This window comes from Stenella coeruleoalba (genome assembly GCF_951394435.1).
Source record: "Stenella coeruleoalba genome assembly, chromosome: 17".
Taxonomy (NCBI): domain Eukaryota; kingdom Metazoa; phylum Chordata; class Mammalia; order Artiodactyla; family Delphinidae; genus Stenella; species Stenella coeruleoalba.
The window spans coordinates 7,564,838-7,634,920 of NC_137163.1; the positions used below are offsets into that span (position 1 = coordinate 7,564,838).

General features: G+C 52.1%; 2 protein-coding genes across 3 annotated transcripts in view; one reads left to right on the top strand and one right to left on the bottom strand.

Moving 5' to 3' along the window:
* The first annotated feature begins 4,853 nt into the window (after nucleotides 1-4,853).
* NDRG1 (N-myc downstream regulated 1) lies at nucleotides 4,854-59,966 on the top strand. Its single transcript, XM_079902258.1, has 16 exons — nucleotides 4,854-4,954; nucleotides 17,006-17,086; nucleotides 20,428-20,463; nucleotides 34,143-34,248; nucleotides 36,206-36,326; nucleotides 39,758-39,820; nucleotides 40,623-40,683; nucleotides 41,781-41,867; nucleotides 44,057-44,113; nucleotides 46,895-46,998; nucleotides 48,542-48,598; nucleotides 49,438-49,489; nucleotides 50,716-50,763; nucleotides 51,865-51,900; nucleotides 55,199-55,250; nucleotides 58,144-59,966. Exons 2-16 carry the CDS (start codon nucleotides 17,024-17,026, stop codon nucleotides 58,323-58,325), a joined length of 1,125 nt encoding a protein of 374 aa, XP_079758384.1. The 5' UTR covers nucleotides 4,854-4,954; nucleotides 17,006-17,023; the 3' UTR covers nucleotides 58,326-59,966.
* A 6,486-nt stretch (nucleotides 59,967-66,452) lies between these two features.
* The window catches only part of CCN4 (cellular communication network factor 4), a 14,789-nt gene continuing 11,158 nt past the window's right edge, over nucleotides 66,453-70,083 (bottom strand). For both annotated transcript variants that reach the window (XM_079901910.1, XM_079901909.1), the window contains one exon: nucleotides 66,453-69,235. In XM_079901910.1, the coding sequence (XP_079758036.1) occupies nucleotides 69,027-69,235 (209 nt within the window). In that variant the 3' untranslated portion in view covers nucleotides 66,453-69,026. The remainder of the gene's footprint in view (nucleotides 69,236-70,083) is intronic.

A 70,083-nucleotide genomic window follows, 5' to 3' on the forward strand; every position in this document is an offset into this window, starting at 1 on the left:
TCCACTCCCCGTTCACTGGCAGTGAAAATCATACCCATGTGCCTGATTTCAGGGACGGTGGAAGAGCTGAAATGGGGGTGACCAGTCTGGTGGCACCTCAGCTCTCAGCATCTCCTAGATCAGTGTGCTCCACACACACCAGCTTTGTTCTCAGGCAGGTCCTTTCTAGATTAAATCAGTGTTTTCCCCAGATGAGTGACAACTCCAGAGAAGGGGATGTAGGAGGGCTTTCTAGAAGGAGAAAAAAGCTTGGCCAAAGGTTCAGAGGTGAAGACGTGAGGGTCTACTCAAGGGAAAGTGGTGAGTAACCCAGTGACTGAAGGACGGAGAGAAAAATGCGGACATGTCGAGGGACATCTCCGTTGACACACGGGGGAGGGGTGGTGAACTTGGCAGGCAGCGAGAGCAATAGAAAGTTTAATTAGGCAGGACCTATGATTTAGGTTATTCAAGATGCCAGCCAAGCATGGGATGAAGGGAATGGAGAGGGTAGATGACAGAAGTGGGGCGGCCGGTGGGAAGCTCGTTAAGAACTACTGCGGGATCATATCCCAGAGTAGCTTCATCAGGGCTGCCCTGAGCCGGCAGGTTAGTAGGTCTCTCTGCAAATATTTGTTAAATACATATTAACTATGTACTGGGTTGAATCCTGTCACCACTGCCCCCCCTCCCCCCAACACATTCATTTTCACCCCTCAGAATGTGACCTCATTTGGAAATACGGTCTTTGCAGAGGTAATCAGTTAGGTTCAGATGAGGTCATATTGCATTAGGGTGGGCCCTTCAGCCAATATGACTCGTGTCCTCATAAGAAGAGGAGAGATACAGAGACAGAGACACAAGGGAAGAAGCCCATGCGATGACAGAGGCAGAGATCAGAGAGAGGCAGCTACGGGCCAGGGAACACCAAAGATTGCCTGCAAGCGCCGGGAGCTGGAAGAGGCGGGGAAGGATTCTACCCTGCAGGCTGCAGAGGGAGCAAGGGCCCTGCTGACGCTGTGACTTTGGACCTCTGGCTTCCAAAACTGTGAAACAATACATTTCTCTTATTTTGAGCCGCCCAGTTTGTGGTAGTTTGTTACAGCATCCCTGACAAACTACTACAAACCAGGAGCAAAGAGACCCTGATTTTTATGGGCCAAACGTTGTATACCTCTTCATTTCTGTTCAAAGTAAAAGATTCATTACAGACCCTGAACATACGCTAACACCTGCCCTCCTCTGGAATTGTTTTGCTTTTGCGGATTTTCCCCATCGCTCACAACTGGACATTATATGTCAAGGATGCCCTCAGAGGACTGGGAGAATGTACACAGGTCCACAGAGAGAGATCCTTCCACTTGGGCTCCTGAAGCAAGTAGAGAGATCCCTTCCCCTCCCAACAAAGTTTCCAAGCAAGGCTGCATAAAGTAAGGAGAGTTCAGGAATAAACGTTTGCATTCACTCACTTATTCGACCAGTATTTACTGGATTTCTGTATGAATCAGGTACTTTGCAAGATGTCAGGAGAGGTGGGATGAGATGATGATGGTGATGATGATGATGACGGTGGTGACTAACATTCTCTCAAGGGCTTTCTACGTGCCAGGCACCGTTCTAGGACTTTTCACAGGTCCTTTACATGTAGTAACTCATATTTCTTACGACAACCCTAGAAGTTAACTCTGTCATTATGAGTACATCTTCTCCAGGAGGAGGCTGAGGCAGGAAATTACAGAACTTGCCCAGGGGTAGAAAGCCGGTGAGTGGCAGAGATGAGATACAGATGATCTGCAAAGAGATGAAAGTAATTGGCTTCCAAGGAGGCGCAGGAAGTAAGAAAGTTGGGGGGTGGGGTGTGGAGGCAGCGAAGGCTATTGTTTTTCCTAACAAGCTTTGTAGAATTATTAAGCCAGGACTGACCTGTGAGCAACTTGATAAATTAAACACTGAAAAGTTAAAGGAAGGGGAGGTTGTTAGAATGGGTCAGTGACTGCCGTGAACATGTACTTGTTGATTAGAACAACTCACAAGAGAGGGAGACATGGATTCTGGAGAAGCTTGAAGATGGGGGGCGGAGCCCAATACTAGAGTGTGGGATGCTGGGTTTTCAGGGACACTTTCTCATCTTAACGGGAGGGGAAAATAGGAACTGCAGCAGTGGGCTCATAAAATGTGGTCATTAGGTCTGACGGCTCCTCTTGCCCCGAGGAGACGCAGAGAGAGGCAGGGTAACTGCCCAAGGTACCACAGCTCCTGGGTGTTGAAATCAGGCATTCTTCCCCTGAACTCCAGCTTTCTCTTGGGTCTCTCTCAAGCCTGAGTACCCATGAACTCCAAGAAAGAAGGCCGGGAAGAATGATGCCTATGGTCGTTTTAGTTAGAACAGCCTATGAAAAAAATTTTGGTGTTGCTAACTAGAAATTTCCAGGGACATTAGTCCAGAAAATCCAGTCTCATTCTGTGTTGGCTTTGCAGCACACGCGCATTGACTAAGCAAACCTAATTCTACTGCTGACCAGCGAGAAAGAGAAATAATTTAAACAGTTCAGTACAATTGCACCCACGTTTGGCTCGGAGAGCTTCTGCTGTCTCAGCTGGCCTGGGCTGGGGGATGCGGAGCTGCAGGAAGCTCTCAGTTCCCTGGGGCTGCTCCACAGGATGAGCATTTTCTACCCGTGTGTGTGCAGCCGGGGCTGCCCCCAAGTCAGTCCTTCCTACAGCGAAACGCAAGAAAACGGCTTCATCTGGTACTCAGTGCACCGCAGAAACAACAATGCATTGCAGCACTGAAGGAAAACGTGGCTGTGTTGGACCCATGAGAGGGAGTCTGGGACCCAAACGACACGGTCATCAGAACTCTTCCAAGCTGATGTGGACTCTGCAACGATCTCCTTTCACCCTGGTTGAAGAACGCCACCCCTCTCAGAACGTTCTCCTCCCCTGTAGAATTCTTCTTCTCTCCTCTCTTTGCCTCTGGTGCCTTGTCTCCTCTGCCCTCTCACTTGTTCTCTGCTCGTTGTGTTCCACAAGGCTGGTTTCCTAAGCAGAAGTCTAGCCTCCCATTGGGCAAATCTGGCTGCAGGTCTGGGCTCCTCTGTGTGCCCCACCCCCAAGTCTTCCTCAAAGCTTCCACTTGTTAATGAAGGAGTAGGCAGCCTACTCCACTTTCGAACTGGACCTTCTATATTTTTGCCAGGTAATAAACCATAGGGGCTCAAGAAATGTGTGTTCAAAGTCAAAATGGGGGAGGTAAGGGAAAATGGATGTATGTGGGTGGGGTAAAAGAAAGCTGGCCTGCAGACTGCTAGACCGGGGAGGGTGTTCCTACAACAGGGTGGATCTGGAAAAGGTAGACTTTTTGTTCATTACCATGTCCCCAGAGTCTAGAACAGAGCCTGGACAGAAAAGGTGCAGTTACCCAGTGAATGAGCTCAGCTTAACCTTCTTGTGCAGATGGAGAAAATGAGCCTTGGGGCTCCTGTGCTATGAACCCCAGGGAAAGGACCTTGCCTTTTCACTCCTTTTCCCAGAAGCTGAGCACAGGACCTGGCTCACAGCAGTGGCTCAATAAATATTTGTGGAATGACAGAATAGGTAAATATCAGAGCCCATGCAGGCAAATGGGACACACAGAGGAGAGGCAGGCCACTGCCTTGAGCAAAGCCTGGGATGGTGGAGGGAAGAGGTTTACCACTGGCAGGCAGATGGAGGGGGAGGGGCGCAGGTCCCTGCAAACACAAGTCTGGGCAAGGGGCCTGGGGACAACGACAGGGTCTTTTCTTCACCCATAAAATGATGCTCTCGCAGTGCAGTGATTCTCACCGGGGCTGCACATTAGAACCATCTGGGACGCTCTTAAAAGACGTCTGGTCTGCCATCCTTGAGATTCTAACCAAACTGTCCTGGGGTGGAGCCCTGGCACGTACCTTATAAAAAAGAGTTCCGCCGGACATTCTGACCTGCAGAGCGGCTTAAGAACACGGAGTCAAAAACCAGACAGCAGACAAGGAAGCTAAGCGTCGAAAGGGCGCTCAGTACAAGTTCTGGGATCCAGAAGAGGAAAGAGTGAGAATCTTCCCTTCCAGCCAGGGTCCTGGCGGCGGGGAGAAGGACTCCAGGGCGGGAAAGGGCGGGTGGGCTCAGAACTCTGGAGGCGGGTAGGAAGCGGTGCGGGGGGTGGGGACGGGGCGGTGTCCAGGCTGTAGGATGGGCTGAGCAAGACGGACGTGATTAAATGGGAGCCTGCATTTCAGCGGAGAGCTGATGCAACAAGGCAGGGGCATGGGGTGAGAGTCGCAGGGAGCGGGTCTCCGGGAAGCAAAGGAGGCAGCTAAATGGGGCTCGGGAGCTAAAACCTGGAGGAAGTAGGGAATCGCCCGTAAGGGATGTCAGGGCGTGGCGCGACGGGACTCGGAAGAAGAAACTCTGAGATGGAGATGGTCACACAGAGACACACGGAAGTCCCCATGCACACGCACGAGCGCGCACAGGCACACGCACCCGCGCACAAACGCATCCCCGGTGCACACACGCCCGCTGCACACGCCGAGGCCCCGGCCTTCCGGGCGAAGGAAGGGACAGCAGAGCCTAACGGCCGCCGGGACCGGAGGCCCCTCCCCGCCGCGCCCCTACTCGGGCTTGCGCAACAGGCGGCGGCTCCGGCGGGCGCCCGCCGCGCGCTGCCCCAGCACCGCCAGTGGAGCCCAAGGGAGCGGGAGGAGCGCCCGCGAGGAGGGAGCGGCGAGGGGTGTGTCCCCGCTGCGAGCCGGGCCCGGGAGGGCGGGGGCGGGGCGAGGCACGGGGGGCGGGGCCACAGCGCCTATAAAGTCGCCCTCCTCCTGGGCATAAACAAACCTCCCCTGGCTCCCAGCTCAGGCTCGGGAGCGCACGCCTCTCTTCGCCGCTCTCCTTGCTCCCTCTGGGCGCCGCAAACCTAGCTCCGGCTCTTTCTGCTTTTCTCTCTCAACCTCAGGTAAGCCTGACGCCCTCTTCCCGCCGGGCGGGGAAGGATCGGTAGCCCGTGGGTGCTGCTGCAGCTCCTGGACCGCCCTTTGTGGCCCCGCGGAGCTGCAAGTGCTCGGCTTCCCCGTGGCGCGAGGGCGAGAGCGAGCAGGGGCTTTGGGGGCGCGGGCACTGCCGGAGTGAGGGGTTTCGATTCGGCTACAAGAGGAAAAAAAGGTCCACGTTCACCTTTCCCCTAGCTGAGGAAGTGGGATCCTGGGGGTCGGGGTCGGGGGTGGAGAGGCTCGGGGCACACCTTGACCGCGCTCCCGGGGCCCTCCCAGATCACAGCTGGCGCCGCGGGCCGGGGGGCGAGCTGGAGCTGGGAGCAGGGGGAGGGACCAAGAGTGCGTGTGTCGGGGGCGGGGTGGCGTTTGTCCCTGCAGTGGGGTGTCTGGGGAAGGAGGGGTTGAGTGCGCGTGTGTAGAAAGGCGGTGGGTAGGGGTGAGCGGCGATGGGGATGAGGCGGGAGAAGGGGGCGTGGGTGTGCCTGCTTCCCAGACTGTGCCCAGAGTCAGGGTGCGTCCGAGGGGCGGGGGCCCATTCAGCCTGGAAGCAGGGGTGGGGCGCGCTTGTGTGTGTGTGTGTGTGTGTTCGTGGTGGGGTGGGTCCGAGGTGTGTCACAGCGCGTGTGACACGCGCGGGAGCGAGGGTGGCAGGGTGCGGCCCCCAAGGTGGCCTGGGGTGGGCACTGTGGCGTCGCGGAAGAGGTGGCCTGGGCCGGAGGGGGCTTCGAGTGGCGTCACTTTCGCCTCCGCCCAGCCTCCCCCGCTTCGCCTCTCTCCCCTGCCTCCCGGGCCCGCCTCTCCTGCCCTGCAGGAGGAGAGCCTCTGGAGTTGCTCGGACGTTCTTGGGCCATCCGCCGCGGTCTCTGGTTCAGCCGTGGGCAGGGCGTGTGGTGCAAAGCGGTGCGCTCCGGGGCAAACGCGCGGTCACCGCTTGGGTCACGTTAGTGGCTGACGCTGGGACTTAGTGGCTCTTTTCCTTACCCCTCCCCCCCACCCCAGCCCACCAGTCCCACTCGCCCGTCTGTCGCCTCTGCTGTCAGACGTCCCTGTGGGTCTGGGGCAGCACCGATTTGTGGCTTGGAAGGGGGAGGTGCCTGGCAGCTGGTGGGGGAGGGTAATCTGGGGGCGGAGGGCCCGGTTGTCTTGTGCCCGAGACCAACTCTTCTTCGCAGATGTCCTGGGCGCTTCAGTTTGAAGTTTGTTTGGTTCCTTTGAGCTACTGGGAAAGATTAAAGATTCGAAGAGAGTTCAGCCAGTGGCCACGCAGGAGGGCTTTAGCCTCCTCCTAATGGCCATTAGCCATACTTCACCTTCTCCTAAAGAACAAAATAAACACAAACCGTGTTCTTGCTATGAAAAATGCAGTTTCAAGGCAAACCTTCCAGCACAGCCTCCTCCTTTATAGAAATTCTGGAATCGTTACTGAGTTTCACAAACGTGAACTGAAATAAGCAAGGTACAGAGAGTGCCGGCCCCGGCACCTGCCTTCAAGGGGCTCACCAAGTAGGGGAGGAATGCAGGTGCGGGTGCAGCCCCCAGCCCTCTGTGGTGGTAACTGCTGGAATGGAGCGGCACAGGGTGGGAGTCAGGGGAGGGGGGGAGGTAGAGGTGGTCTGGAAGTGCTGGGAAACCTCCAAAGGGACAGTGCTCTGGTGTAAGGATCGAAGCCTGGGATGTCCCTTCGTAGCTTTGCGGGACCTTGTCTCTCATTAGAGAGTGAGAAGGAAGCTGTTGCCTGCCTCGCCCCATCACTTGGCACCTGGCCCAGGGCCAGGTCCTTGGGCAGGGATCAAATACAGACGCTGAATGAATTGAATGGCTCCTTCCCTTCTGGCCCACTCCCCGATGATCCCGCAGGTAGCCAGCATCCCGAGGAGGCAGTAGACCTTTCGGTGGTAGCATGTGCCTGGGCTTTCCAAGCAGACCTTGGAGCAGCTCTTAGGGTCTCCTCTCCTGGGAATCAAATCCAGGATTACTATCCATTGGTTTGATAATTTGGACTGGAATTGAAAACTCACACAACTTACTGGTCCAACTTCTACCCATTTTACAGATGGAAACTGAGACAGGGAACGACTTACCAAGGATGAGCCGAAACCGGGAATCGGCTCTCCATGACCCTTTCCAGGGGTCTCCTGGCTGGGATTGAAGGTGGTGAAAGGGGGTCTCAGTCTTGAGAGATTTATTTTCTGCTGTCAGAGGGGCAAAAATAAATTGGATCTTCACTGAGTTTCTGGTGAGGAAACTTTCCAGACAGAATGTGGGTGGTTGATTGATTTTCAGTGTGAATTGTGTGTTCTTGAGAGATTAGCAGACTCAGTCTAGTGAGAAAGGGCTGCAGCCCCGCTAAGCGGTGGTTGATGGGATTTGGGCTGCCTCCTCCAGCTTGGACCCCAGATCTAAACAGAGCTGGACCCCCCTTTCCCTCCCCTCAGTGCATTGAAATCTGGCCTGGGCTGCCTCAGCAAGGAAGGGGAAGAAAGATCGCATTGTGTTTTTCTGATGGCCTGAAGCTGCAGTTCTTCCTTGGGACCCAACTCCAGAGAATCCCATCCAAGGCGTGACTCAGAAGGCCCTGTGCTTCAGAAAGGAAGCCAAGGTGATGACTCAGCATCTGAGATTCTAGCAGGGAGGGGGCCTGACTCAGGCGGAGGGGGCCGGGGAGGGACAAGACCTCTCTCTCTTCAGATCAGTGGCTGTATCCTCGCATCCCCTCTCATCTTTGCAAGAGCTCTGCTTGGGCTGTCTTGGCTCCATTGAATGGATGAGAAAACCAAGGCCAAGAATGTTGAAGGGACTTGCTTGTGGGCCACGTGACTGAACGTGGGAGAGCCAGACTAAGAACCCAGGGAGTCAGACTTGAAAGCCTTTGTTCTTTTTCATGATAGCGTGTTGGGGTGATTGCATAAGGGCTTGAATGAAAAGTACAGAGAGGCAATCAGGAGCTCTGGGCCTCAGTTTCCTCCCCTGAAAAATGGGAATAACAGACAGCACTGTCTCACTGGGACGTGTAAATATTAATTGAGTTAATCCGTGGAAGGAACTGAGAACAGTACTCGCCTGTGAGGACACCGTGAGGGACTTTGCTGTCAATCAGTTCCACAAATGACAAGGCACTTCCTTGGCAATCAGCGGCAGGAACCTTTGTTCTAAACTTACCCAGACCAGTGGGAGCACCTGCAATGCTGGACTCATGTCTTGCTTCTTGAAGTTTTTCCAAAAAGCTAGGCTTGGGCTTCCCTGGCAGCGCAGTGGTTAAGAATCCGCCTGCCAATGCAGGCGACACGGGTTCAAGCTCTGGTCCGGGAAGACCCCACATTGCCGCGGAGCAACTAAGTAGTTGTGCACCACAACTACTGAGCCTGAGCTCTGGAGCCCGCGAGCCACAACTACTGAAGCCTGCGCGCCTAGAGCCCGTGCTCCGCAACAAGAGAAGCCACTGCAGTGAGAAGCCCGCGCACCGCAACAAAGAGTGACCACTGCTCGTTGCAGCTAGAGAAAGCCCGCACACAGCAACAAAGACCCAACGCAGCCAAAAATAAATACACTTATTTAAAAAAAAAAAAAAGCTAGGCTTATGCTGAATGCATAAAAATGTAATGGGAACCTGGTCTGAAATGCAGATTTCCAGGCCTTGTAGGTCTGGGATATGCCAGGAATCTGCATTGTTTCAAAGCTCCCTGGGCTGGGCTGGGGGTAGGGTGTACTGAAGGCGGCCAGAGTTGAGGATACCTGCTCCAGAGTAATGGGTAGGGGGAGAGGAAAAGAAAGGGGTGGCCACATTTCTCATGCCTCCAGGGTCTGGGGACACAGTACTCAGTACGTAGCTCTTATCTGGCTAACGTGACTTGTGATTTCAGGGCATCGCCTGGTTCAGTTGAGATAGGAGACATCCTTGCCATTTCTCAGGTCAGAAAACTGAGGCTTGCGCGGGTCACTTGCTTGTCCAGAATCAAGTGATGGGGTTCTGTTCCACGTGAGCCGCCCTGGACCTTTCCCCACCCACAGCCTTCTGGACCTGTCTTTAGAACTTGAACTTTGTTTCTTGGATTCATTTCGGGCAGCCCTTCCTGCCTCCCTGATCTCAGTCTGGTTCCAGCCCTGCCCTTCTGCTTGCTCTCTCTCTTTATGTTTGGAGACAGAGACAGGCGGGTTGGCCATTTCTGCTGCAGAACCTGAGGAGGTTAAATTCCCTGGACACTCACTTGGCCCCCTGCTGTGCCAGCCCAGGCTTGTTGGAGCGGGGTGGGCAGGAGGGGTGGGGGACTCTTATCAGGTGTGCATGGAGCCCAGCTCTCCAGGGTGGGCGCCTTGTGAGAAGAGACCTGGGTAATCCTGGGAATCTGACTTGGCACCACAGGACAGACCAGATTACAGAATTCGGGTCCACACAGAGGTCTCTCTTTGACCCAATCTTTGACTCCATTTACTGAAGACCTGCCAAGCCCTGCTCACCCGGGCTCCAGCTCCAGGCGTTTCCATTCCGGCAGGGCTGTCCCTCCAACAGGTGGTAGGAAATGGGGCTCGTTAGCAGTCTGGGGGCCTTATCTTTTATAGATTTCTTTTCCTCCTTAAACCTGTGGAAACCTCTGTACGTATAAATTTTACGCCCATGTGCAGCTCTGCTTAAAGAGGTGGATGGGGACCGGGGTTCCATCCTGTTTCCCCATCTTGACCCCCGACTCCACCCTGTTGGCTTTGAGAAGGTTCTGGGCAGCCCTCTCTGAATGTGGGTGTGAGAGGCATTCTTACGAGGCAGGTAATTCTGAGGACTGTCTTAGCTGGAAGCCTTCACCTCCTTTCCCCTCTCCTTATTAATCATTGAACTTGTCTCTTTTCTCCAGAAAGCCCTCCCTGGCCTTCCCCTCTGGGAAGGCAGGCTGGGTTAGGTACCCTTCTTGGATCATTCTGGGCTGTCTCCTTAGGCACCCTTTTCCCCGTAGACCTGAGAACCTGGCACTTAGTAGGCGCTCAATTAATGTTGGTCCAAAGGAAACCTCCACTTTTTAAGGAAATAACTTGGGCCCTCTTGTGTAGGAAAGGTCGGAAGGCCATCCAGAGGGTAGAAGCAGCAAGACCGTTTCGGGGAAGGATCCCGTCAGCGTGGCACTCATCCCATCTCGGGGACAAAGGGTTTTGTAGGAAGAAACTACATCCACATCCAATGCGACACTGGCTCCGTCTGTGTGCTTTCCACAAATTATCCCACAGACCATCCAGTGCCGCCTATGCTTGTCCCGCAGATTCTCAGAAAAATCCTCTGACCCACCCAGCATCCTCCTTTGGACTTCCATCATTCTGCTCGTCCCTGCAGACGGTCTGATCTTCTCTCTGCCAAACACGTAGCTGGGCTGCCAGAACTCCGCTGAGAACCTACAGGAAGATCCTGGGTGGTGTTGCAGGGAAGGGGGTGGGCGAGGACCAAGTGCTGGCCCCTCCCTCTTCCTGCTATTGTGTCCCAGACACACTCCCTGACCTTCTTGCTGGTTCTGTGCTCTGGCCGAAGACAGACAAGTTCCGTTTCAGCTCTAGACTCGTACCTGGGGAATGCATGCAGCTGGGTGTGTCTTCTCTTTAGTGATTCCTTTTTCTTTTTTTTTTTTTCATTCTTTCAATATCAGTCAGTTCCTTGAATGCTGCCGAGGTTCAACCTCCATGCAGAGCAGCAGGGGCCTCGAGGAATTCTGATCGTCTGATCTGCTTTTCCGCAATTGTGTTGTCACTGTTTTATTGACTTTTGAAAACCCTATTTTTGACTTCCCTTCCCCTCAACTGGGGAACTTTCTTGAAGGTCCAGTGAGTCCAGCCATATTTTTTCCTAGGTTTATTACTTAAGAAAAACATTGAGAGTTAAGGCCACCAAGTTCCTCACCCTCCCCAGAGCCTTGGGTTTCGAAAGGTCCAGAAAACATCAAGAGAACCCACCAACTGCCTGGTAGCTTGGCATCAAAATCTCTTTGGCAAAGAAAGGACCAAAGAACGCATTCACAGCAAGGCAGAAAGAGGCAAGGCAGAAAGAGGCAAGGCATACCCCAAGGCTACTTTCCTTGAGGTTAACGCAGACAGGGGTCTGTTCTCTGGAACCTTCCGGGGGTCCCTGTATTCGGGGAAGATGTTGTGGCGACAGCAGCACCCGTTGATCCCCCCGCCCCCCTTTTAGATTCTGTTCTATAAAGAGCCCAGTGTGCTGGAAAAAACACTGCTTTCATGTGGCTTGGAAACCAGGCGTGTTCTGGAGCAGACAAGATCTGGACCACTGGCTGACCGTCACAATCAATGCCAACTTATCAACAGTCGCTCCTGGGCCCTCTCTCTCTGCTTCACTGAAGGACTCCAGGAGGCTGTGGTCTGCCTGCGCCTGCCCTGCACACCTGCACCCACGTCGAAGGATGGAGTCTAGGCCTTAAGGGAGTCACATGGGCCTTGGCGTTTGAGCCTCAGGTGACCCATCTGTAAGCTGGGATGATCAGATCCACATTCTTCCAGGGACCTCCTTGAGGAACAGATAGAACAATGCAGGGAACCCTTTTTCAAAGTATTGGATTTGCCATGTCAGGAAGGCACTCTGGGGAAAAGCTAAACACAGAAGTCCTTCTGGGTATTGTGAAGGGAGAACAGAAAAGTCTAAGACGTGGGCTGGGCCTCTCATGGTGGCTCAGGGGGGCTGAGAACCTACAGGAAGATCCCGGGTGGTATTGCAGGGAAGGGGGCCTCTCGTGGTGGCTCTGGGGGGCTGCCCATGGTAGAGGGAGAAACACATGACTCCCCCAGCTGATCCACACAGGGGAAGCCTCCTGGGCACACATATAGCCCATCCTCAGCACATCCTCACCCCGGGGCTGGGTGCACGGTATGTATGTCTATTTAGAGCAAGCTGGTGTCGCGGTCAACTGTCCCCTTTAAGGTTGCTTTAAGCTGTGTCATCTTGATGCTTGGCGACTTGGGGTACATTTCATAATCTCTCTGTGCCTCCGTTTCCCTGTCAGATTGTTCACGCTAAGGTCCACCTTCTGGGGTTGCTGGAAAGCTCAAAGGAGGGACAGAGTTTGGAGCCCGGGAGGTGCACAGAAGTTCTTGCTGCTGCGGTCCTGCTGTGCGCGTGCAGGGTTTTGGCCACTCCTGCTGAGATGGGCGCATCTTGGGGCTCCCAGAGCACATCCTGGATGTTTGTCTGCTGGACACCCCCGCCCTGCCTCGGGGGAGTTCTAGGGGCCCAGCAGAGCTTGCAGATAGGTCCCCCTGTGTGGCTTGCTAGAAGAGTGCCAGAGCTGGAGGGAGACCCTGTTTAATGGACAGGGAGGGGTCGAGGCCAGGAGGAGAGGTTCTTCCAGGTTCCCAGGGCAGATGGATCCAGGCAGAGCTAAGCTGCATGGGGCCCTGGTAGGACCCCAGGGTGCACAGCCCTTTTGTCTGCGTGCAGCACCCTCCCCTAGGCTCCCATCCATCCTGAGCTTTGGGGACCAGGTGCTGTCCATAGAACCAAGCCACATATTTAGTAGATGGGAAGCCAAGGCCCAGGGAGGGGATGAATGACTTGGGGAAAGTCACGTGGCGGGGTTTCCATGCCCCGACTCCTAAGCAGTGTTCCTGCTGCTCTACCAGGGTGTTTGAGAATCCCAGGCTCTGTGTCCCCTCGCTCTCCCGGTGACTGGGTAACAGCTCTCACGTGACCTCATTGCCTGAAATGCCTCTGCCCGCTGCCTTCCCAGTCCCCGAGGTCACCTATGTCCCTCCTCTGGACAAATCTCAGTCTTGGCTTCCCTGGAACCCATGAAGTCCAGCTAATTGCTGACTGACTCCTGGGTCTGTTGAACTGGAAAGGTATTTGCCCGCACCGCTTGGGCCTTTGTTACTCATTGACCTGTGTGATGGTGCATTGGGTCTGATTGCTGGAAACCCATGTGGCACCTGCTGAAGCTCTTCTCTGTGTCCCCTGCTTGCTGGGCCACTCGGGGACTAAGAATGTATAAAACATAGACTTGTGTCCCCACAGATGTCCGCGGTCTCTGAGGCAACCAGAAAAGTGCACTGATTAATTAAGCAGCTATTTGCCACATTCTGTGTGCCATAGTTTCATTTAAGCCCGGCTGCTACTCACTGGGAACAGGAGTTGTTATGCCCATTTTATAGATGAGCAGGCTGAGGCTCAGAGTTGAGATCACAGAGCCAATCAATGGTGATGCCCAGGTCTGACCCTCAAGTCTCCCCGCCTAGCTCCTGGCTACCTTTCACTTCTGCGATGTTGGTTTTCTCAGAATTCCTTCTGGGCAAGTAGGTGGGAGAGGAAAATGTGGTATAAACCAGTCTGGCAGCTGGCCTTGTGACCTGGAGCCCCGTTTTGGGCACGGAGTGGGGTTTTAGCAGAAGGAGGCCTGTCCCAACCTCATTTCCTGTCTGGAGCCGCTTCCTTCTGTGCTGAGACACAGTTGGCAGGTACGGCCCCATCCCCATGCTGCAGGGTGGCTGGGAGTCGGACTCCTGGGCTCCCACTCCTGTGCCCTGCGCGGCCTGGCCCTGTCACCCCCTGTCCATTGCATGATTGCCTCAGCCCTTTTCAGTCCGACGCTGCGCTGGGACTTTTCAGGAGGCCGTGGAGAAGGGCAGGGACGGGCATCCAACGCTCGGCCTCAGGTGCAGGGAGAGAGCTTGCTGAGCCAAGTTGGGCCTCAGGTCGGCTGTGGGGAGTGACCCTGGTGTGACCCTCCGAGTGGCACCTGGTGGGGGCGGGGGCACCAGCCAGAGCACCCAAATCAGGTCCCCTCCCATCGGTCCCTGACTTGTCACATAGAGTTGTCAACGGAGCTATCAGGGGTCCTTTCTGTCTCTGCTCAGTGCCTGCATGAGAACCTACTGTACGGGAAAACCACCTCCAAGTAAATCGCCGTACAGTCCACGCTTGTTGGAACTCAGATGGTCTTTGAGGGCTAGTCTTGCCGGGGGCGGTGGCAGATGATAGGAAGGGGGGGCCCGAGGGGCTGCTGGGAGATGTCCCTGGCTTCACCCAAAGCACGTCAGCTTTCTTCTTAAAGACAATCAATTTTTATGTACTGAACTTCCTTGTAAGGTTTCCTTTAGGCAAACAGCTTCTGAACCAAAAGTTTGCGAAGTTTTTGGATTGAGGCGACAGAGACAGGGTGAGGGCTGGCCTCAAGTGGCCTAAGTCGGCGGAGCTGGGTGCCAAGCAGGCTGTCTTCTTGCTCCTCCAGTAGCGCAGGGAGGGCGGTGGGGGGCATGGGGAGGGGGAAGGTTCAAGGTGCACCTTCTGCAGCCCATTTGGGCAGCCTCGGTTATTGCGGGCAGTGACCTAGATGGAGGCCCCGGCCAACTCTTCCTGTTGGGACATTTGCAGTTACGGCTATCAGCTACAGGCTGCCCCGGGCCTGCAGGCACCCCCCTGCCCCGGGCAAGGAGAACTGGAGCGTCCCTCTGCTTTATCTGGTCTCCCTGCAGACCTCAGCGTCCTGGGGATCTCACTAGCTGCTGCTTGGTCTAGGCCAGGGTGTCTCAGCCTCTTCTCTCCTGGGACCAGATAATTCTGCTGCGGGAGCATCTTGTGCGCTGTGGGATGATTAACAGCTGCCCTGGCCTCCACCCACTAGATGCCAGTAGCATCGCCCAGTCACGATGGTCAAGAATGTCTCCATAAAAAAAAAAAAAAAAAATGTCTCCAGACAGCGCCAAATGGAGGGGGGGAAGAATCACCTTCGTTTAGACAAACACCGGGAGAGCTCTCCGTGGGCTCCGCCCTGAGCCTCCCCAAGGCCCTGAGCACATGGAGGGCGGCGCCCTCACCCAACCCGCCCAAAGCAGCGATTCTCAAATGCTGATGTTCAAGGGATTCGTGCCAGTTTTCAACCCACTGTCTCTTGGGGTCTGGGAAGCTGGGTTGTCGGAAGGAAAAGAAGGCGTGGAGTAAAGAGATGTCTCTGGGAGCATGTTCGGGAAGCCAGGAAGGTTGGACTTGAACTATTTCTTGTTCTGAAAGAGGATGAGGGGGCAGGTAGAGGCCAACAGTCTAGTGGGATCATGGCACCTGGCAGCCAAGGAGACCTGAGCACACCGGGCTGAACTGCAGTCTGGGATGAGCCCTTATAAATGTAGACCTGTTTTCACAGTGTTTCACTCTTGTGGTCTGGTGATCACGTAAGAGTGAATTTACGTACAAACATTGCTCTGAAGCTGCACGAAAGCCGTTCATCTGTCTATTCAACAAGCGAGTTGAGGCCCGACTTTGCACCTGGCTGTGATGCTGGGAGCTACAGGTAGGGAAGGGAAGGGGCCGGGTAGGCTACCTGTCCACAGGGGGCTGAAGGAGGCCTGCCCGGGCCCGCGCAGGAGGTAGCGGGAGACCCCGACTTCATCCCTGGCTTCTGAAGGAGCCCCTGTGAAACGTAAAGTCCTTGCCCTCTGAGCACGAACGGTGGCGTTGCCAGAGCCCCGGGCTTCTGGAAGTCTCCCTGCGCTGTGTAGGCGAGGTGTCCCACGGCCAGGGTCTCGGGACCACGAACACGCTGAGTTAGCAAGGCCGACAGACCTTGGCTTTTCATGCCTCCTGCTTCCAAGCTGGCAGCTGCCCAGCAATGTTCACAAATATAAAACCGACTTTGTTTTCAGAATGTTCTGGAGCCTGGACTCCAAAGGCTGCATAAAGGCATTCTTGTGGGGCTGGTTATCTGCTGGGGAAAATCGTGCCGGGGCCCCAGACCCGAGCGTCCCAGGGGATCTGCCCACGGAATGCCATGTACGGCGGCGCAGGGCTGGGGGCCGGGTGGCCCCTGCTCTGTCGCCCGCTGACCTCCGAGAGGTGTGTCATAAAGAGGGCTCTTCTGGGTTCGGGGAGCTGGATCTTCAGAGGAGCCCTGGGCTGGAAGTTCAGAGACTTGCATTCTCTCTCTGGCTGTTAACGTCTGCGGGGAGCTTGGGGCGAGGTCCCCATCCTGGAAAGGAGCAGCGTGAGGGCCGAGGTCAGGCGGCTTTTCACCAAGTACCCGACGCGGAAGGTCTGGGTCTGTGACCTGAGGGTCCCTGGCCTCCTCCTCTTACTTCTTCACCCTGTCTCGTCGGCCTCTGCCTGCAGCACGGAACCCTCATTCTGGACTCTCTGTGCCTCACCCCGGTACTGGTGGGCGCTTCGTTCTCCCAGTTTGACTATTCATCCGTAACAAGAAACGTTTATGCCACCAGGTCCTTGATTAGGCAACCAGGTGTGCGCTCAGTAACTGTCACCGCCCAAGCCTCGCTCCCCAGGGAGTCGATTATGGTGGCATTTCCGCCGCCCGAGCTCTGCTCAGCTTAGCTCCTTTGGTTCTTCTGCACTTGCCTGGGCGTCAGAGCCAAGGAGGACCTCTTCTGCCGCACCCCGATCTCTGCCCCCACCCCGACCCTCCCCACCCCTGCTCTCCCACCCCTGCTCTGGCTCATGCAGTGCTTTTTGCCTCGAAAGTCCTTTTTCTTTCAAAATCCTCCTGAGTGGTCAGTGTCAGACCCCTTGGCGTGAGGTGTTCCCTGCCTCCTGCCCCTCTCCCCCACAGCATGGAGCAGAGTGCCCTGGACAGAGCTGGACATGGGGGGGCGTCTGCGTGGCCGCCCCTCTGTTGGGGCCCCTCTCGTTTGAGGAGGAAGAAGGAGGAAGCTAGTGCCACGCCTGCCTGTGGCGGGCCTCTGTGACCTTCTGCCCCCTTTCGGTCGTCAAGCTGGGGCTGCCTGACTTTGGGCTTGGAGATGTGGGTCTCCTTCTAAAATGCAGGGAGAAACGTCTTCGGTGTGGTGGGTGGTCTTGGACTGGGTGTGAGGGCCTGGTTTTGAGTGTAGATGCGTCCGTAAGCCTCAGTTTCCCATCCTAGGAGATCTACTCCCCTGGGTCCCCAAGAGTGGGATGGGATGGGGCGGTGGGTAGGACGTAGGAGCTGGTGGGCTGTGCAAGTGAAGGCTTGCTCCCTGGCCTCAGATTTGCTCCTTTCTGAAAACATGTCCCAGCAGGAAGCGCTAACCTCCTGGTCTCTGTCCCTTTGTAGGCAGGTGACAGCAGGGACATGTCTCGGGAGCTGCAGGACGTGGACCTCGCTGAGGTGAAGCCTTTGGTGGAGAAAGGAGAGGTGAGTGGAGATGCCCCTGGCTAACCCCATCCCATGCCCACTCGTACACAGGCATACGTGTGTGCACAATGGGAACACGCGTGCATGTACACTGCCACGTGTGTATACATGCACACACACGCACATGCCCACTGCTTCCTGGTTTCCACAGGTCACCTTGTTCAGGGATGCAAAGGGACAAGAAGTACCAGTTCAAGTCCCAGCTTGGCTCCCAAGTGCTAAGGCACTGTGGCCAGGCCTCTCACCCACCACTGGCTTTTCTGCCCTCTCCTCACTGATCTCATTTGTGAAGTAAGGACATTGAACCAGAGTTCCTCTAATCACCTCCACCTCTGGCATCCTGTGGTTCTAAAACCTGCAGCATGAAGCCGGTTGTCCATCGACTCTGTCTGCCCCATAGCTTAGAGGTTAAGGCCACATACACTGGGACCAGACTCTCTATGTTCAGATCCTGCCTGTGACACCCTGCAGCTTTGTGACCACCAGCAAATCCTTCAACCTCTTTGTGCTCCAGGCCCCCGACTTTAAAAAGCAGTGACACTAGGACTTATGTCATGGGGCCAGGGTGAGGATAGAGTGGGTTAATTCATGTGGCGCCGTTAGAACCCTGTCCGCCCTGAAGGGGACCAGCTTTGCTCATGAGCTCTTGTTGCTACAATTATTACCATCTTTTCGGGCAAACCTTTCAGGTCGACAAGGCCTCCCTGTTGGAAACAGAAGCCCCTGCCCTACAGCCCAGCCTGGCATGATCCATCCTGGACCGGCTGTGGATGGATGTGAAAAGGCTTTTCATTTACATAGTTGACGCTGTATTTTTAAACTATGTTCGCGTCCCGGTTCTCACGGAGCCTCTTAGCGGCCGGTGATGAGACACCTTTTTTTAGAATGTAAAGCTCAGGTTCAAAAGTGCAGTTACTCTGAGGTCAACTCAATGCTTTTGAAAGTAATAATTAGCATGCGTGAGCCACGTCCTGTGTGCCTGTCTCTGGGCCAGTCACACTTCATGGATTTTCTCCTGCTAAACGGAAGGATAAGGCTGTGGTTGATTAGAAACTAGGTTCATTGATTGCTCCCATTTTACAGAAGAGGAAGCTGAGTCTCCAGGAGGTTAATTTGTCCTCTTGGGTCGGTCACATGGTTACAAAATGTGGAGCTTGGAGCCAAGCTCAGGCCGGCTGCCACTGGAATGGGCTTATGACTCTGCTAGTGGCTGCTCTGTTTTAGGTCCATTAGTTCATGGACTTTTCATTATGAAAGTGGGAGGCAACTTTCTATTTCCCATTATATAGATGAGGAAACTGGTCTTGTTGGGAAGGGAATTGCCCAAGTTCATTTGGATAGGTGACACAGCTAGTATTAGAAGCCAGGCCAGGCGAAGCTGCAGAATGCTTGAGATCATTCCCATGCTAGGGGTCTGCAAACATCTGCTATAAAGGGCCAGATGGTAATATCTTAGGCTTTGAGGACCACATGGTCTCTGTTGTAACTACTCAGTTTTAGAGTTACGGCGTGAAAGCAGCCCTAGACAATATGTAAGCAAATGGGCTTGCTGTGTTCCAATAAAACTTTATTTACAAAAAAAAAGGTGGAGGAATGGGGAGGGCCGTAGTTTGCCAACTATAATACTATTCACTATTCATGCTGCAAATCCATTTCCTCTTCTGTCTGAATCTTTGACACCGTATTGAAAAGCAAACAAACATACAAGAAAAAAAACAACCCCTAGGTGATACAGATACGTATCAACATATTCTTATCCCTTTTGAAAAACCATATGAAATAGTATACCATGCTTTGCTTTGTTTATTTAACCACTTACGATGGAGACCTTTCCAACGTCAGTCCATAGAGCACTTGCTTCTCTCTTGCCAGTGTCACAGTGTTCCACCACATTTATTTGACCAGTGCCCTGTATGTGCACACTGGGGTCCACATTGCCATTACCAACAGTGCGGCAGGATGTTCATACACTCGTTGGATCTTACATGTACCTCATTTCATACACATGCAGGTGCAGCTCTAAGGTAAACTCCCCAAGTGGCATCGCTGAGTGCAAGGGTAAATGCATTTTTAAACACAGCATTTATATATTTTAGGCAGCACAGTGCTACCCTTGGAAAATTTTACTTCTCAAACAAACGTCTAAAAGATTATCAACTCCAGGTTACATGTCAGCCTATCTCTAAGTAGATATTGACCCTTTCTTTCAAGGTTTAGATGGAAGTAAACCTTCCAATTCCTTAGATTGACTCAGCAAAGCGTTTTTAATTAGGCTTGCTGTTGGGAAGTTCTTCCTGATGTCTGTCCTCAATCTCGATGACCTCTGCACTCTTGTTAACATATTGAAGGTTAGAGTTGTTCAGAATAGCTTTTCTACTCCCTCCTAGCAACACACACACACACACACACACACACACACACACACACACACACACGAAGTATTTTTGGCCACATTTGCTTCCACCTGAATTTATCAAACTCCCTAATGTTCTTAACCCCAGCCCCAGGGGGTGTGAAGCTATTTTAATCTCTCTCAGCAGGCGGCTGTTACAATCTTATCTTCCAACCCCTGGCTGTCCCAAGGGGTCCTCCTTCCCCTTCCGTCACCTCTTTTGCCTTTTGCTCTGCTGAGCTGTTTTCTTTCATGGTGGGTAGTGGTGGGTCTAGCTGGGCCTCCGCTTTCAGGGGGTGTTTGAACTCCATCTCTGAGCTGAGAGGAAAGCATGCCAGTAACATCTCTTGGAAACTTTGGCCCAGGGTGGCTCCAGCTTCAACTCTGAGCTGTACTTTCACTGCTACTCAGGGGACAAGGGCCCCTTTCCTGTCTTCCTGGGCTTGGCCTGCCAGTGTCAGCTCTGGTGAAAGATGGAATTTGGGCTGGACACTCAGAATTGTTGGATTGAGGGAAATGCTCTGTTCTCCTCTTCCACCCATGAGAGATTGGACTTTAATCTAGATGATAGGCTGTCGTGGAAGAAATTTAAAGGCAGTAACATGGTCAGGTTTGAGCTTTAAAAGTATAGCACATAGGTGGAGACAGAGAGATCAGTTAATAGGCAATTACAGTCCTGTATCTCTCAAGCTTGTGGTCAGCTTAGACCTTCAGATCTTTTTTCACTAAGGCTGCAGTCAAAAAGGAATCCATCTACTGTGTCTACTTTTCTGCTGGACTGCTATTCTTTGAGATGAAAAGTCTCTCTCTGTAAGGCATTAGAGAGGCCCCACAGAGGACATAGGGTAGATATAACAGACTCAGGGCATGGAGAGGTCCGTGTGTTCTGACATTATTTCTCTGCTCCGGGAAACTGATGAAACTGACCATGTCTCTTGTCTTTCCACAGACCATCACTGGCCTCCTGCAAGAGTTTGATGTTCAGGCAAGTAGAAGACGTGGCTTCCCTTCCCCCTTTCCTACTCTGTCTTCTCTCTTTTCCTCTTTCTTCCATTGGTTAGATCAGTGTTCAGATGTTAGGGGTAAGGGGAGAGAAGGAAGTGGCCTCAGCTGATTCCCCACACTCAGCTTCTCTCCCGGGAGAGAAGCGCATTTGAGTTCTGGCCAAGGGCGTAGGAGCCAGTTACCCCCTGTGAAAGCAGGACAGATATCCAGCCCCCTTCAACCCTGCAGAGCTGGGCAGAGCTGTGGGGCGTGTGTGGAGGGAATGGCAAGACACTGAGTGGGCTTGGGACCCTGCGATGGGAGGGAATGGAGGAAGCAGAGGCTTGACGTTCTTGGCTGTGCCTGGGAAAGTGAAACCAGCCTTCTCTGTGGTTTTCTGGCTCCATCTCTGCTCCAGGTTGACATGAGAGCTAGGTGGGAGGTGCATCTGAAGGTCTGTCCAAGAACAAGTTTTGGGGAGAGTGGGTTGGCCTCTCATGGCCCAGGGGTGGGTCAGAACCTCAGGAACTGTAAATCCTGGACTCATTATCCCAAAGCTGCATGGGCCCCATGCTGTGCCAGGTGCTGGGGATGGAGCCGGAAGCCTGAGCACATCCGGGTCTTGTGGGCTTCCTGGAAAAGATAGGACCGAGGAGAGACCAGATGCAGGCCGTCACGCTCACCTGGACCTCTGCCTGCACATCACACAGGTGCCCGGGCTTCCGGCCCATTCTGAGCCCTGCGTCTCCATCATACCTTTCACCCCCTTCCCCCCCAAATAGCTCACTCATCCTCCTGAATCTTGTATTTCAACGATCGGCCCACCACCCACCAGAGGCTGGGAATCTTGGCGTTGTCTTTGGAAGGAAGGGGAAAGAGGGAGAGGGGTTGGAAACGTCGGCTGCGGTGAAATCAGGGAGGTGAATGTGCGAAGATCACACTCAAGGTGTGTGGGCCTTAGCGCACTTAAGCGTCATCCTGGCTATACCTGGAGACCCCCCTGACCCGCGCCTGTGGAACCCACGGGGTGTGTCCGAGGTGTTGGTTTCTGTCCGGCCGTTTGTTCTCTGAGGCCAACACATCCTACTGTGTAACACTGACTTGTTCAGAGCACACTTATTATACCACCACTGTGCACCAGGCCCTGGACATCCAGACGTGTGACACCTGAACTCTGCAGGGGACGCCCCACTGAACCCCAGCAGCGCTGTGCAGTCGGGATTGCTGTCTCCATTCTTAAAGCTGGGGAAACAGGCTCAGAGGTTAAGCGTGCCTGGCCCTCAGTTGCGCGGCTAGACAGTGCCCGGTGTGATTTGACCATGAAACCTGCTTTTACAGCCTCCTAGCAGCGTCTGTGTCAGGGCCAGAGCAGGCAGCCTGAGCAAGGGTTAGCAGCCGTCACGTGCCCTTTACTTAAGAGCGGTGCTGGCTTGGCTTGAAGGCGACTCCGTGAGCTGGCAGGGATGCCACCTGCCCGAGGGAGGTCCTTCCAGCCTGGGGCCCTCTCGCCTCCCTCGCTGTCAGTGGGCGTCTGGGGCAATCTGCAGGGACAGCTCGGGCTGGGACAGGTCATTTCCACTCCAGGGGTTTGTGATTAAAAGCAGCTGAGCCTGGAGATGCCCTCTCACCCCCCGGGAGCAGCTCTCTGACTCATCAGCCCTGGGTTTATAGCATCACTGCTGTCCCAGCCTCTCAGTGCATCTGCAGTGGATGAACTCAGATCAGGGCTGGCATCTCCCCATTTTATGAATGAGGAAACTGAGCCACCCAGACGGTGGAACTTGCCACAGTCAGGCCACAGCTGAGATGTCATGGCATCTTGGACAAAAGCATCTTTTTTGCCCCCTTTTTTGAGTCAGGCCAACCAGGTTTAATTCTAGCGGACCCTTTCAAGGTGTGTGCCCTTGAACAAGTTACTCAGCTCTTCTGAGCCTCCCTTACCCTCCATCTGTAAATTTAATAAAACAGTAAGAATGACTGATTTTGAGCCCTTACTGTGTGCCAGGCGCTGTTCTAGGCAGGCCGCCTTTACTTTAATTTAATTTAATTAAGTGCACGCATTTACTCTTTGCAAGAGCCCTGGGTGTGGGTTCTGGTATCACCTTATTGCAGGTGAGTGGTGCCCCCAGGTCATGCAGACTTGGCCCTCCCGACTTCCGGACCCCTCCCCATCTCTCCTGGCTGTAACTCAGACACCAGTGCCGTTCACAGCGGCGCTTACTGCTTAGAAAGCAGAGGCCACACTCTCTGCAAGAATGCAGGTCATAGGCATGGATGGACATGTGGAAGCGACCCTTAGACTCCAGGGTCTGGGAACCCCCTGAGCCACCAGCTCCCCGCTGCACATGTCCCCGGGGGTGGGAGGAAACGTGGTCAGACCTCCAGGCACACTTTCTCCTCTGGGGTCACTGCTGGTGGGGGCTCAGCGGGGTGGTGTTGACTGAGCCTGCAGCCCTACTAGAGCTGGAAGCCAGGCCACCCGGTGGGCTCAGCCCACCTTTGTGCAGAGGAACAGAGAGGGACCTGGGATGGGTAGGACTAGGGCAGCTCCCTGGGTCCAAGACTGAGAGGAGGCAGGGCTATGAGTAGCTCAGGCCCAGGACAATGGCGAGTCACTCAGCCCCACCCATCGCCGACCGACCATGTCTGGTTTGTTCGTCCCACTGTGACTCAGACTGTCAGCTCCCTGCACCTTCTAGGCCATCAAAGGTTGGGGGACCCGAACCCATCACTTCACTGGCTGTATCGGCACCCAGAATACAGACCTCAGTCTTCAAGGAGCGCTTGGTCTCATGGGACATGGCCTCTGGTTCTACTCTGTTATACTTGTTTAAGAAGAAGAGAGTCAGGGTTCGGAAGCCACTTGCCTGAGGTCCCCTGCAGTGACAGGAAGGTGGCACCAGACCCCGGGCCTTGCCTCTTCCAGCCCTGAGAGCTTCTCGTTCTGCCCACGCCTGATGAGGCTGGTTTAATGGTGCTTCCTGCGAGCCAGGCCGTGTGCTAAGGGCTTCCCGGCCAATATCTCATTTAACTCCTCAACAACAGCATAAGCAGAGATACCGTTATCTTCATCGTTCAGATGGGGAAACTGAGGCCGGAGGCTGGGACTGGGTATCCCACCCAGGTCTGTCGGAGCGGGAAGGAAGCCCGTGCTCTTACTGTGCCGTTCACGGGCCGAGGTCTCTGCCTCTCCCGTCCCCGGGCCAGAGCTCCCCCCGCTGGTCTCTTGTCTCACAGGACACTGGGTACATGGGGGTGCTCTGGGAAAGTGGGAGGTGAATAGGTTGTCTCCAGGGGTCCCAGGTTTGGCTCACCCAGCCCCTCAGTTTACACCTGGGGAAACTGAAGGACAGAGAAAGAGGGGAATCGTTTGTCCAGGCTTGTGAGGTGCGGGCAGCTGAGGGTGATGACATCTGATCCTCTGTCTGGTCGTTTCCCACCCTCCTGAGAACAGGGAGAGACGAGTGACAGGGCAGTAGAGCTGCAAAGATGCAGCAGCTGTGGCAGCCGCGGCCCTGGCTGTTCGATGGGCTCTGGGGGCTGTGAAGCTTGGGTGGCAGCCCCAGGGGCTGGCTGATCATTCGGGGCGGGGCTGGGCGGGGCTCCGGGCAGGGAGACTAACGTACTTTCTCTGTCACTGAAATGTCAGCTCTCGGTCCCGCTCCCGCCACCGAAGCAGCCATCCCCTCTGTGGTTTCGTCTTCCTGCAGCAGCCTTTTGATGTCCCTCCTCCCCAAGGTCAAGGCCACAGATTCAACCAGACTCGAGAGCCGGGTTTGCCCTTTCTTGGCTGTTTGACCCAGAGCAAGATGCTTCACCTCCCTTCAGCCTCAGTTTCCTCATCTGTGAAATGGGGAAATTCGCTCCAGCCTTGTGTAGAGAGGACAGTGACAGAGGGGAGCCCTGATGTGATGTTTCCCAATCAGTATTGGTCTAATAACACACCTGCTCTACCAACTGTATCATGAAGTTCTTCCAATTTTTATTTTTGTGTGTGTGGTGAAACACATACAACATAAAATTGACCATCCTAACCATTTTTAAGTGTCCACACTCCAGTGGCATGAAGTACATTCATAATACAGTGCAACCATTCCTTCCATCCATCTCAGCACTCTTTCTTTTCTAAAAAAATTTTTTAAATTAATTTTTTTATTGAAGTATAGTTGATTTACAAAATTGCATTAATTTCTGCTGCACAGCAAAGAGACCCAGTTACACAAGTTTATACACTCCTTTATTATATTCTTTTCCATTATGGTTTATCCCGGGATATTGAATAGAGTTCCCTGTGCCCTACAGTAGGACCTTGGTGTTTATCCATTCTATATGTAATAGTTTATATCTACTAACCCCAAACTCCCAGTCCATCCCTCCCCCACCCCCTTCCCATTGGCAACCTCCAGAACTCTTTCCATCCGGCAAAACTGTAACTCTGTCCCCATGAAACACTAATTCCCCATTCCCCTCCACCCAGCCTCTGGCAACCATCATTCTACTTTCCGTTTCTAAGAATTTAATTACTCTAAGTAGCTCACGTAAGTGGCATCACACAGTGTTCGTCCTTTTGTGATTGGCTTCCTTCACCTAATGTCACGTGAGAGAAGTTTCATCCAGGCTGTAGCCTGTGTCAGAATGTCTTTCCTTTTGAAGGCTGAATAATACTCCTCTATATGTCTAGACCGAATTTTAATTATCCTTTCATCTACCAGTGGACACTTGGGTTGCTTCCACCCTTCTGCTGCTATGAATAGCACTGCTGTGATCATGGGTGTGCAACACCTGTCCAAGACTCTGCTTTCAGTCCTTTTGGGTGTGTACCCAAAGTGGAATTGTTGGGTCCTATGGTTATTGTAGATTGCTAAAATTTTGGTCATTCAAGAAACCTGGAAAACGTAGTTTATCTCTTCTCTGTGAAGATAATTCCTCGCTTCTGTGTCACTCTTGACGGTTTGCCAAGCACTGTTATGCGCTCCCTTCTCCGGGCACAGGTAGTAGCAAGAGCAGGGGACAGGAGTTTGGGCCCTGCGCAGGCGAACTTGAAGGTGGCTAAGGCTGGAGTGGGCGGGCTGCCACGTCCTCAACGTCAGCAGAGTGGCAACCTGAAGACCACAGAGGTTAGCCTCGGCGAGGGGCTGGGGAGGCAGGAGACGGCTCATCAACATCGTGCCCCAGCCTGGGCTGAGCCAGTGAGTCCCAGAGCTGTCCTGGGAGGTGGATGCATTTTCCCAATTGTGCATTCCTTTGTTCCTAGAACAAATGCCTGCTCTGTGTCTGGCATTGTCTTAGGTGCTGGGAACACTGGAGTGAGCCTGACAGGCAGTGAGCCCTCTTTCCAGGGGCTTCAGTTCTAAGCGAATAGCTCAGCACCATTCCCCGTGTGTTGCCCGGTTTTGCGTTCCCACTGCTCACAACGAACTGTCTTCATCTGACAGATGGAGAGCCTGAGCGCAGAGAGGTTCAGTCGCTTGCCTGAGGTCACGGGGTGGGAGAGGGGTAGGGCTAGGATTGCACCCAGCCTCCTGACTCCCTAGAAGGGGGAGGCAACACACATGAAGGATTCAGCAAAATGACAACCCCAGCTACTGTAGGGGCTTGGAAGACGATGGTGCAGGTTGATGAGATGGGGCAGGTTAAGGGGTCGGGAAAGGCTTTTGGAGGAGGTGACATTGGACGGAGACCTGAGTGATTTGTGAAGTCATATGACGGGAGAAGATTAGGGACCGATCACCCATGCAGAGGCATTGGCACATGGAGAGGTCCCTCTGGCTTGGATTCTGAGTCCTCGAAGGGCGAAGTGTATTCTTCCTGGAAGCTGTTATCTTACAAATGAATCACAATATTTGAGCTGCATCCGCGTGCCGAGCGACACTTTGTCAAGGTCGTTTCCAAAAAGATCTTTGGATAAAACTATATTCATTTAGATTTGGCTACTAGATCTTGTTGACTCATGATATCTGTGAAGGTTTCCCAGATTTCCAGCAGTCTCTAAAATCGTGGGCGTGGGTCGCTGAAGGATGTCCTTCAGAGGATGCCGTGCACCGTGCTGGCTGACGTTCTCTGGGTCACGGGGCCGGGAGCAGAGACTGACAGCACCTTGGTCAGCGGTGGCTGCAGAGCGTACCAGCGCGGAGACTCTCCCACCCACCCTAACCTTGGATTCACGTGGGAGCTCCTGCAAAACGACAGTCTCCTGCCTGCTGTGGGCTTCAGCTTCTCTGAGGAGCCAGGCGGGGGCCCAGGCTTTCCCAGGGGCTTTTGTTGAATCTTTTGGGACTTTGTACCCTCATGCCTTCTTGACAGATGAGGAAACTGAGGCTTTCCCATGGCCAGCGACTGTGCAGGGGCCGCATCGAACCCAACTCTGCCCCAGATCAGCTCTCTCAACCACGACGTGTACTGCAGTGCTAGTAGGTCACCTTTGCAATTTCTGTCAGAAAGGATCTGGCCAGGCAGATAATCTGAACCGTGCTATGGTGGGTTTATGTTCAAGCCCTTGAGGGGGAGCTGCTGTAAGGACCCGAGAACTGACATCCTCAACGGCCGCCCACTTTCATCTGTTCATTTAGTTGGTCCTTACGGCTCATGGAATCAGGGCCCTGTCCGGGCAGTGCTTTGGGAGTTGAGTTTAAGGAGGCTGAGCTGCCTCACCGTGTGTGTCCAAAAGCAGCCAATGTTATTTTTCGAGGAGTATTTGGTACTTCAGCATTTTGACTAAATCGGGCAGACTCGTTTCCTTTCCCAAAGTGGTCGAGAATTTTTTTTTTTTTTTTTTTTTTTTTTTGCATGAATCAAAATACACATTGTTAGCCCAGAGGTCCTCAGTGAGAAGCAGCTCCAGATCTGCTGTCTTAGGAGACAGCTTAGCTGCCAGAGCAGATGGCGTCTCGGCCTTATCTCTTCTGGCCTGACGTCACCTTAGGATGGGCAGCTCCTGAGACCCTACTTTGTCCCCCCTTGGAGAGGCTCTGGAGCCCTCAGAGCACAGAGCTGGGTGGGCGGTTGGCCTGAGGTGCTGGGGCTGCAGGAAGGAAGTGGTTTGATCTGACTCTGCAGAGAAGGTTCTGGCATCAGACTAGGCAGTTGTGTTTGCAAATCTGATGAGTGGGGAAAGTGAGAGTATTTTGGGTTCTGGTTTATTTTCTTTGGCTAGAATTCTAGAATCCAAGAATATCAGAGCTGGCAGATGCTTTATTATCCACCCCTACCCCTTCTGCTCCAGGTGGGGAGCCACTTGGTGGAAGGCCACTGAGGGGAGGGAGAGGTGGGAAGGGAACAAATGGGTATTTGCGTGCCCACCCGTTGTCTCAGGGCTTCCCTGCCAAGGTGAGAAATGATACTCTCCTTAGCAGATGAGAGACCAGTTTGGAGATGTTAAGAAACTCGTCAAAGGGTACTATTGAGATAGTCCTAAGTTTGGTCCATCTGACTGTTAGATACATACTAAACCGTGGGAGTCGTAAGAGCTGGTGTATCTTGAGCGTCAGCTGTTTGTCAGAAACTGTGCTGCCCTCTCTTCCTGCATCATCTCATTTAATTCTCAAAACAACCCTTTAAAAGAGGTTTTGTTGCCAACCGCGCTGAAGAGACGGGGGTTTAAGGGACTTGCCCAGTGTCACACGATGATGAGATAGATGGCAACGCTTGACTCAGTGCGGAGCCAAAGGCCATATAACTGGGGTGGGGGGGGGAGGGCAGCGTGGGGACAGCAGAGTCCACTGCTCGTCACTCCCCGCTCAGGGCTGGCTAACTTCCTTTGGCCCCAAATCTCCTCTCCTGGTGCTATTTCTAATTCCTTCCACCTGGATCTTTAGTTATTTGGATGGTTTGATTTGATTCAGTTTCCATGGGAATCTGTGTTTGTGTGCTCACCAGGGATCTCCGGGCAATGAGCTGATGTTACCCACAGGCCCTCTGGGTGGAGGGGACAGAGGGGGCCGGGGCAGGAGGGGCAGTGGGCCGGAGGGTCTCCTGGGGTCTGGCTCCTGCTCTGGAGCTCCCAGTCTGGTGGAGCTGGGCCGGAGGGGACGTCTGATCCCCATCGTGTGGGTGCTGACTTTTTTTTCCCGTCTCTTGGAAGCAGATCAGCTCACAGGGAAAATGGAAATGGTGACCTTTTGCGCATTTCTTTCTTGGCACACGATTGCTTCTTGTCCTCCTGCCCCCTGACTGAAGGTGGGAAGACCTCGGAGTCTTGGAAGTCCTCAACCCATTTCCCATCCCCGCCTGCCCCCAGCCTCTCTTCTGGGAAAGCCGTTGGGACTTAGAGCGAACTCCGAGCGCCAGATGGCAGCGGCACGCATCTGGGTCAGTGCCAAGGGAGGCTTTGCCTCTTCTGCCCTCCTCTGTGGGCTTCCTGGGAATGCCCTCCTGGTGGAGGGGACAGAGCACCTCGCCCGACAGCGTCCCCGTGATGGGGCTCCGATGGGCTTCCCAGGTCGGTCCAGCCCAGGCCACCAGGCTGACCTAGTATAGACGCGCATCTCCTGGTGTTGCAAAATAGATACAGTGGACAGAAGCGGGTTCAGGTCAGCTTTCCCTCTGCTAGCCCTGCGTTCTTGGGTAGTCACCTGACTTCCTGGGGGCTTAGTCTTCTACCCTGTAAAAATGGGGGTAGTAGCACTGTCCCCAGGGTGTCACGATTGTGACGTAAACACAGCATCAGACTCAGCACACAGGCGTCCTTTGCCTCCCTCTGCTCCGGGGATGGCCCTGCTTCCACTCTTCCGCTTTTCCCTAATCGAGGAGAGACTTTCCTCCTGATTCTTTCTTGCTTGGAGAATCGCCGTCGTCACGTGGGTTCCAGCTTCCCGCTGTACTCCCAGGCTGGTACCCTTTCCCCCGCTACAGATCATTCCCTGACTCTAACTCTTCTGTTTCTCCATGTGATGGCAGCATTAAAGAAAGCTGAGAAACGGAGGGAGCTTGGCCCCTTTGAGATCTTCTTCTCTTCTAGGTGTCTCAGTGGGCCGGGTATCAGGACTCAGAGGCCCGAGGGCCAGTCCAGAATCTTAACTCTGTTACCTGCAGCTGTGTAGCTTTGGGGGCTAGGCTTCAGCCCCGGAGGCTGGCTTTTGCCATCTGTGAAATGTCTGTCCTGAGAGCACCGGGGCCAGACCTGGCTTTATGGTGTTTGTCCGGTAAGGGGACGGCTGCCCTTCTGTGCAAATACGATTGTGCGCACACGTACCGTCCCCTGTCAGTCTTCATAATCCATGTGCTCCTTACTGAATGGTCAGGACGAGACCAGTGGCTCAGCCAGGCCTCCCCTCCCCCACTGCAGGCACAGGAGATGGACCAGGAAGATGGGGGGAGGGGTTATTGCACATAAAGCTGGTGGTGGGGCAAGCCCCTGGCCTTTTCTCTGGAGCCTCTGTTCTCATGCTTTGCCTTGCTTGCCTCAGCAAGCCTTGCCTTAATGCTACGTCTGATGAGCCTAAATTAGCTTTCTTTGCCTGCTGTTGCAAAGGGCGCCCTCTGCCCTCAGGTTGTGGCTTGACCAAGGCTTGCTAGACCGAGGGGAGGGGCGGCCCAGCGCGCCAGCTGACTTAGAGCCTGGGTAAGTGTGTCATCCTCTTAGAGTCCAAAGCGTTCAGCGTCTCCCTAGGGCCTGCTGGGCAGGCGGATTATGGAGGGAGGTGCAGCAGCTGGTCTCAGAGCTCTCCTAGATCATCCAACCAGTTGCCTTAAACCCTGGGGACTAGTCCCTGTGGCTTCACAGTAATTGTCTCTGGGGTCGGCATCTGTAACAGCCAGCATGGAGGGAAACGCTGCGATTTCCAAAACACTTTCCGGTCCCTACTAAAAGTCTTGGGAGCATCTCCACAAGCAGAAGGCTTTGTTACTGACCTCAGTTTACAGCTGAGGGGAGGAATTCTCAGAGAAGTCTGGTAACTTGGCCAAGGTCCCATGGTGGGTGTATCGTTAGAATTAATATCACCCAACAAACAGTGCCCTAAACAAGGAAATGGTTGATATTTTCGCTGACCCAGAAGGCCTGGTACAGCAGGCTGTGAATGTCACCCAGTCTCAGACTCCTTTCAGCTTCCTGCTCTGCCACCCTGGGCGTGTAGCTTTTGTCCTCATGCTCATAAGATGGCTGCTGAATCCCTGGGCATCTCATCCATGTTCCAGGTAGTAAGCAGGTGGAAGGGTGAAAAAGAAAAATTAAAAGGCCAAGTTTGAGTCTTTAAAAGAATTCTCCTCAGAGCTGCAGCAAATTCTGCTGACATCTCATTGGCCCGAACTGAATCTTCTGACCATCCTTGGCTACAAGGGAGATGTGGAAGGAGAGAATTTCATCAGGCACATTGCTGGGAATTTTGTCGTAAAGAAGAGGACAACGAATGTCTGGGAGGCCCAGCGACATAGTCTGCCATAGCTCACAAAGCTCTCAAGCCAGAATTGGCAGCCGAAGAGCTGAAATCTTTGAGGACCACTTGGTGCTAGGTTCTGTTTTCACCACCTGCCAGCTTACAGGCAGTGTAGACAGTAGGCATCGGTGCCGTTTCACAGCTTACCAGCTTACAGGTGGCGTAGACTGTGTAAATCTCTAAGCACCTTCTCCAGGGCAGAGCAAGCCTTTCTCCCTGGGAATCTGCAGTCAGGCTGGGGAGACGGCTAAGAACCAGATACGTGCCATTGTGGTAAATGCTACAAGGAAGAGGACAAGAACCATGTGTCCTGTGTACAGTGGGTGGCAGGAGGGGCCACCCCGAGGAAGTGACGTTTGTGCCGAGGCTGTTCCAAGTCAGACACGCCTACTGTACATGCCTGCAGTTTGGGGGCAGATGTGTATTTGACGAGTGTGGGAGGAGCAGGTGTTATTTCTCTGTTCTATGTACCAGCGTATCCCAGCACCTGCCCCGTGGATTACTGGGTTTTGGAGATGCTGGGGAGATAAAAAACAATCTATAGCACGTCAGTGGGGACCTGACTTCCTGCGTCCCTCTTTAGAGAGTCACTGTGCACGTTGCATGTTAAAAGTTTTCTTTCTTCACGGGGCACCTGGCACAGAGTGTTAAAACGGAGACAGCAAAGAGCACAGGCTTTGGACTTGGACGGCCTTGGGTTCAGATCCTGCCGCACTGCTCCAGCTGTGTGACCTTGAGCAAATTCCCCTCAGTTTCCTCATCTGAAGTGCGGACAGGTGTTACCCAGTGGGGTTGTTGTGTGGGTTCAACGGGAGAGTGGATGTGAAATCCTCAGAGCAGGGCCAGATACGATGCTAATTGCCGTCATACTGCCCTCCCCTCTGCCCCTGAGAGAGTGGCTTTCTAGACTCTTCCAGAGGAGGTGAGAGGAAAATCCAGGCCGCCTGGCCTTCTCTTTCTTGCATGCCCCTGGCTGGATCAGACCCCTGTGAGCCCGGACTCCTGAGATCTGGCTCTGAACTTGGAAGAGCTGAGGAGGGCGGTCTGGGTGGTGGACGGGTTCTGTGAGTGTTTCCAGCCACTGTTCTAGCCAGACGGGGGACCCCTGAGGAGCCCTGAGACAGGCTTTCCCCTATCAGCACAGGGAGTGGACCATGCAGTTCTGGGTCCCTGGGTGCCCTCTCTTTGGGAGAACGCGGGGGACACGGGTGGGTTCCTCCCTCCAGGACACTGGGTGATTCATCCCCACGGAGACAGAAGGGCAGAATGTTCCTTTGGGACTGCAGAGGACAAAGGGACGTGTCTGTGAGAGCTTTAATTCCTCCATCCAGTCTCAGACCCAGCCTTCTTGGTTTGGGCCAGTGGAGAGAGAGGCCCAGGGCCAGCTGAGGACCTTGTGCGTGTGCGCGGGTGACTTAAGGAGTGGGTCTCAGGCATGAGGAAGGTCACACTTGCCTTCCCTCCTCTTCCCCGTGTGGGCAGGTGGACACAGAACTCAGAGGACGGCTGATGGGGGCCAACACCCACATGAGGGCCCAGCAGACGTGGGTTGTAATCCTGGTTCACACTACAAGCTGTGTGCTCTTGGCCGGGGGCTGGGTCACCTCGAATTCTTCATCTGGAAAATGGGTTCGCTCAGCTCACCTGACTCTTGGTGGGCACTTAGCGAATATTATCCCTGTATCTCGGCGACCTTGCCACACCTGTACACCTACACCAGGCCACTTCCAGCTTCTGAGACTGGGTTCTTTATCCTTCCAGATAAGGATAACCACAGCTGATGCCTCTTCTGAGGCCCAGGCTGAAGTCTGCAGTGGTGTGAGGCCGCGGGCCATGGTCACAGCACTTCTGTAGTGCCTCGTGGGGGTGAAGCGTTAGTGCTCCGGGGGGCTTGTGCCAATCCTGGGAGACTTCACACCAGTCCTGGGAATTCTGTGGGGAGAGAGCTTGCCGACACCCTCACAGCCAATTAGGGGACAGAGTGGAGCCTGAACCCAAAATAGATTAATGGACTCCCTAGAGAAGCTCTGTTTACCATGATCATGCGAGTGTCAGGTCTTTATCCAGCAGATCCTGAGCTGTGCCAGGGCCCGAGGATGTCATAGTAAACAGGACAGAGGCAGCCTCTTCCTTCTTGGACACATTTAGCTCTGGTCCCACGGCTTTATCATTTTAAGGTCTTCAAAGAGATCAGTCAGCATCTGTTACCCATTCCCACCCCTGGGGGCTGCTAGACACATCCTGGGTGCCAGCCAGGGCCAGACGTCCCACACTTGCCACCAAGGTGGGGCTCAGGCGCATCATTACCCCCCTGCCCCCGTGTCCCGCGCAGCCCCATCTCGCCGGCGACTGTATCCCTCACCAGGCTTATCTCCTCTGCTGAAGAACCCGGGGTGGTCAGCTCCCTCCCGTCTTACAGATGGGGCTCCGGGGGCTCAGAGGGCTTGGGGAAGGCAGAGCCTGGATTTGAACCCTGATGCCCCAGGCTGGTGGGGACATTGTCCAGCCTGGCCTATTTTTAGAGGGCGCCTTGTGGGTCAGCTGAGGAGACAATAGAGAATGCGGTCCCCACAGTGAACCATTGTTCCCACGGTGGCTTCAGGGCCAGGGCTCCGCCCAGCAGATGATCTGTGGTCCCCCTGGGGGCTGGACCATTGCCCCACCGTTTGCGGATTTTTCCAGCATTTGTATAGGCAGGAGTGAGCAGGCACTCGGAGGAAGAGAGAGAGGGCTGGGGAGATGGGGGCCTCTGTGCTTTGGTTGGGGGGATAAGGCAGGTAGCCCAGGAGGACCCCTGTGCTGGTGATGGGCCCGGGCACGAAGCACTCACCCTTCCCCCTGAGGTTCCATTGTTCTTCCCATTTCGCAGAAGCACGACGGCCGCCTGGGAGATGCTTCAGGGGTCTTCAGAGCGGATGCCTGGAAGCCCCAGCATCTCTCAGCCTGGGATGGAGAAGGGAGAGGGGTTTTGTTCAAAACTCAGATACTGAGTTTTCCCGCTCTCAAGGCGGAACCTGAAAATTGGGGTGTATTTATTTTTGAGCCGAGTTCTTCAGATTGGCAACCATTGACCTTAACGGATGGCGGGGTGCTTCCTTGGTCCCCCTTTCCCCTTTTGTCTCTGCTTCTCAGAGTGGCTTCTCTGGCCAGAGAGAGCTGCCACCCGAAGCCCAGTGCTCCCACGACCAAACTAGGAGCTTTCCCCCAACCACAGTGAGACGCACGCTGGGTGTCTGCAGGCTGTAATTCCAGCCACACCGTGACTGCAGGTCCCACATGACAGGCCCGTCTGTCTGTCTCTCCCCAGGAGCAGGACATCGAGACTTTGCATGGCTCCATTCACGTCACACTGTGTGGGACCCCCAAGGGGAACCGACCCGTCATCCTCACCTACCACGACATTGGCATGAACCGTAAGTTCCGAGGAGCCGCGTGTCCTGGGCGAGCGGGTGTCTGCCAGGGTTGGAGGAGAGGACAGCTAGGAAGGGCGGCTGGCAGGGAGTCTGCCTCATCCTCTTTTGCCGGGACTTCCTGGAGCTGTTCTGGGGAGAACTCTTGCCACAGACTGGACGAGCCCGGAATGCACTGCCTGGGTGCTGGGAGATGCTGGGGACTCAGGAGTCCTCCACCATCAGTCTGTGTGACAGTGACTGCCTTTAATGAAGGTCTACGGTGGTTTTTAGTGTTTTCACAGGATTGTGCAACCTTCAGCAGGATCCATTTTAGAACATTTTTATTATTCTGAAAAGAAGTTCTGTCCTCTTGTCTATCGCCCCCCAGTCTCCCATACCCCCCAGCCCCGGGCCACCACTAGTCTACTTTCTGTCTCTAAGATCTGCCCATTCTGGGCATATTTTATCAATGGAATCACACAACGTGTGGCCTTTCGTGACTGGCTTCTTTCGTCATGTTTGCAAGGTACGTCCGCATTGTGCCACATATCAGTACTTTATCCTCTTTTGCTGAATGATATTCCATTGTACGGATACACCGCGTTCTGTGTGTCTGTGCTCGTTTAACGGGCATTTGGATTTCCCACCTCTCGACTCTTCTGAATACCGCTGCTATGGATGTTTAGATCGCGAATTCTTAAGATGACCAGGAAGTGTTCCCAAATGTGGGAACAAATGGGACTGGAACAAGATCTACTTAGTATTACAGTTACACAGAACAGAAATGCTTCTGTGATGATTCAGAGGCGCTTGTGGCCCTTCCCGGTCCAGTGCTTATTGCGAGCTGGATGCTTGCTCGATTTTTGATTAACAGATGGACTGAATGACATTGTTTTTCCAACAGCTTATTAATACCTCGAGGCTACGAAGGATGTCAGTCACTGAAAACCATTTTTCTCCTTCACTCTCACTTCTCTTTTCTCTCTCTTTTCCCCCCATATGCCCCCATCATGTACCAAATCCGATGCTGGGTACTTTGATATATACCACCTTATTCCACCGACTCTGATGAGGATATGGAATTGCATTTGGCGGTGTTACTCCTCCATTGTTAGGGTACAGTGAGCGCTGTAACAACAGACCCAAGGCCTCTGTGGCTTAACATGATATATGTTTAGTTCTCACTCATGTAACAACTCAGTGGACATTCTGTGGGACACCTTCCATGTGGTGATTCAGGGACCCAGGCTCTTTCTAGCTGTGACTCCACCGTCCCCTGGAGCCTCTGAGGGTTCTGTTGGCTCCTCCACACCTGGCAGTCACAAAAGAAAGAGGAGAGAAACGTAGAGGATTGGGTGGCAGGTGTTATGAGGAAATGGGGAGCCTCACATGCTATTGGCTAGAATCTGATCACATGACTGCCTCTGATTGCAAGGGAGGCTGGGAAATGTAGTCCAGAAGTGTGTCCTGGAAGAAAAGGGAAGTGTTTCGGTGAGCAGCTGGCCGTCTTTGCCTCAGCGATTAGGAGGGTCGTCCAAGCCCACCTAAGAGTGGTCCTCCTTGTTTGAAAATCCTGTGTGCCCTGGCCAGTATCCCTGAGGTGAGGGTTTAGGACACCTAGAGGGAAAGAGAGTGTCAGTGGGGCAACCCCACCTCATACGAGGACCGTCACGGCCACGACTGTTGGGGGAAGAAGCAGGAGCTGGAATGGGATCCCCTCCCAGCGCTGCCTGGAAGGTTATGTCATCCACCAGCATAGGCAGGAGAGTTTACTGACCGTCTCCACTTCCACACCCACTCCCTTGCCTCATGACTTATTCTTGCCTTTTATCACCAGAGGAAAGTGGGAAAGAAAATGTAGCCATTCTTTCTTGAAAGTTCCTTCCCCCTGCTGTGTAGGCATGAAACCAACAGAATGAATACAGACTTTATTCTCTCCTAACTTCTTCCTCTTCTCTCTCCCGTGCCTGTTCTCCAGACAAAACCTGCTATAACCCCCTCTTCAACTCCGAGGACATGCAGGAGATCACCCAGCACTTTGCTGTCTGCCACGTGGACGCCCCCGGCCAGCAGGACAGTGCGGCATCCTTCCCCACGGGGTAAGAGGAGGGAGCCTCGGGCCCCAGGACAGGGAAAGGAGAGCCCTGCAGGGTGGGAACAGGTGGTGGGAGGAGGCATTAGTCAGGCTTTTAAGGTTTCTTTTTTAATTGTAATACAATATATATAAGCTAAATTTTACTGTTTTTAACCATTTGTAAGTGTATGGTTCACTGACATTAAATACATTCACACTGTGTTGTAGCCATCACCACCATTATCTCCAGGACCTTTTAATTAGCCTAAACGGAACCCCCATAACCATCAATCAATAGCTCCCCGACCTTCACCCCTCCAGACACCCTGTCCCCACCCCACCACAGCAGCCCAGCTAGTCGGGCTTTTTACTAGGGGTACATGGCCCGGACAGGACTAAAGTGGAAGAGGGTCTTGACAAGAAGAAATAGTTAGGAGAAAGATCTAGAAGGTTGGGAAGAAAAATAGAGAAGAAAAAATGAAGTACGTCCTGTGGTTGGAAAGAAAAATAGAGACGAAAAAATGAAGTACGTCCTGTGGGCCAGACTTAATCATCTTTATTTACAAATGTCATTTGTGTTTAATCCTTACATGGCTGGTGCTGGTAGCTCCATTCTCTAGATGGAAAAACTGAGGCATGGAGGGGTTAACTGCTTTGCTCAAGCTCGCGCAGCTGGTTTCATTGCGGGGGCGGGTGTCGGGTTTGAGCCCAGTCTGCTGGCTCTAAGACTCCAACTCTCTTTGGAACATCAGGCTGCCTTGGTCCCGGGTGTCTACACTGCCTGCTCCTCCCCAGTGCGTGGCTGATGTGGACTTTCAGCTCTCGTTGTGAGGCTGGGGGCAAGCTTACCGAGGGCACTGGACGGTCAGGGTCACATGGGGGTGGCAGACCTCTCGGAGGCCCCTCACCGTGCTGTGATCCAACCAAGGTGGGACCAGGTTCTTGGGTTTAAAGTCTGTCAAAGAGGCCTTCTCGGTAGCACAAAGAGATCTTTTTTGTTAGTGTTCTGAATCATCCTTAATCATTAATCTTTATCAGAGAGGAAGGGAAGGGATGCCCAGACACACGTTAAAAGAGTTCAAAGCTTCTTAATACAGCAGCAGATTAAGCGTCTGTCAGCATATCCATCTTTGTTTGGACAAATTGTTTGAAAGACTTGGGGTGACCCAGTGACTCTCAGCTCCCCACGGGGAGATTTTAAAACTATTCTGAAACCTGGGCCCTGCTCGCGGAAATTTTCATTCCCTTGACCCGGAGGCCAAGGTGCAGGGTATTCGTTCCCCTAAGTTACCAGGCAATTCCAGCGTGTGGCTGGTGGGACCCACTGTCTGGGCGGGGCCCGGCGTGGTCAGGGGTCTCCTGGGCCCTCCAGGGTGCACGCCCCCATCCTGAGGCTGAGACGGCAAAGCAGGGATGGGGCCCCTGGCCGGGTCACTCCCGGCTCTGGAGTCAGCTTTCTACACATGGGGCCTCGTGGGTAGAACCCTGTCGCCTGCTGGCTGTGTACCCACCCCCCAAGAGCAGTGAGGAAAGAAGCTGTGGAGTTGGGTGTCTCCCCAGCTCTCACCGTTTGGGGACTGCTGGCTCCAAACCGAGCCGTGGCCATTTCAGAAAGACAACGGCTTCGTCGATGTGTAGCCCCGCCAACCGGGGCCTTCCTGGCTCTCTCCCTTTTGCACATGCTGGTCCCCCAGCCTAGAACGTTCCCTACACCCTTCAGTCCTCAAGCTCCCCCCCGCCCACATCCCCTTCAATGGCACGTCTTCTAAGAAGCCCTCCGCTTGGTCAGAACAGATCTCGCTGCTTCAGCCTCCCGCTCTCAGCACCTTCCCCTCCCCGGTGGTCGCCACCGTCATGAGTTACGCGTATTTGTTTCTGCTGACTTGCCCCCCGGCTCCTGCACGGGACCGTGTCAGCTCTGCTCACGTGGGTTCCCGTTGCCTCGCCAGGAGCCTGGCATGAGAAAGGCCCAACAGCTCCTCTGTTGAAGGGACTCCCTCCTGCCTGCCTGAGCCCCAAAGTCGGCGTTGTGGAATGCCTTCTAGTGGGCGTCACCCCCCCTCCCCCCAGCACCTAGACCGAGTGGGTCTCGTGAGGCATCTTGACGGCTCCCCCAGGGGCATCTTGACGGCTCCCCCAGGGACCTGCCTCCAGGATCACGGGACATTCGGAGGAGCTGGCTCCTAACACAGCGTGCCGTGTGGACTCACTTTCCATAAAACGGGCCAGACTCCCTGATGACAGCCAAGACCTTGGTGAAAAAGACAAATCTTCAAGTTCCTTCCAGGAAGATGGGAAAGAAAATGTGTGGGAACTCTGGCTAGGGTTGTAGGCACCTGGCCGGGCAAAGGCTCTAGGGCTTCCTTCTGGAAATTCGAGGGAGGTGAGCATACACTTGCTCTGGGGAGGCAGAGGGCACAGCATGTGCAAAGGCTAAGAGGAGAGCCAGTCTAGAAATGGTAGGTAATCTGGAAGGAGCACCTGCTGGCCGAGAAGGATCCAGCCTGGGAGGCGGCCTCTGCTGGCCCCATTGGAAAGGTGGGCACAGTGGGGACAGGAGACCCTTTCCAGGCCCTGCTAAGGAGGGGATGATGGGAAACTTGCTTCCTGCCAAGGGGAAGCCCTCGCCTTAATGTACAGACCCAGGCAGCCTGCAGGCTCCCTGGTCACCCAGTGTGAGTCCTCCCCACTGTCACCCTCCTCGGTACCTGCTGTCATGGGCCAGTTTTGAACAGAGAGGAGCTCCCCCAGCCCTCTGTTAACAGGAGGAGGGGTCCCGGAAGGTGTGCGAGTCGAGGCATCCCTGTACCTTAAAATCGCCCTGGGTATCCATTTCCCGAAGCCACTGTGTCCAGCCAATCAGGGTGGCTTGCCTTCTCTGCCTTGTCTCCCAGGCTTCTTCTCAAGCATCTCTTGGGGAGAGGAGATGAGAGGGAGGGGCTTCCCCAAGGTCAGGAGGGCTTCACGGGAGGGCTGCCAGGGGGCCTCCTTTGGGAAGGTAAGTGAGTACATGGGCCTTGAAATCCTGAGAGCTCCAAATCCCTGCTTGTCTGCGAAGCCAAGTCACTTATCTCTTAGCCTTAATGATATTCACAATCTTTATATGAGGGAAATCATAGCAACCTCACAGACTAGTTGTAAAGATTAAATGAGCTTACAATGCTCATCAAACGCTTGTTGTGGGACCTGGAACATAGGAAGTGGTTTGTAAAGGGTCACTTGATAAAGTAAAAGGTGGGAGAGTTGGCCTGGAGAGCATCCTTGCTCAGAGGAGCAGGCTGTGTACACGGTGGGGTGCTCGGAATGGGGGCCACGGGCGGGGACTAGACTGGGGAGTCTGGGCGCACGGGGCGGTTTGTTGCACGGTCTCCGCCTATCAAGTGTTTTTCGTTTGCACTGTTCATTTCCGCTGAGGTCCCGGCTTTTGTTAACTGCCTCTGCATGGCCTCTCCCAAGGTATGTGTACCCCTCCATGGACCAGCTGGCGGAAATGCTGCCCGGAGTCCTTCACCAGTTTGGGTAAGAGTGAGGGATCCACTCCCCCACCAGCTTGCAGAGAAGGGTGATCTCTAGCTTCTGCCTCTCCTGGGGTCTTGATCTGGCCCCAGCACTGAAATTTAGGTTAATGCTTAAAGATCAGGGAAGAAATCAGCTTGTTATACTCTGCAGACAGTGTTTTTCATGCAGTCTCTTTACTCCCATCTGCCTCTTGCAAGTTGGGCTTTTCTCCTTGAGTCAAAATCCATCACCCGATGACAGCCACTCCACCCATCTTTTCCTAGCCTCTCTTCTTTTATTGCTTTCTCTTTCCCATGGAACATTCTGGAATAGGGTTGCCTGAACGCTTAACGTCTCCCTCCAGGCCTTTATTTCTTCAGGGCTCAAGGAAACCTCTTAGTGGAGCCTTTTGTACGATGAGAACACCTCCATGTTCTTGCCCAATTCATTTTCATTCCAAGTTTTAGAATCCAAAATGAAGCTGGAGAGCGGGAAGAAGCAGTTTGGTAAATAGGCCTTCCCGGAAATGACAGCGGGGCTGTCAGAGCCTGGCCGCGGTCGGGCGAGGAGTGAGGAAAAGGCATGAGTCTTTCCAAGGTCATGGTCTTCTGTCCAGACATAAAGCATGATGCATTGCAGGTCCTGCAGGGCACGTACGGCAGCGTGGTCCCACTTTGTCTAGCCTGCCAGCCACCCTCAGCGATGCCCACGACACACCCTTGGGGAGATGAGGTTCCTCAGGGCAAGGGGCGGGGAAGGTTTTCAAAGGGCGCTTCCCATCACTCACTCCTTCTGGGACATGAACTTTTATTTCTCCTTCCAGACTGAAAAGCATCATTGGCATGGGAACTGGAGCGGGTGCCTACATCCTCACTCGATTTGCTGTGAGTTCTTTCATTAAAAAAAAAAACAACTCTCTCTCTCTCTATATATATGCACAATATATATATATGTTTTAAAGAAAATTAATTCAAGATTAAGGAAGAAAATTAGAAAAGCACCAAAAAAAACTCCCCAAAGGGAAAAAGAAATGAGCCATAATTCCATTTCCCAAAGGAGAGCCACAGTGCACTTCGGGGTGTGTGGTCCAGAGTTACATATGCACATGGGGTGTGTGGGTGTGCACTCATGTACACACCAGCAGCTCTTTCCCTTCGCTGAAATGCCACACGAGACATGTGCTTTTATCATCATCTTCGCTCGGTTCGCGGTGATTGTGGCCGGGTCCTCATGTCACTGAGTACTCTACTGGGCTACTTCTGTGACAGCTGCACAGGTTTTGTAGTCAGGGAACTCTTGGACCCTGACTAACTCTAAGCTAATCAGAGATGTAGGTGCTACCATGACAGATGTCACTTACGTTACTAGGGGTCCCGGTCAGGTGCTGCTGGGTCCTTTGGAGCCTTACCAAACGGTTGTTTCAAAATGCAGTGATGCTCATTTTGTTCAACTGTATGTAATCTGATGGGCTATTATTTGCTGGACTTTGCTAGAGGTTAGGCATGCTGGCACGAATACAAAATGGTCTGGCTGTCTAGGCTCTGAGCAGATAAAATAAGGTCTCAACTGTATCTTAGGTCTCTGTCTCCATATCTCTGAGAAGTAATAGAATTCTTACTGATTACTGAAGAGCTGATTAGCTTGTCTGATTTATGAGGGCCATGGTATGTTGTACCCATTTCACAGCTAGGGAAGCTGAGGGGCAGCAGCGTGAAGTGACTTGTCCCACGTAGGTCTGCCAAGCACATGTGCTCCTACTTCTCCTATGGTTTCCTCTTTCCCTTCTCTCAGGAGCCCCATTTAGTGTCTACTAAGCTGGAACCTCAGTTTTGGAAGGGGGGCAGTGTCGAGAGCAGCAGCCTGCTCTGGGGGTCTACACGGGGCCTCTTCTGGTACTTTTCTCAGTCTTTGGTTTGACTTTAAAGTTCACAGTCTCTCAGATGGCTAGGTTGTCTCTCTCACTTCGTGTCTCCAATTGCAGCTGAACAACCCTGAGATGGTGGAGGGCCTCGTCCTCATTAACGTGAACCCTTGTGCGGAAGGCTGGATGGACTGGGCCGCCTCCAAGGTGCGGCTGGGGGCCTGGGTCGGGCAAGGGGTGTCCCAGTCTGCAGAGGGGCAGGTGTGCCTGACTCTGCCTGGAGCACAAAATGCAAGAGACCTCTCCTAGCCCCACCCCTTCACCACCCCCAGCAAAGAAGGCAGCTTTCCTCCGCTTGGCTTTGAGTAGTGAACATGACCTCAGCCATGTGCTGTTCAGATTTCGATAGGACACTGCTGTCCAAGCCAGCAATACCAGTGGGACATGGGTCCCGAGCCAGCTTTGATAAGGACAGCCTGGGGACTTAGCATATGTTGGGCTTAGATCAAGATGCTGAGAATAAAAAGATGAACAAGACAGATGCCTGTCACCCCAGTCACCTACATGTTATTAATGAAAAAGAAATAACGTATCTGGTACTGATTCTATGCCACTTAACTTTACGATAATAATAATTAGCTAACAAGTGTTGAATGTTTATCGAGTTCTCTTTCTACTCTCCGTGGCTATACCTTCATGACCTCATTCAATCCTCAATCACTCCAGGAGTGGGGATTGTTAAAACCATTTTACAGAGGAGGAGACTGAGGGTCGCAGGGGTTAGGAAGCTGCCTAGGGCCACACAGAGCCAGGCAGTGGGAGAACTGGGGCCAAACAAGATCCCTTGGGCTCTGTGGTGCTTGGAATCACCTCTGAGCTGGGCTCACCGCCGGCCCCGTCTCTCCATCAGCAGGTGTCAGATGCCCGCCGAGACCCAAGCACTGCAGGTCTGGGAATGCAGAGCTAGCAGGACACATCCCTGGCTGGGGAAAGGGCCCGAGCTGTCTCAGGAAGCTGTGCTCTGGCTGGGTTCCTTGTTTATCTTTTAAAAAGATGATTGTTTTTTTTCATAAAGGCCCCAGTATTTGCCAAGGAGAGGGGGAAACCATTCCAACTCTAACAGGACAGACTTTCAAGCCGGGGTGATCCTGGCTTCTCATTTTGAAAGTGTGTTTTTGCCAAGTTTGGGACGGCTCTTGGGGACAGGGGGTTTGAAGGGGTCTCCCTCCCCCTGCTTCCCACCCCATCCTGGCCACTGTGATATTTCATTCCTTCCTGGAACATTCCGCCAGGATGAGGGAGCCCTTTCCTCCCACCGGCGTGATATTCAGAAGCAGAACACACTCCCTGGTTGTTTTTTTTTTCCAGCAAAGGCAATGGCACTGCAGTTGGCCAGTTTGGCTTCTTGGTAGCTGTTCTGAGCCAGACGTGGGGGCTGGGACGTTGACCACTGGCTAAAGTGGAGCCCGAGGGCTGTTTGGGGGTTTTTAGTATTTGCACCGTATCCTTCCTTTCCAGCCCCAGCCCTGGAAGAGGAAGACCTCTCTTGGGGGTCTAGTGTGTGTCAGGCACTAGGGTCTTATCCTGTGACATGTGTAGTTGCCGTGTGTAACCCTCACCTTGGCCTTGTGACTCTGAAGCTCCTGGCATCCTGGTTACAGATGAGGGGTCTGAGGTCCAGTGGCTCTGCTACCCTCCCAGGGCCACACAGCCGGGAGGTGGCAGATGGGTCAGCCTAGGTCCCCCAGGTCTAGAGCTTCTCTCCCCTATGGGTTCCTGCCTGACACTCAAGTTGGCCAACACACATTTATGGGGCTTCTGCTGTATGCCTAGCATTTACAGTGCTCTCACTGTGTACCTAGCATTTATGGAGCTTCTCCTGCACAGCTAGCATTTATGGAGCTCCTGCTGTATGCCTAGCATTTATGGAGCTCCTGCTGTATACCTAGGATTGTCAGTAGGAGCAGGTAGAGAAGAGAAGGTCAGTATATTCAGAGAGAGGAAACTGGCTTAAGAGGGAAAATCTAGAGGGTGATATAGTTTGAGGTAAGCAGATGCTGGCATGTAGACTGGGAGCTCAGTGTGTGTTTAGAAGTCCTTTACCGAGGACTTGGTGAACTGAGGCCTGAAAAAGCTGGGAGTACGTGGGGTCTTTGTTCAGATGCATTTTCTCCGCATCTCCTGTGCCCCGGGCTCTGAGAGTAAGGAATCGATGACCCCAGGTTCAGTAAGTAAGTAACTGGAGACAGGTAACCGCCTTCCCATCAAAGGGGCGTCCTCAGACCTGAGTGCCAGGGAGCCCACACTGCTGCTCCGCCCCCAGGGCAGTGGGATTGGCCTGACCTTGTCCGGCTACTAGAACGCCGGCTTTCTAATCCCTGTTTCTGTCCTCCCAGATCTCCGGATGGACCCAAGCCCTTCCAGACATGGTGATGTCTCACCTCTTCGGGAAGGTGAGCAGCGTGGCCTGTCGTTGTGTTGTTCAGTCGTGTACTGCCAGGCCTGTAGAGTGCAGAGACGGCCCAGGCACAGCGAGGGGCCGCTCCGTCTGACCCTCCTGAAATAGCCCATCGTTACTCATTCACAATCGTCACTCCATTCCTTCTCTCTTGCTCTCCCTTTAACAGAAGTCTTTTTTTAACAGCTTTGTTGAAGTACAGTACACTGCACATATTGAAATTTGACAAATTTGACAAATTTTGACATTCTTAAAACCATCACTGAAGCCATCACAGATGACTAAGGAAATACCGTAACCCCCAGAACTTGCCCTGTGATGCTTGGTAATCCTTCTCTCCTCCTCAGGTAACCTCTGATCTGCTTTGGGTCACTGTAGGTTCATCTGCATTTCCTAGATTTTTATGTAAACAGTATCAGTACGTGCTCTTTTATTTTTAAATCTGACTTCTTTCACTCAGCGTTAAAGTATTTTGCCATCCATCCATGTCATTGGGCGAATCAAGAGTTCGTCCCTTTTTAGTGCTGAGTGGTGTTCTGTGGTATGGGTGTACCAGAGGCTGCTTCTCCGCTCACCTGTTGATGGACATTTGGGTTCTTTCCAGTTCTGGGCTATAACAAAGCCTACAGCAAACACATCCATGGAATTTGCTGTGCGTCGGCCTTGGTCCTAAGGACTCTATGACCGTATGAGGAGGACCTTTTATTCCTAGTTATGGATCTGTTTTTTTCCCCAGTTGTACATGGGGAAGCTGAGACCAGAGAGGTTGAGTGAGCTGTGTGAGGTCTTGCAGCCAGCGAGAGGGGCTGGGATTGGAACCTACGAGTCTCGCTCCAGTGTGGGTTCCGGTAACCATCTGTGCCTCTGCTGGTGCCTGGCTCTCAGGCGGGTTGTGGTGCACTTATCCCCACTGAGCATGGGCTGAACCAAGCCCCGGGCAGCACGCGAGTGGTGTGTGGTTCTGCCCTGCCACCCGGCCAGCGTGGCCCCTGACTCTGGCTTTGTACCTCCTGCTGGGCTGGAGGATGTACTGCTCTGATGCAGGGGTCTGACGTGGCCTTCAAGTTGCCCAGCTTGAGGTGACTTGTCTGTTCACTGTGTGTGGCCTACACACCACTGTTTGCTCCTTAGCTGAAGAGTGACCGTCTGGCGTGTGACCATATGACACCCAGGGAAGCAGAGGTTTTGCTGGGCTGCTGAAGTGTGCACTGTGTTTGGTCCTTGTATTAGTTTGTGGTAACAAAGGACCACAAACTGGGTGGCTTAAAACAACCGAAATATATCCTCTCTCAGTTCTGGGGGCCAGAAATCTGAAACCGAGTGTTGGCCGGGCCACACTCCTCCCGTGGTCCTAGGGGAGGACCTTCCTTGCTTCTTTCGGCTTCTGGTAGCCTCAGCCTTCCTCGGCTTGTGGCTTCTCACTCCGGTCTCTGCCTCCATCTTTGCGCGGCTTTCTCTGTGTCTGTTTCAAATCTCCTTCTGTCTTACAAGGACACTTGTCACTGGATTTAGAACCTACCGGCATAAGGCAGGATGACCTCATCTCTGGATCCTTAACTTAAATTACGTCTGCAAAGACCTTTTCCAAATAACGTTCGCAGAGTCCAGGAATTTGATGTGAAACATGTCCTTGGGGCCACCTTGTAGCCTACTAGAGTCCCCTTTCCTTTCTCATGCTTCCTTTCACGGTTTGCAATACATTTTCTCCACCCTGAGTGTATAATCTGAATCTGACAGCAATATGGGAAAGATCGGAGCCAGCATCTGTGTTTTCCTGGAAGAGGGGTGTCAAGTATAGAGTAAGAACTTTGCCTGACTGTACCCCAAATTACCTGGGGTATATGTTGGTACCCCCGAGTTGCTGCAGCTGTGTTTCCATCTGTAACCCCAGCACAATTCCTCGGACTATTTTTTTCCTGATGTTTTTTGGGGAAAAGCTGGTCTCTTTGTTGCTTCAGTGACCGTGGACTGTCTTGACACAGCTCAGGGAGACACTGGGCCCCCTTTTCTCCCTCTCGCTCCTGATCTGGTTGTTGTCAATCACATCAGACCCTTTCGTGAAAACTGTAGCATCCGCTGTTGCACAAATGAGAAACAGAGCAAGCTCATAACTTGTTTGTTTGTCCCAACTCACATTCAGAAAGGAACCAGGGAGAGGGAAGGCTGAGGCCAGCCTTCTGCAAGGGTCTGGTTGGCCCTCCTGGAAATCAACATTGCCCTTCATTCCGGCAACTTCCTGTTGCATGAGTTGGTTTTGTTTTGCAAACATGAAAAACTTCTTTTCACCTCTCCCCATTAAAAAGAAAATAATAGTAATTGCTAACAGTCGCCTCCATGCTTACTCTTGACAGTGGGCTTTCCAGAGTGGCCAACCTCTGATAAATCCTACAATTTGATGAAGGCGGGTAACGTCATCCCCACTCTTTTTTTTAAAAGGGAGCTGAGGCTCAGAGAGGTGAAGCACTCGCCCAATTAAGGGGCAGTGACGGAGCCGAGAGGACCGACTTCAGATCAAAACTCCTGAAGTCTGAGCCCAGCAGGGCGTGCTAGCCCCCCAGCTTTGCGTTCGCTCTGCTCCCAGCTGATATCCAGACACCAGTCTGCATCTGGGTGCGGCTCCCGCTTTCCTGAAGGTTCCCTCAGGCTCCACAGCAGGCTCGTGGAATAGGCATTACTGCCTTCACGACGTAGCTGGATAACCTGAAGGATGGTGAGGGTAGTGACCGGCCCGTGGCCGCAGTTCCCACGAACGACATTCTCCCCTCTGTCAATGCAGGAGGAAATGCAGAATAACGTGGAGGTGGTCCACACCTGCCGCCAGCACATCGTGAACGACATGAACCCCGGCAACCTGCACCTGTTCATCAACGTCTACAACAGGTACCAGGATGCCGCTGGGCCACACGATGGCCACTTGTCAGGCTCCTTTTGTAGTTCCGGAACGAACATGGGGCAAGAGAGGAGGGATTATAAAATTAATATAAGATGCAGCCCCTGAGCAAATAGATGAACAGAACAAGGTGCCCAGTAAGGGCCCCTGGGAAGTCAGGTGCCTCCTGGAGTTTTGAGTGCTTTGCAAGGAGCAAACTGAACTTCTACTCCAGACCACCAGGGGCACACGCACGAGTGGGAACAGTCACATCGCAAAGGGTTTGCGTCCACGCCTGTGCCAACGCTGACCCTAAGGAAGGTCCGGGTGTGGGGAGAGCCGAGAGGGAGGCAGCAAAGCCCTGGGGGAGGACGGGAAGAATCCAGGGAGGCTGCTGGGAGGCGAAGGAGTCACTCCAAGGATAAGGACACACGAGCATGGTCTTTGGCGAGGGCGCAGCCCTCTTAAGGATACCTGAGTGCTGGTCTGGGGCTCAGCTAGGGGAGGGGACAGCTCGGGGCCCCTGGGAGCAGCCAGGGGTTCTGGAATCTCCAGGGAACTCAGCCTGCAGCTCCCACAGAGGGGGCAGGAATAAGCCTCCTGGGCTCTGTGTCTCTCACATGTTAATAACTTGGCTTCACGAAGGGCATTCGTGTCCCTTTCCTCTTACCCTCCACCCAGCCTCTCAGTGCAGGGGTGACTGGTAATGGCCCCAGCGTGTAACCAAAGACACGGAGGCTGAGTGCTCATTTATTCAGCAAGCGCTAAGTGAGGACTGGAGAGGGCAGGCTTTCAGCTGGGTAGTGGGCACCCAGAGGAGACGAGCAACAACCCCTCGCTGCCCCACATGCTGCAGGGACGAACTGGTGCCTCTGAAAAACCCTATGATGAGGGTGCTCTCACCGTCATTTCCTGCTGAGGAAGTGAAGGCACAGAGAGGTTCGGCATCCTGCCCAAGGTCACACAGCTAGGAAGCAGAGGAGCGTGATTTGAATGCAGCCGGGCTGGCTCCGGGCTGTGAGCCGGGAAAGGGTGTCTCATGGTGGGAGCTGCCGGCAGGGAGAGGCTGGTGTCTGTCTGCAGGGGAGAGTAATGGAGCCGCACTGGGTACAGTGGGAGGGTTTAAAACGAGGGAGTGAAAGGATCAGGTCTGAGTTCTAAAGAGTTGGTTTGGTTACTATGTAGAGGACTCAGAGTCAGGAGCGAGAGTGAGAGTGAGGCTAAGAGAAGAACCTGGACACCATTTGGGAGGTAGAGGCTCCTACGAGGGGGGACGGGAAGCAGGGACCTTCTGTAGAGGAGGGTGCGATTTGTACATAAAAGGAAAAAAGCACCTGGGGGACAATGAGGTGGGATCCATGAGTCCCGCTGTCTCTGAAGCCACCTCTGTGGACCCAGAGAGGCTGGGGTGGGACCTGACACAGCTTGGGATGTAGGTGGGTGTTTGCCAGAGCGGCCAGTGCAGGAGCTCCTGGGATTGGCTCGGTGGGAGGGGCTTCCTCCAGGGGAGGGTCTGCTGATGTACAGGTATGTTTGTTTGTTGTTTGTCCGTAGCCGGCGGGACCTGGAGATTGAGCGACCGATGCCCGGAACCCACACGGTCACCCTGCAGTGAGTTGCCCTTCTCTCCTGCACCGTCCCTTTAGCTGTGCTTACCGTTGCCAGCAGCACCTCAGTTCTGAGTTTGGCAGGACTGCCCCCCTTGTGCTAGGACAGCCCAGTCAGCGAGAACTGCGTGGATCCTGCCCAGGGCTTGAGCACAGCCCAGCCTCACTGGTCTTCCCCTTGTGCAGGAATTTGGTTTGTAGGGTGTCCCTGAGAGCTGTGGGGGGAGCCTTGGACCTCCAACAAGGAATGCTAATAACCACAGCGGGACAGAATTTATGAAGCACCTACGCTATGCCCAATGCTGTGTGAGGCTTTGCTTCACAGAGCCTGGAGATGAATAAGACATAGGACCCACCCTGAAGTGCTCTATAGAGCTAGAAGGAAAAGACAGTTGTGGGTGCAGCCACCTGGATTCCAATAGTAACAACTATGTCTTTTTATAGTTCCTTAAGTGAACCATATTATTTGACACCTGAACTTCGCACATGCCATTTTCTCTGTCAGGCATGTCGTTTGCATCTCTGTTTTTGATTGCTGGCAAAGTCCTACTCATCCTTCCCTGCGGAGAGGGTGCTTGAAAATAAAACATCAGGGCATAGAAGTTCTCTGGCTGAAATTCATACTAAGGTGTAAATGACTACTAACCCGTTTTTTCCTAAGAATAAAGCAGAGGATAGAGAATGAAGGTAGTAAAAAGAGCCAAAGATACTGGGGAAAACAAAGTCAATTTTTTTTTTTTTTTTTTTTTTTTTTAGAATTCTGGCCCCAACCTGGCAGGGCTGGGAGCATGAGAATCTCTCAGTGAACCTTGTGTTAACTCCCCCTTGTCTCCCTGCCCCCAGGTGTCCTGCTTTGTTGGTGGTTGGGGACAGTTCTCCTGCTGTGGATGCTGTGGTATGTAGAAATCAACCACTGGTTTCTGTGCTTAACTCAACGGTCCAATTTTAGTTACCTTGGTATGAAGTCTCCCTGCCCACCCTCTTCCCCTCCTCTGCTCCCCATCAGGGCAAGTGACATCTTCTAGATGCCATATTGGCCTTTGGTCAGAGGGTCCAGCCACCAGCCTCCTTCCCTGGTGACTGCCAGCCCTAGTTGCTTGGCAGTGGGGCCTCTGTCTCCTCTCCCAGGCCCCCTCACCTGCCTCCCATTGGCTTGTTTATACGGGCGTGTTTCCGCTTGGCTTCCTGGCTAGGAGACTGTCTGCGTGTTTGGGAATCAGGTGGAGCTTTCAGACCTGGTTGGAGCCTGATCCGTCTGGTGGGGCAGACAGGCATCTGGGGGGCGGGGCTTAGGAAAGGTTTTCTGGCTCGTTTCACCCCTTAATTCCCACCTGTGATGTGGTGGAGGCAAAACAGGACTCCATCTTTCCAACACCCCCATAGCCGAGGACACGGGAGACTTGGGGGCTAGTGGGCAGAGTCCTAGAGTAGTGACATGCCTTGTGCAGTAGGCTAGAGCAGGGTCAGCAAATGTTCATTTAGTAGAGACCTGGGGAATCCAAATGAACCATGAATTACTTGCAATCTAGTCCACTGGACATAATCATAAGATGCATCGATAAGGATATATTCTTTACATTAAGGGAGGTGATAATTCTACCATAGGCATTTTGAACATCACACGTTACGGGCGGGTATTTTGCCCACTTCTAGATGCACTTTTAAGAGGGTCATTGACAAACTGAAGAAAGAAACCATCCTGGTGGGTATGATTTCATTTGAAGAATGGTTGTTGGGACTGGGGTTGTTGAATCTGAAGAATTACTGGCAGCAGCTGGTGAAACAAGCCCATTCGTTTAGTAGCCGTTTCTGGAGCACCTTCTACATTTTAGCTCATCTTCACAACAGCCCTTTGAAAAAGATATTATCCCCATTTTATTGATGAGGAAACTGAGGCTCAAAGAAGTTAAGTAACTTGTCCAAGGTCACATAGCTAGTGATGGTAGGGCTGGAATTTAAAGCCATATCTGTTGAATCCCAAAGCCCACATTCTTTCTTCCATGACCGTAGGAATACTGGAGCTCCTGGTGATGGTGGCAGGGTGGCAGGGAGAGGGGGAAAATTTATGACTTTGGCTCCAGGTAGACAATTTGCAAATTTCTTCTCCCTCCTCTTGTCTAGGTGGAGTGCAACTCGAAACTGGACCCAACGAAGACCACTCTTCTCAAGGTACAGGGAAAATGATGGAGGGTTACATTTGTTCTCTCAGAAATCCCTAAGTTTCCTGCAAACTTGAGTTGTGCCTGATTATGGCAAAGCTGGTGGTCAGAAATCACAGAAATGGTGAATTAATGTGTCTGTTCACAAACATCTATTGGGTGCTGGCTGGTAACCCAAGGCTGCAAAGATGAGGGGATCCCTCTCTGGTACCCCAGGAGTTTACGGGCTGCCGGCCGTGGTGCTCTGAAGAGGGATGGATAGGAATTGTGTGGGTGGGGCCTGATTCTAGACAGACTGTCCCCACTGCACCACCCTGCCCTGCTGAATGGGCCCCTGGAGTTCTGTCGCTGCATTCCCGTTGGGCTGAAGGCTGCCCCAAGTTAGCTGACCTTGAGGCTAGCCCTTGGGATTTAGTCTTGAGACTCTGGGCTGTAGGCTGGCCACAGCCCCACTCAGTCTCACCGAGACCTTCCAGTCCTATTTCCCCATCCTCACCTCGCTGCCCAAGTGCTCCAGAACCCTGGGCTTTGGATAAGTATTCACACATGCCTGGAATGGCTTTAAGCAGTGATGATGGCTTTGGGTTTGGTGATTTACTAGCAACTCTGGAAATTATAGCATTTACCAAGCATGGCCAACCAGGAGCCCCGTCAGGCCTGAAGCCTTGAATCCTGCAGTTTCCTTCTGAGGGGTCTTTAAAGAGATTGTGTGTCCAGGGCCTCGTGCAGTGAATGCTTTCCGGTCAGACAGACCCTGGCGAGAACTTTGCAAGTTCCTCAAGTTCTCTCTGGCCCAGTTTCTGCCTCTAAAGTGGGACAGTCGTCCCTTCCAGGGTTTTGGGGGAGCAGAGAAATCATCTACGGGGCCTAGCACAGCGCCCGGCCTGTTGGAAGCTGCAAGTAATGGTTAACGCCGAGACGGATGGTAACCAAAGCAGGCGCGCCAGGTGAGGTGGGTGTTTCCCCACCTGTAACATGTCCAGGCCCCCCTCAGCAAGGCAGGCCCGGGGCAGGGCAGCGGGCAGAGTGGGTGCCCGTTTGGAGCTGGTCCACAGAGCCGGCATCCCTTCCACGTGAGGCCTTTGGCACTAACCAGCTTTCTTTCTCCCAGATGGCGGATTGTGGCGGCCTCCCACAGATCTCCCAGGTGAGTGACACCTGTCCCCGCTCCCCAGGTGGAGGGCATGTGCCTCTGGGACCCGTTACCCCCCTTTCCCTCACTGCCTGCTGGCCGCCCACCTTGCTGCTACATCTGATGACACATTTGGACCTGCTACCGTTTATAAAAGGTGCTTGCATGTCAGGACTTGCTTGGTCGTCCCCCAGAAGCCCCTGTGGAGTAGTTGATGCTGGCGTTCACCGGGGTGAAGGGATTTGCCAAGTGGACACAGCTTGGCAGTCGTGCATCAGAATCTAGGTGTGTCTGACCCCAAAGACCACAGGCTTCCGCTGGAGCCACAGGCTCCTGGAGCCCAGGGGCAAAGCAGGGAGTGCAGAGAGGAGCTGGACCAAAGGGTGTGTTTCTGTGTGTGTGTGTGTGTGTGTGTGTTTCTGTGTTTGTGTGTGTGTGTGTGTGTGTTTCTGTGTGTGTGTGTGTGTGCATGCACATGTGTATATGTGTGTGTGTGAGTGTGTATGCATGTATGCATATGTGTGTATGTGTGTGTATACATGTATGCATATGTGTGTGAGTGTGTATGCATGTATGCATATGTGTGTATGTGAGTGTGTATACATGTATGCATATGTGTGTGAGTGTGTATGCATGTATGCATATGTGTGTATGTGAGTGTGTATACATGTATGCATATGTGTGTGTGAGTGTGTATGCATGTATGCATATGTGTGTATGTGAGTGTGTATACATGTATGCATATGTGTGTGAGTGTGTATACATGTATGCATATGTGTGTGTGAGTGTGTATACATGTATGCATATGTGTGTGAGTGTGTATACATGTATGCATATGTGTGTATGCATGTATGCATATGTGTGCGTGTGTATGCATGTATGCATATGTGCGTATGCACGTATAAACATATCAATCATTGTACTGTGTTTGCAGCACAATAACTGTCCCCTCCAAGTCTCCACCCATAAATACCACCCCCCAACCTAACAAGTGAATGAATTTTTTATCTCTTCTTATAATTTTCTATCAGTACAGTTTTGCACTCTATCTTACTATGAAATATTTTGTGCATTTTGGGTTGTCTTTTCCACCAAACTGTCCCCTAACCTTCTTTCTCCCTCCAGTCCTGAAAGGGACTTCAGAGTTTCGGTAATCCAGCGATTTCTCAATCGGATGTGTGCCTTTTTCTAGCTCTAGGTGCCCCCCCAGTCCTGACAAGTCCCGCTGAGCTCCCTGGGAGCCTCCCTTGCAGAGTGAGCGGCACAAGTGGCCTCGGGTGGCTCTCTTAACTTCTGTTTCCAGTGTCTCTCTCTGCTCCCACTGGCAAAGAACAAAATATTTTCAGCTTTTTATCTGCTGTTGTGTTTTGCCCAGTTGATAGCTGGAGTAGCCAGAGAAGGATGGGATGTCTCAGTTTCTAGAGGGAACAGATGGCTTTCCAGTAGAGCCCTGCTTGGATGTAAACAGGATTAATACCTGCACACTAGTGACTAGTTCATCCACCCAGCCCGCTTGACACTGCTACTGAGACAGTGCAGCAAAAGTTGGCTGCAGAGAAGGGGCGCCATTTTTCTTTCCACCTATACTTCCTTCCTCCCTTTATTCCTTTCTCTACTTGAAATGAGAGAAATCTAACTCTATCCTTAGTGAAAACACGTTTTATATGTCATGGCAGGAGCTGAGCTAGCCCAGGCTCCCAGGAGAGCAGCCCAATGAGGACCAGTAACTGTGTAATCCCTCCTCCTCCTGCCCTTGCAAGTTGGGTGTGTTTTTACAAAGGGCGTTCCCATCCTTCATTCCATTCAATCCTTGCAACAGTCTTTAGAGGAAGGAAGAGCATGCATTCTATCACAGTCACAGAAGGGAAACTGAGGCTAACAGATGGGAGAGATTGCCCTTGGTTACCCAGGGGAGCCGAGTTTGGGCCCAGATATTCTCCTTTCCAAGCCTGTCCTCTTGTTTCTGTCCGCCATGTTGAACACAGATGTCCCTGCAACTCTCGTCCCCTTCTTACAATCATCACGTGACCCCCAGAGGCCAATTGCAGCACAGGCTCTTCTTTAAATGTCATTTGGCTCTTTGAGAACAGCGGCAGGAGCTGGTGGAGGTGGGCAGGGACACTCCCTCCCCGATGACTGCTCACCAGTGAAATGAGAGGGTGTGAGAATAGACCCAGGACATTGCATTTAAGAGTTGGAATTAGGGCTTCCCTGGTGGCGCAGTGGTTGAGGGTCCGCCTGCCGATGCAGGGGACACCGGTTCGTGCCCTGGTCCGGGAAGATCCCACATGCCGCGGAGCGGCTGGGCCCGTGAGCCATAGCTGCTGAGACTGTGCGTCCGGAGCCTGTGCTCCGCAACGGGAGAGGCCACAACAGTGAGAGGCCCGTGTACCACCAAAAAAAAAAAAAAAAAGAGTTGGAATTAATTAGCCTGCGAATATGGCCTTCACCTCCCGTTTAGATTAAATTTTTGAGTGTAATTGGTAGAACTGGGTGTGTTCTCAGCATTCCCAACTCATTTTACTTAAAGTAGCCCAGTCGATTGATTTGTCTGTCCACCTATCCATCTATCCATCCATCCATTCATCCATTCATCTATTCTTCCTTCTTTGACCATCTTTTTCTTTCCTTCCATCCATACAGCCTCTCTTTTCATTAATCTATCCATCATCCTTCCTTCCTTTTTCCCTTCCTTCCTTCCTTCTTTCCATCGATCTTTTTTCGTTTTCATCTATCCATTTATCCACCATCCTTTCATCCAGCCAGCCAGCCAGCCAGCCTGCTACTGAGGCTGAGAGTAAACTGTTATGGGGTTTGGAAAGCCCTGGGTTAATATACAAGACCACTGATTAATCATAAGACCTTGGACGGATTATTTCTCTCTCCAAGTCTGCTCAGCTGTGAAACATATATGAAGATGGTACTAACCTCATAAGGCCGTTGTCGGGAAGATGAGATAATGCTGCAAAGCCCTTAGCACAGTGAGTGGCTATTACATTCTAGACCCTGAGTTGGACACATCACTTTATCCAATGATGTCTTCTTTAGAGAAGCCCTCAGGAGTAGGTGTGGCACTCTGCCCATATTTTAGAGGTGAGAAAACTGGCTCAGACAGGTCATGTAACTTCTGGTCAAAGCTAATTTTGGTCTCCATAAGTATCCCATAGTCTTTCCTTTCCTTTCGTGTTTTGTCCTATCCACCCGAGGTGGCCTTCTGTCTTGGGCCAAGCTCTTTAACGAAGGTGACCACAGGCACGGCTGCATGATCTGGACCTCTGGTGACTGACAGCACTTCCCCTCTTTTCTCTTGCAGCCGGCCAAGCTTGCCGAGGCCTTCAAGTACTTCGTGCAGGGCATGGGATACAGTGAGTATGGCCTTTCCTGGCAGGCGGTGGGTTGAAGGGCAGCTGTGGGAACTGGAACCAGGTTGGGATGAGTACAGTATTCTGTATCACCTTGGCCAGCTTCAGCCTTTTTGCAAACTGGGCAGGTCAGGGAAGAAGTATTTAGGTGTGTGGAGGATGGGCCCCAGGGCAGGGGTTCCAGTGTCTCCTCATACCACAGTGCCTCATTCTCCCTCCATTGTTGAACAGAAGCTGTTTCACACCAGGGAATGTTTTAAGGTTTAGGTGAGGATTATCCCTTGAGCACCAAGAAGACAACAAACAATGAGACCATGAAAATCTTTTAAATTTTGGTTACATTCTTTCTAAGAGACTTGCAGTGATGATGGCGATGCTGGTAAAATGGCAATGATGATGATGATGATGGTGGTGGTGGTGGTGGTGGTAATGAAAGATTAATAAATCCTTTATTTTTTTCTTCTTTAATCATCACAGTAATCCTAGGAGATACTCTTATCCTCATTTACAAATGACGAAACTGAGGCTTTGAGAGATTAAGTAAGGAGCAGAGTGGGGATCTGCGAAAGTTCTTTGAAAACTGTAAAGCTCTGAACAAGTGGGTGATAAAGCCACTTACATTCAAGACAGAGCATGTCTTTGCTAAATCATTAGATGTGGGAATTGAAGGATAAATAGAAGCACAATTAAAGAACTTGGAGCTTCTTGCGTTATGATTATCGTTTATTTACAGACATTTATTCACAGACACATTTTCAGAAATGCGGTCCCATGACCAGGACAGACAACACCAAGTGTAAGCACACTGCTGGGCAGCAGCCGCCGTTGGTATATGTTGGTGTGTCGGCCACGGTTCCGGCCCCGGTGTGGTTCTTTGGGTTCTTTGTCTGCTGCCTGGAATTATAATTCATGTGCCCACCTTCACAAGGAAGTCTGAGCGTCTCATCACTCCCCCCTCCTTTTTTTTTGCTGAGGCTTAAACCGTTTGCTCATTTAAAATAGTAATGTTATGTTTGGTCAACTGACTGCAATGCAGTCTAAGGTTGGCCTCAGCCATCCTTAGTTTCTGGAGTGACTGAGAGTGGACGAGCCTGATTTACATGCTTCGGACAGGATCCCTGTCCCAACGTGCCCTCTTCCAACAGAAAACATCTGCTCGTGGGTCTCCTGCCTTTCCAGCCTCTCTCCCTCCGAGGAAATGTACAGGCAAAGGCAGTAACTGGAGAAGGCCTTCCTTTACCTTGCAGCCATGAATTGCAACTCGTTTGTCTTGGACCTGCCCTGGGTTTAGATTTCTGCTTTGAAAGTGCATTCTGGGGAGAAAGGCAGGCCTTGTTTCCCCCCCCCCCCGCCACATAAGCTTCTATTTCCAGAAAGCTGAAGCATCCTGCAGGTCGTAGGGAGAGACAGCAGAGCGAGCTGGAGGCATCAACTAAAGACAGAGTAGTCATTCATTTACTGAGTGTCTGCTCACAGCAGTGGGCAGAATGATGAGCCCCCAGCACCCATGACACCATGCTAGGGTCACCAGAGCCCCGCAAGGTCAGTAAGCCCCCAGATCTGGGGTCAAGAAACAGGGGCTCAGAGAGAATATGTGAGCAACAGATATAGGACTGATTCCAATTTTTCTCCAGATTCAGCAACTAGCTCTGTAAGAAGAGGATTCGGTACAGCAAGAATGAATTCTGTCTGTCGGTGTCTGCCACAGAAAGCCAACACCTGTGCTCACTGAGTGAACAGTGTAGCCCTTACATGCCTCTGTATTTATCAGCTGCCTCAGTGTGTGATATCCATTATTCAGTATGGCCTTGGCAATGACGCTTCAGTCGGGTGGTGTAGTAGTTTCCCAGGGCTGCCATAACGAATCCCCACAAACTGGGTGGCCTGGAACAACAGAAATTTATTCTCTCACGGTGCTACAGTTCTAGAGGCTAGAAGTCCAAAATCAAGATGTGGGCAGGGTCACGCTCCCTCCAGAGATTCTAAGAAGAATCCTTCCTTGCCTTGTCCCAGCTGCTGGTGGTTGCCAGCAGTCCTTGGCTTTTAGCTGCATCACTCTGACCTCTGCCCGGTCTTCACATGGCTTCTCCCCGTGTGCACCTGTGTCTCCTCCTCTTAAGAGGAAACCAGCCACGGCATCAGAGTTCACCCCAACCCAGGGTGACCTCATCGTATCTAAATAGATCTGAAAAGACCTTATTTCCAAAGAAGGTTACAGTCTGAGGTGCCGGTGGACGTGAGTTTGGGGGGATGCCATTCCACCCAGTACAGGCGGGGCGATTTTTTGTCTTCATTCCACCTTGTAAGCCACCTGCTGTGTTCAAGGGCATTTTAAATCCTTTGGAAGGGACAGTGCCGTTGATAGCACCTGGGAGCTCGCAGGTTTCCTGGAGGGAGAGACGACAGCTGACCACTCTGTGTGGCCTTGGTTTCCAGTCTGTGGCGTGCGGGGATTAGCCTGGCCAACCTTGAACGTCCTCCCCGCTCTGGTCATTGTTGGCCTTACGGGGTGGTGGGCACACACCCCGGCGCTGCTACCAGGGCGTCAGTGGTAGTATTCCCATTTTATAGGGGGGGCCGGGGGCTCAGAGAGGGACACTCCCAAAGCCCCAGAGCTGGGATTCAAGTAGCAGGTAGCAGACAGAGCTGGGATTCAGACCAGCTGTGGGTTCACGCCGCTGTGGGATCGCAGCCAGTCCTTACTCCACCTGGGTCTTGCGCTCCACCTCTGTGGGCAGAGACAGAAACGATGCGGAGCCCAGCAGCCGGATGGCTGCGAGGATGGACAGGAGCAAAGGTGCCCAGGCGGGTGGGGCGCACAGCAGGCAGCATCCCCGGTGTGCAGGTGCTTCCAGCGCTGGCCCATCCCCTCACGGGTCTCTCTCCTCTCTCGCAGTGCCCTCCGCCAGCATGACGCGCCTGATGAGGTCCCGCACAGCCTCAGGCTCCAGCGTCACGTCCCTGGAGGGCGCCCGCAGCCGCTCCCACACCAGCGAGGGCGCCCGGCTGGACATCGTCCCCAACTCCGGCGGCCCCGGGAGCAGCGCAGGGCCCAACTCCACGGAGGTGTCCTGCTAGGTGGCCTTGGGGACGGCCGCCCCTGGACTCTGGGATCAATCGCTGTAGCTGCCCCTCCTCTGGCCCCTCCCCGCCCCTGCCTGCCAACCACATGTAGCTCGGTATTAATCCAAAGCTTATTTTGTACGAGTGAGCTCTGGTGAGGACAAAGTGAGATTGGGTTTGTGGAGGGCTCCCCTTCCGGCGAGGGCGGGGTGGAGTGGACCAAAGGGAAAGAAGCATCTCAGTGTCCTGTTTCCACTAGCGAGCGGCCTAGAGGCCACTGTCTTACCCTCCCTCAGAGACCCCAAACTGCCAAAAACAAGAAACACAGAGCAAACACTTGATCAATCCAAGGCTAGGCTGACCTGAGCATCCTGGCGCGAAGGGACGTTTTGTTGGAAGCCCAGCCCACCTACTTCCTGTTTCCTTTCCAACTAAAGAAAAAACAGACCCAGTTTCTGGAAACCAAACCCCTTCTGATTTGGAGAGGGGGAGAGGGGGGAATGGTGGCGAGCTCTTTTAGCAAAGCCAAACAGGAAGCGGGGAAAGAGGTGGAATTTATGCAGCGGCTCCGAAGTGTTTGGAAGAGCAAATCTCTGTCGTGAACTTGAAGAAGTAGATTTTTAACGTCTGCGCATATATACACTTTTCAGTGCCGATGCCAGAAGCCTGTTTTTGTGGCATTTTTTTAATGGACAACAGAAGCAGGTGACAAAATCTCCCAGTTTTTCAAAGAGACGGTCTTGGCAAACGTTTGGTATCGGGGGTTTGAGGCTTTGATTCTGCTGCCTGCCTCTTCCTCCACGTCACCTACTTCCTACCCCAAATACATGGACGAGTGATCATTTCATTCATGGGGAAGATCGTGCAGATTTGTAGCTGCTGCTTTGAAATGGAGGGCCGTGCCTGGCTGTGCTGCGTCTCCAGGCAGCGGCCGGGGGAGGGGGGCAGGGGCATTGAGGTGGGCTGGTATTTTTGGTTATTAGATGTAAAGGATTCCTCGTGGTTGTGATGGAGTCCAGTGCAGTTGTGATTTCAGTTGATCCCATCTGGTTCCCAGGAACCATGTGTGATTGAGTTAAATCTAGCTTCCAATCTTGGACAACCTGGGTTGAATCTGAACTTGACTGCCAAACATTTCTGACCTGGTGACCTTCCGGGATCTTCAGATAGAACTGTTCGCTCTTGTAGGGGGTGGGGATTCCCTTGGGGAGTGGTGGCCCAGAAGATGCAAGGATTCTGGAATGTGTATTCCATGGGCTTTCCTTCCCTCTCCCGCCTTCCTGCCCCTCTACCCTCTCGCTGAACCGGGTGGCATCACTGACATTTCTGGGCAACGTCAGCGTAGCTGTCGAGTTCCTGTACTACTTACTGCCTTTTGATTTTTACTTTGGCTAACCGTGGATCTTATAGGAAGTTTGATCAGAGTGAAGGGAACATTGTGAGTCAGCCGCCGGGGCCTAGTGGTTACTGGGAGGAATAGTCAAGCCTTCTAGGTAGCTTGGGGGGAATAATGACTCAGTTTACCTGCGACCTACCCCCTGGGAGGTAGAAATGGCTGAATCAGAACAAGAAACTGTTGTGTACAAGTCTTTCCAGAGGAGTTTCTTAATGAGATATTTGTATTTATTTCCAGACCAATAAATTTGTAACTTTGCAGTGGCTTGTGTCCTTTTCCTCCGCCTGAGAGGTCGTGCATTGGGATGGGTCTTTCTTACCTGGGGCTTCCTACCACGTGCCCCTCACCTTTGGAATTCTTTGCTTTACAGCATCCCTGTCCAGTAAAAATATAATACGAACCACAGATGTAACTTCAAATTTTCAAGTAGCCACATTAAAAAAGGTAGACACAAGTGAAATTAACTTTAATAATTTAACCCAACATATCCAAAGTATTATCACTTCAACATAGGATCAATGTAATTATTAAGGTCTCATGCATTCTTTCCTTCCTACTAAGAAATCCAGGGTGTGTTTTACGTCACAGCACATCTCAATTCGGACCAGCCCTGTTTCAAGCGCTCAATAGCTGAATAATACAGTGACAAGGGGATCAAGCTTTTCGACCTGTAATTAGAAGGAAACATCTTTTTCACATTTTATTTTTATTATAGAAAAGCGTGTGGAAAGACCACCCAGTGACAATCCCTGTAATGCTTCTGGCCCTTGTATTTTAAAAAAAAATGTAGACACAACAGGTTTCAGTACCACCTCCCATTTCTATTTAAAATTAGTTTAAAATTTTCAAAACAGTTGCAAAGATAGTACAGAGAGTTTCCATATACCCCACCTCCAGTTTCCCCTATTATTGTTATCATCTCATGATACTGCAGTGCATTGGTCACAGCTGAGAAATCAACATTGATAGATTACTATTAACTAAGCTCCCTACTTTCTTGGGATTTCACTAGTTTTTCCCTGTTGTCCTTTTTCTGTCCCAGGATCCCGTCCAGATACCAGGTTACATCTCGTCATCGTGCCTGCTTTGCTTCCTCTGGCCTGTAAGAGATTCTCAGACTATCCTTGCTTTTGATGACCTTGACGGTTTTGAGAAGCCCTGGTGGGGCATTTTGTAGAATGGCCTTCAATTGAGGTTTGCGTATATGGTTTTCTCATGGTCCAGTTGGGGTTCTGAGTTTTTGGAATGAAGACCCTGGAGGCTCAGTGCCATTCTCATCACCTCGTGCTGTCAGCATGATGGGCCAACGTGATTGAACACGGATGAGGTTGACTTTGATCGCCTGGCTGAGGTCGTGTTTGCCAGGTGTCTCAACTGTTAAGTTACTTTTTCTGCTTTTCCATACTTGTTCTTTTTGTTGTTGGTGGTGGTGTTTTTTTTGCGGTATGCGGGCTTCTCACTGCTGTGGCCTCTCCCGCCGCGGAGCATAGGCTCCGGATGCGCAGGCTCAGCGGCCCCATGGCATGTGGAATCCTCCCGGACCGGGGCACGAACCCGTGTCCCCTGCATCGGCAGGCGGACTCCCAACCACTGCGCCACCAGGGAAGCCCCATACTTGTTCTTTGGAAGCAAGTCCCTAAATGCAGCCCACACTTAACATCCCCCTCCTTTTTAAACAACTATCTTACTGTTTATTATATTGGTTTTTTTCTTCGCGTACCTTGAAGAGTTTCTTAGCATAATTAGCTATAAACACTGTTGCAGCCTGCACCATCATGCAGCAAGTGCCTGGGCAGGGAAGGATGAGGTGACCGTGTGTGGTGTGCCCGTCAGGAAGGGTTTTAACGCATGAAATACAGCACATAACAGTGCAAAAGAAACCACTGATGGTGAAGTGTAGTTCTCCAAATGTTCCGATTGTGTGACGTTTCTTTATTAGTAAGTTAAATAGTGATGTGGAGGCAGGTCTCAATATAATTTCAAGGTAGTGATGAGCATCATAGCAGTTCGAGAAAACTGCCACAACTGTGGTAAGAAAAATACATGTGATTTCAGCTGGTGACATTAGGGTTTGTGGCCCACAATGCCACACTGCAATTAGAGATTAGTAAAAGCAAAGATTCGTTTCCCCCCATCCAAGCACACGACCCCTGAATTTAACCCAGGGATTCCTGGTCCGAGGACCCGAGGTTAAGGAGCCCTGCTGTAGATGCAGGAGGAGGAGCGTGTAGGCTCATCCCTATTCTACGTTCACAATAAGGGCCTTTTCCGTGACGGATCCTGTGTGAGGGTCAGGAGCAAAGGAAAGGCAGGCACAGAAGAGCCAGCGGGGAATCGCCGTGGCAGTGGGCGCACGTGTGGCGCAGAGACCCCCTGGACCTGCCACGATCAGCTCCCTGGAGCTCAGGCTTCCATCGAGAGAAATGAACCGTTGCAGGTGTTTGCATGTATCAGATGCTATTTAGAGATGGTTTGCCCAGAGGCTGTTTTGCCAGCTGGGGATCTATTTCTGTTTTCCTAGCTGCTTATTTTGGTTTCGATCCCCAGACCCTTGGGTGTCAGCAGCAGCTGGGAGACAAGTGTGCACCAAGACCAACCACGTGCAGGCTCTATAGGGGCAACAGAGGCCCATCTGCCACCTTCCTCATTCCGCTTCTCAGACACCACCTCACTATCGGTCACTGGATGGGTCCCTAGATATAGCTTAAATCCATCTTGGGCTTCTCAGGCTGCATGCAAACCCTTCAACTGTGTTCCACATGGAATCCAAGGGCAGAGGGGAAGCTTGGCCTTATGGGTTTGGAGATGGGTTAGGGAGGGGGCCTAGTGAGCCGATGAGCCTCCTTCTTTCTAAGCACAGATTTCCCTGCATCTCTAAAGCATAAAACGATGGGATCCTTGACCTTCTGGTTCTTGGACCTGGAACTAAATGGGTCTTTGTGTCTTTCAAGGGTAAGAATTGAATGGGACCAGCTTGATTCAAGTGTCCAGCCGCTGTCCAATCAACTATGAGCATAAGAGCATCTCGAGATAACTGCCACCATTGTGATAATATATGTGATTTCAACTGGTGACGTTACGGTTTGTGGCCCACCTTTAGGTCGGAGGAGATGCTACATTGTAATCAGAGGTTAGTTCACACTACTCCCATCCCCTCCCTCACATACACACGGCAGGATTCCGAGTAGTTGATGCAGCTGTAGCCGGTGAATTGCTATGTGCTTTGCCATTAAACCCACTGACAGCCAAACTCACTGTTGCAGGAAAGGCCCTTCCTCATTCCTGCTCTGAGAAATTTCCTGAACACCCCGCCCTCCCCAGGAAGCACTGACCATGTGACCTCGTGACAAGGGCACCCTGCAGAGAATGCATCACTAATAATAGTAATACGTAGCGTTTATTATAGTTTCTTTTCCCTTTTTATCTTTATCTGCTTCACAGATAAGAAAGCCAAGGCTCACAGAGACGAAATGGCTTGTGCAACGATTTCTAAAATGGATTACGTCCCTCTGGTCTGGAAAACAGTTGGCTGAGAACGTGACTAACGCAGCCACCTACTGCCGTCTTGGGACTGTAGAACATTGGTTAGTTCCTGGGACTAATAAACTGGAGGACCTTGCGGCTTTTACTGCCCATGGGGACATCTGTCCCTCCATTCAGTAGTCCCACCCAGGCGGTGACCAGCCTTTACCGTATCTTTCATCTGGTTCTTAATTCTTCTGCCTCCTCCTTCGCTGGCAGGCTGACATTTTTCTCATGGCCATCAATAAGCCAGGTTTAGCAGCTTCCTTTTCCTCTTTATGGGATGGACTAAGAAACCCACTTTCGCTAGTGGTGTGTGAAAAACAAGATCTAGCATGGAGATCTGGAAACATTCTTTACAGCACATAATATACGAAACCATACCTGGGTTTGGTGCCAGCCTTTTCATCTCCTTAGAAATCATTTTTGCTCAGTTCTACATTGGAAAGAGCCCAGGTTCAGCTGGAACTGGGACCTCTGAATACATAGGATGCTTCTGCATCTTCATTTCATCGGTGGAGGGTGAGAGAGAACAGTGGCTTCTCTGCTATATGCTTTCTAGCCTTCATAATAAAATGCTCTGGCCATTTTCCCTGAATCCCATTTTCCCAAAACTTCATCCACCTGATATCATCTGAAATCTTTCCCAGAGTCCACACGTGCACCTTAATTGGAGGCATCCATTGGACTCCACGATCTGAATTCCAATTTTGAAAAAAGTATGTTTCAGGATAGAAGTGTACTTGGAAATGATTCATGGGGCAATTATTTTTGTCCTGGAATGGATTCTGCCCTAGACTTTATTATAATAACATAACATGTTTTGGGTTGATGAGGGGGATTTAGCGGGAAGGTATCAAGTGCATCATTCCCTTCATTTACTCAGCCATCTGCACACCTGTTCAAAGAGCTGAGCGTGTGCTACGCACAGCACTGGGTTTGGGAGACACAGAAAAGTACGGCACCCTTCCTGCCTTCAAGAAGCCGGGGGCTTAATCAAATTACAGCATAAAATGAAAACATAAAAAGTTAAGGGATCGAGAAGCATAGGATGGAAATATTAAAGCATTCAACTGAATATCGGTGACACGTTTCCTTTACCTTTGCGATAGGACTGAAAATATGCAGACACAAACACTGACTTCAATTCTTACCATCGCCTTGCGGGTTCTTCCCAGTTCATAAGGAAACCGACTCAGCTAAATAATAGATGCGTTTGTTAAGTGCTTGCCACGTACCAAGCGCTATTCTAAAGCTGGTCGTGCATTTTGGTTATCACATCATCACCCCCACGAGGAAGGTACTGTCATATTTTGCATTTCACAGCTGAGGACGCTGAAGCACAGATCGGTTAAGTGAGGAATTCCAGTAAAGAATAAAAGAAAGGTCCGCTGGCCTCCCGAAGTCAGAACTGGTCCCACTGCGTCCTGCAACCCTCCTTATACTTCATTTCACTCCCCTTGGTTCCCAAGGCAGCTGGCAATGGACCTCTATCCACCCATCCCTCCATCCATCCAAACCCTGCTACCCAGTCCCTGACACGTACGAGGCTCAGAGGATGCAGTCATGGTCTCTGACCTCCAGGTACCCACAGGGCGGTTGGGGATATAAAAAGGCATGGAATAAATGAGTAAGTGAATGAATGCCAAATGTTCATTTTATATTTACATGAGATGTCTTCCGGCCTGGACACATTTGTACCCCTGGTGTTTTCTACATGCCAGAATTCATGTTTCTCAGTGCATTTCCAAACTTTTAGCTATTTTTATTGTCATGTATAAAATATCTGGGACCTAATTTCCACCAGCTGCACATTTATTGAACGTGTTCAATGTTCCGTCATTGCCTCATAATAACTGAATATACAAGAAATTCACCCAGTCCAGTAAGTCACTTTGCGGATGATATATTGCTTTAAGGCGAAAAGCTATAAACAGGGAATTTGAGCAATGAAAACCCTTCACATTAAATAAACACGTTCCGTGCTACCCAAATCATGAGAAAAATGAGGACTGTTGTAAAACATGACAGATTGCCCAAGTGCTACTTCTCCGCTATTGGGAAATTCCAAGACATTTCTTCATATGTATTTTGTAGTCACCAAAATGGCAGTAGGAATACTTAAATATTAAGTCATAGTCTGAAAACAGACACACACACACACACACACACACACACACACATATATATATATATTTACACATACATACAACACGTATGTGTATGTGCAGAAATACACAGCTGGCCATTCTGACCATTCATGATTCCCAGCTGTGCAGGGTTATCATTGCAGTTACTTTGGATCAAGGTAAGTCTTCAAAAATCAGTGACCTGATTCAGTATAATAGTCACAGGCTACATTACCTCCCCACGATCTCTAGGTATACACAGTACTTACAATGTCAGTGAGAGTCTAGACAATCATATCACTTGAATCGACCTTCTTTGATCACTCTCTGAATCCCTTTCAAAGTTAAAATTGCAGCTATTGTCAGTAAAGCACGTCTTGTGCCTTTTGATTCGGACGTCAGACTAACCTTGGTGTGCAATCCTGGTCTGTAATTCATTAGCTGGTAAGACATTGAGCAAATAACTTAACCTCTAATAGCCGCAGCTATCTTATTTCTAAAATGGGTAAATGATAATAAGGCCATATCTCATAGGTTTGCTCTGAGGATTAAATAAGACACTGCAGTAAAGCACCCAGTATAAGGCCTGGTAAGTGCTCAACAGATGCTAATGATAAGGTTTAGCAAGCATCGGTGGTTCAGTACATTCAGGTTTCCTCTTTCCCCTACACACCTACACACACACGAGATGTTCACTCCAAGCACCTACATGAATTTCTTCACCAAAAGTTGACAAATCTTTAGCATACCTTTCCCTTCCCCCAGAACACGGGGTCACAGAGGACTAGAGTGGCAAGCTTCCTGCTCTATTTGAGCCCCCCGCCAACGTGACACTCCGATAGGGCTCATTCAGGCTCTCCCCGGAGGCCTCCCCAAGAGCAAGGAAGAGTGGAATAAGCTGGGATTTGGGTCGCTACTTTGGGAGGCAGATTTCCCAGCCTCTTTGAGTCCCAGACTTTCCATTTATAAAACAGGCAAGAGATGCTTCCTCAAAATCGCTGTGATGATTAGTACTATAATTCAAAACTTAAGAGCGCTTGGTACCAAGCAAGCACTCTAAGTAAAGGGACAGCTTTTCATTATGATTATTATTTGTAACTTTTACTGACTCAGGGCACACCACGGCTGGGCCCATAGCTCCTTCCCCATGACGTCAAAACACGGGGCTGAGACGTTCCGTCTGGGGCCTGCATAGGACAGATCCATTTCTCAAACCGGAGCATTCCGGCCACGCCATCCCACCCATTCCCAGGATAAAACTCCCAATTCCACCAAGCAGGCTTCCTGGGATCTTGGAAGCCATGCTCACTTTCCCAAACTGGGAAGCAAATTCAGTAAGAACCTAGCTCTTGGGTGTCTGCTGAATTTCAAATGGGGTCAGCGTTCATCTAGTCTTTGTAGCTTGTAGGTGGCAGGTGATTTCTACGAAAATCCAACATGTTCCATGAAGACTCAGAGAAGAGATTATTCATGGGATAAATTCTCTTCACACAGGAATTCTTCTTTTGTTTCGTTTTTTTTCCGATAAAAATGTACACTTCTTTCAATAGTAAATGTCTTTCTACGGCATTTAAGACTTGGCTGATAAAAATCGGATTGTCATGTACCTTTGGAAGAAAGAGATCTTCTGAATACAAGTAGGAACATGTACACAATTTCCTTTATTCATCAAATACACATTGAGCACCACTGTATGCCTTGTATCGGGCATTCCGGAGGTCACCGTTAAGGAGGGCACGTTCTCAACCCTTCTTCCCTGTCTAGGAATCCCACCCACAATTCGCCACCCAGAATTCCCTCATGAATAACCGCCCCGTCACTCAGTCTGCAGCACTGGGTAACAAAATCATCTTCAAACACATATGAGAGCTGGTTCAGATCTGAAGGAGGGAACGATCTGTAGGGGATTCATGGATTTTGGTTTAGCCCAGATTCTGTTTGACGCTTAGGCACGTAAATAATCTGAAAGTCAGACACTCTCTTCTCTTGTGAAAAGAGCCAGAGAGACACCAAGAAGAAGTAAAAATGATGCGAGAATCGCCTGTCCTGACATGTTTTCCTGCTCTGACACATTTGGAAGCTCTAAAAGTAGAGGGAAAAGATGGGTTATAGAGTCACTTCAACTTGGATTTGCATTCCGACTCCTCCACTGGCCATCTGGGTGACTTCAGTCAAGCTCCCTTCCCTTTCTGAGCTTCTGTTTCACATTTGTAAGAACAGAAATAGTAACGGGCACTTTTCAACACAGCCTCGAAGTTTCCATGAGCTAGTGTTAACGGTTACGTACAGCACTGAGAACAATGTCTGACACATAGAAGGTACTATATAAAAGAATTATAGCAGTAAATATTTATATTTTACTAATAAAATAAATAATAGCCTCATGTCCATTAATAGCAACTTTCTCTTCCTTTTGTTGAACAGCTTCAAGCCCTTTCAGCTTTTCATCTCTGTTAAATATACTTGTTTTGAAACAACTGGTTAACCTCTGTCTTTGTACCAGAACCGGGTTTTACGGGTCAGTAGAACCCCAGTCTGTGAAACGGGTCACTGAGGCAGAAAGAGACATGTCCTGGGCCCAGGGACCCTTGCCACCCTAGGCTGATGCAGACTGGACCCACTTCTTGTTTCTGAAACCACTTCTTGGTTTGACCCACACTCACGCTGGACCCAAGGCTCCCTAAGAGCACAGGAATGTCACAGGGCACCATTCTCAGGGGTCAGAGACATCACCCCAGGGGACTCCACCAACTCCCACGAGCTCCCGTGCAGGGAGAGGATCCAGAAGTGAGGAGCCCGGCCGATTGCCCAGCACCCTGCCCTGTCCACGAGCAGCAGATTCAGTGCTGGAGTCAATCGCTCCTTCTGACAGTTGGCGGACCTTGCTCTGACCCTGGAGTATTGACTGGGGACTTCTCCCAGGAACAAGAAGGACGTTTATCGTCTTGCATTTCTGACTGGGATGAACCCAATGTACACCCCTCACAGGGCAGGGGTGAAGAGAAACCTGACCTCAACAATGCCCGGAATAATGGATACAACTGTTCATTAAAAAAACCAAACCCAAACAGCAATTCACCTCACTTGGCAAATGCTGGGTGACCTCGGGAGGCACAAGTCTTTGGAATGAGAGACGCTTTGGTGTGCGGTGGTCACAACCGTCGATCGGAGTAGCTCTAAATCCCATCTATCCTTCTGAATGGACCCAGAGAGCCTTACGATTTGGTATTTAAAGAAGGAATTAGTGACACTGAATGCCTAGCTGATTCTGTTCCTTGAGACTTGGGCAAGATCCAGCCAGACGTCCAGTGACTTGGACAGGCCGGACCAGCCTCGGGTACCGACCAGAACGGCTGGAGACAGGCACTTTCCTTGGAGTGTGCGTGGAATTGTCCAGGAGAGCACCCATTGTCTGGGCTTGAGCGGCACCACGATGGGTGCTTTGGGCGGTCGGAGACAGGAAAGGGGGCCACGGGTCCGGATCAGGGTTAAGGTGGACAAAAGAAGGCTCAGTGTGGGCCTCAGAAGGCTGCCTGCTTTACAAGCATGGGGCCAGGCCTCGAGCTCGTGTTTTGTGCCTAATTGGCAATTTCTGAGAAGTCAGGGTAGGAATCCAAGTCGGCAAAAATATCGTTGGGATTCCGACAGCTCAGGTTGCAGAAGCAAGCATTAATCCACAGGGCCTGGCGGGAGAAGCCAGGCCCGTCGGGACACTGGAAGGAGATGTCGATGGTTTTGGACTTGTAGGGGATGCAGCACCTGTTGTCCGTGCAGACCCCACAGTACTTGGGCCGGTACGAACGTGTGCTGGTGCAGCCGGCCAGTGTAAAGTTCACGGGCGCTTCTGGCTGGTACACGGCCAGACACTTCTTCCCTTCCTGCAGGAAAGGAGGTTTCAGTTGAGATGCTCAGAGGATCAACAGCCACTTTCTTCCCTCCAAGCCCTCAATTCTTCCCTTTTCACTCTCCACGCGCTCCGCCTCCCTTTCAGATTTGCGGCATCTTCCAACTGGGAAGGACCACCCCGAATACAGCAAGACCCAGTCATATTACGCAGGAGGAAATAAGAGCACAGGAGGGGGCTGCCTTGCGGTGGTGGTACCTCTCAAGCTGCAATTTCCTTTCTCTCCTGTGTTCCTGCCTTGCCAATGCCCAGTCCCTGGTCAGTTTCACTAACACGGAATGCCTTTGCGGCCGCTTTAGCCCATCAAGTACCCCTCGCTGGTTAGGGGCAGAACCATCATGGCCTCCCTGACTGGGGGATGCATTTTACCCTAAACTCTCCTCCTCCTCTGCCTCTGACACTCTCCCACACACCCTTTCCATGCAATGGATTCATTCACAATCCACGCAACTGGATTGCCATTATCCAAAGGGAGCTCTGTCTCTCCACCGGGCTGTGGGCCACTCAAGATGGGGCTCCTTCTGTGTCCCTGCAGTCTAATTCTGTGCCTGGTGCATAGTAGGCACTTACTAAACTCACTGAATGAATGGTCGTCGGGGTCTACTATGTACCGGCACCATGCCAGAAACGGAGGTAGAGCAGATCCAGGCGATGTGGGGTGGGTCTGAGGCTTGTATGATTGATCTGAGAGCTCTCTTAGGCACAGAATTATGGAAATGAACTTGGGTGGAAAGCATGAGGCAACAGCACGGGACGTGGATTCGTTTGGTGGTGAGCCCACCCCTACCTCGCACGCACCGTGCATTCACCCAGCTTAGGACT

Excerpts from the sequence above, each read along its gene's own strand:
- NDRG1 (XM_079902258.1), top strand. The coding sequence starts at position 17,024 with ATGTCTCGGGAGCTGCAGGACGTGGACCTCGCTGAGGTGAAGCCTTTG. Across the intron at positions 20,464-34,142 it reads TGCAAGAGTTTGATGTTCAG|GAGCAGGACATCGAGACTTT; the intron begins GCAAGTAGAAGA and ends GTCTCTCCCCAG. Across the intron at positions 44,114-46,894 it reads TGTCTCACCTCTTCGGGAAG|GAGGAAATGCAGAATAACGT; the intron begins GTGAGCAGCGTG and ends CTGTCAATGCAG.